General features: G+C 51.2%; 4 protein-coding genes across 6 annotated transcripts; 2 read left to right on the top strand and 2 right to left on the bottom strand.

The window, feature by feature from the left end:
* Positions 1 to 696: 696 nt before the first annotated feature.
* On the top strand, positions 697 to 10,470 carry OVGP1 (oviductal glycoprotein 1). The gene is given in 10 exon segments (XM_036015886.1): positions 697 to 836; positions 1,821 to 1,877; positions 3,518 to 3,683; positions 4,186 to 4,310; positions 5,752 to 5,860; positions 5,952 to 6,137; positions 7,708 to 7,824; positions 8,214 to 8,351; positions 9,328 to 9,639; positions 9,991 to 10,470. Coding segments are annotated over 10 exon segments (1,683 nt in total). The 5' UTR covers positions 697 to 756; the 3' UTR covers positions 10,384 to 10,470.
* A 4,303-nt stretch (positions 10,471 to 14,773) lies between these two features.
* On the top strand, positions 14,774 to 23,082 carry PGB (pepsinogen B). Of its 2 annotated transcripts, none has more exons than XM_028503264.2 (9): positions 14,774 to 14,819; positions 15,348 to 15,535; positions 16,659 to 16,776; positions 17,290 to 17,408; positions 18,087 to 18,286; positions 19,598 to 19,720; positions 21,604 to 21,751; positions 22,568 to 22,666; positions 22,887 to 23,082. In XM_028503264.2, the coding sequence occupies exons 1-9, from the start codon at positions 14,774 to 14,776 to the stop codon at positions 23,037 to 23,039; spliced, it is 1,194 nt and encodes a 397-aa protein (XP_028359065.1). In that variant the 3' UTR covers positions 23,040 to 23,082. The 2 variants fall into 2 exon arrangements, with proteins under 2 accessions (XP_028359065.1, XP_028359066.1); XM_028503265.2 differs by having other exon boundaries at positions 14,774 to 14,829; positions 15,379 to 15,535.
* A 9,189-nt stretch (positions 23,083 to 32,271) lies between these two features.
* PIFO (primary cilia formation) lies at positions 32,272 to 44,107 on the bottom strand. 2 transcript variants are annotated; one of them, XM_028503134.2, is made up of 6 exons: positions 43,624 to 44,107; positions 35,947 to 36,089; positions 35,209 to 35,307; positions 34,322 to 34,452; positions 33,536 to 33,653; positions 32,272 to 32,518 (listed from the first exon to the last, which is right to left on the bottom strand). In XM_028503134.2, the coding sequence occupies exons 1-6, from the start codon at positions 43,775 to 43,777 to the stop codon at positions 32,450 to 32,452; spliced, it is 714 nt and encodes a 237-aa protein (XP_028358935.1). In that variant the 5' UTR covers positions 43,778 to 44,107; the 3' UTR covers positions 32,272 to 32,449. The 2 variants fall into 2 exon arrangements, with proteins under 2 accessions (XP_028358935.1, XP_028358937.1); XM_028503136.2 differs by lacking the exon at positions 43,624 to 44,107 and adding an exon at positions 36,334 to 36,390.
* On the bottom strand, positions 37,214 to 51,806 carry LOC114488983 (acidic mammalian chitinase). The gene is made up of 9 exons (XM_036015134.1): positions 51,791 to 51,806; positions 50,973 to 51,138; positions 48,960 to 49,084; positions 48,658 to 48,781; positions 48,178 to 48,363; positions 47,419 to 47,538; positions 47,174 to 47,317; positions 46,180 to 46,184; positions 37,214 to 37,340 (listed from the first exon to the last, which is right to left on the bottom strand). The coding sequence occupies exons 2-9, from the start codon at positions 51,126 to 51,128 to the stop codon at positions 37,229 to 37,231; spliced, it is 972 nt and encodes a 323-aa protein (XP_035871027.1). The 5' UTR covers positions 51,129 to 51,138; positions 51,791 to 51,806; the 3' UTR covers positions 37,214 to 37,228.
* Between the last annotated feature and the right edge of the window lie 2,179 nt (positions 51,807 to 53,985).

Here is a 53,985-nt window from a genome sequence, read left to right as displayed (position 1 = left end):
GGGTTTATTGGAGTGCAAAGGAGCTTGGATGGGTCTGGTTGCACTGACTCAGCCTAGAGATGAAGAAACGAGTGGACAGGGCTCGAGTCTCCATTGGCGTGTCTACGTCTGCTATGGTGCTGGGTTGGTGGGTCCCTAGAGGGCTGGGGGGCGTGTCACCCACTCTGGGCGCCCGCTGAATCTGTGAGTGATGGCCTCCTTCCTTTCCTGCAGGGCTGGCCCTTGCGCTGCAGCACCACGGTGGTAAGGACGCTGTGCCCCCCACCCCCCGCTCCAGAGCCAGGCCGACTCTCCGGCTGGGCAGAGCCCTGCATCCTCGCCCTGCCTTGGCCCTGGGTCAGGGGTCGCCGGTCCCGTACAGCTCAGCAGAGGCTTCTCAGTCACCTGCTGTTGGTGGCACTCTCTGTGTGCTGGGATTCAGGCCTGAGGACCCATTCTGACCAGGAGCTCTAGGCACTCTTTTCCTGCTGGGACCTCAGCAGCAGGGGACCTCAGCATAGCATGGGGGGCGGGGGTGTGGGGTGACAGTACAGTGGCCTGGCTCCCGGGCTGTGTCCACACTGCTGTCTGGAAGCTGAGCTCCACCCCCTCCCTTGGCCTCTGCCAGCTGACGCGTGCTCTCCCTTGCCAGGTGCTGCCTACAAACTGGTGTGTTATTTCACCAACTGGGCACACAGCCGGCCTGGCCTGGCCTCGATCTGGCCCCGTGACCTGGACCCCTTTCTCTGCACCCACCTGGTATTCGCCTTTGCCTCAATGAACGACAATCAGCTGGTGGCCAAGGACCTCCAGGATGAGAAAATGCTCTACCCGGAGTTCAACAAGCTCAAGGAGAGGTGTGTCCATATTGAACGTGGGGGTCCCGTTGTCAGGCTTCCCAGATGGAAGAGAATCAAGGCTTTTCTCCTGTTCCTCCTCAGTGTTCCTCTGACTCTTCGGGTCCCAGCCTCCCCTCAGGCAGGACTCGGGAGCAGCCAGGAGTTGGGAACTCCCTGCTGACAGACGCCCCGAACTCCTTGCCCTCTCTCTTTGTGGTTGCTGATGCTTCTCCCTGGAATGTCCTTCTCCCTCTTCTCGGCCTGCCTGCCCCTAACTCACCCTTCAAGGCCAGTGCTGAGGATTTCACGCATTAATTGTGCTAAGGTGCTTCAGAGAGGGCCTGCCCGTCACAGATGCCTCACAGATGCTGGCGTTTTTATTGCCACTTGTCACCTGCAACCCCCAGCTGTGAACCCCCAAGGGAAGGGGCGGGGTCTGCTCTGTCTTTATCTCCCAGCGGCCAGGTCAGTGCCCGGCGCAGGGCTGGCGCTCAGTGAGTGCTGTGTGAGCATTCCTTCCTGCACATCTCCTGGGTTCTCTCTCTCTGTCCCTGCGTGGATGGTCACAGGTGAGCAGACAGGAAAACCCGTGTCACTAGATGACAAGGCCCCTGAGAGCAGGGAACAGCTTCAGTGTCATGCTCGCTGTTGAATTTCAAGCACCAAAAGCACTCCATGGCACATAGTAATTGCTCAGTGAATATTAGTTGATTAAGAAACGAGTGAAGAGAAACATTTCAGCCTACGTTTTCCTTTTCACGGGGACAGTATGGGGATGGGGGGAACTCGGGCGGACTTTGGGCAGCCTGGGGCTTCCTGGGGGGTGACGCCTGTGGGTTGATCTCTCCCCTCTTCTCCTTCGCGCCCCTTTCCTGTGCTCTGCTCTGCTCCCCCCCCACCACCCACTTCCCATTGGTCCCCGAATGAATGACGGGAACAGCGGAGACTGCAGCCGCCCACTGGTGCGTGGACCCAGCTGACCGACTCTCTCCCCCATCACAGGAACCGGGGGTTGAAAACTCTGCTGTCCGTCGGAGGCTGGAACTTCGGCACATCCAGGTGAGACGGTGCGGCCCCATCTTCTCTCTGGGGTGGGGGGGTGGTGGCAGGTGGGAGGGTGCAGCAGGCGGGCTGGAAGTGAGGAAAGGGTGGGGAAGCCAGCCTGGCTGCGGAGAGAAAGCTAATGTAGACCCTCGCCCCCAAGCCCCCCTCCCCCCTCCTGTCCTGACCCGGCCCTGGACTCAAGGGCCCCCCTGGCCTCTCCTCTGTGGCGAAGGAGAGGGACAGGGAAGTTCCAGCCGGGTATGAGAAAGGGGGTGGGGGGAAATGAGGGTCAAAATGGGGTCCTCACCATTGTCTCCACAACCCTTCCTAGGAGGTAGGGGTCCTGTTTAGGAGAGAAGAAGAAACCCCAAACCTCACAGGTCCTGGGTTTCCTCACTTTATAAATGGGTATTTATAACTATCTGCCTCGCCCTGGAGGAAGGAGCTTCAGGGGAGGGCAACCTGGTGGCCTGGGATTGTTGCAGGCTGTTTCTGTGCAGGACAGTGGAGGGAGGATGGGCCCGCCCACCCCAGTGGAGGGAGTGGGTAAGAGCTGGCCCCGCCCACCCCAGGCCCCACCCCAGGCCCCGCTCCTCCAGGGCCCCTGATGGCTGGCTGTGTTCAGAGGGCTGTGTGCAGAGACACCTGTGTGCAGAGGGCTGTGTGCAGAGGGCTGTGTGCAGACACCTGTGTGCAGAGGGCTGTGTGCAGAGGGCTGTGTGCAGAGGGCTGTGTTCAGAGGGCTGTGTGCAGAGGGCTGTGTGCAGACACCTGTGTGCAGAGGGCTGTGTGCAGAGGGCTGTGTGCAGAGGGCTGTGTGCAGAGGAGGGCCTGGGGGCTTTACACACACCATCCCGTGGATACTCGGAAGAGGCTCACAGAGGGCTTCTTTGCATTGCACATTTGCAGAAGAGAAAGCAGGAGTGAGAGGCATTAGGGAACTTGCCATATTGCACACAGGTGTCCCTCCGTGACCCCCCGCCTGGGAGGTGGCAGACAGGTCAGGGACCCCTGCCTGCCTCACTCTGAACCTGGTGAGGTGTCTAATCCCTGCGCACAGAGAACTAGCTGAGCATCGCTTCCAGTTCAACTCCAATTAATTACACATTTTCCAATAATGTAGAAAAAAATCAAACAGCTGACGAATAAAAGAGCAAAGAGGCCAGAACCCCTATCAGAGCTTGGGCCTCTTACACCTCATCTTGCAGCCCCGGCCCAGATTAGCTCAGAGAGCCCTGAGGAAGTGCTGGCCCCCGGCTGGGGTTCCCTCCCTTAGTTCGGTCAGGGACAGAGTGTCAGTGCCCGGACAAGAGAAGGGACCACGCGAGCAGAGTGCCGGGCCGGCGGGCCCCGTGTTCCTGCAGCTGTTGAGACGGAGCCCGCCTCCCACGCCAGGCTGCGGCGTATCGGTGCCCCCGCCCAGGGCCAGGTCAAGGTTTCTGCACCTCCTCCCCGCTGCCCCAATGCCCCATTCCTGGGTACTCGGCCCCTGGTGCTGGCAGCGGATCTAACAAAGGCTGAGAGTTTCAAAGACCCGCCTTCCTCTCCTCCAGCCACATCCTGGTGCTCTACACGGGATGAGGACCCAGGGGCCCTGCGGGAGGGCTTGTGGTTCACAGAGAGCGCTCCTGGCCTCAGCCCGGGTCTCCCTGCAGGTTCACCCATATGCTGTCCACACCCGCCACCCGGGGGAGGTTCATCAGTTCAGCTATATCCCTCCTGAGGACACACGGCTTCGATGGTCTGGACCTCTGCTTCTTGTACCCGGGACTGAGAGGCAGCCCCACGCACGACCGGTGGAATTTTCTCTTCTTAATTCAAGTAAGCCCTGCCTGGCAGCTCCCGGGTCTGGAAGTGATTCTACTTCTATTGTATATGGGCTCGTGGCATGGGAAGAGCAAGCAGGAGGCCAAGGGCAAGGGCAGGAGAGAGCGGTAGCAGAATGTTCTTTTCCTGCCATCAGCCTAGAGGTGTTGGGCTGAAGAGCTGCTGAGCAGGTGTCCTGGGGTAGCTTGTTCTCTGTTGTGTGCAGGTCCTGCTCCAGGCCTCCAGCTAAGTGGCGCCCTCTCGGGGCAGCTTCCTGGACACCCAAAGGCAGGCGGTCTGCACCCTCTGCTCCTGAGCCTGCCTGCCACCCCCCCCCCCCTTAAATCACTGACCACATTGGCTCATGCCTGCCTTCCTGAAGGGCCCGTGGGCAGGGCCTGAGTCTGGCTCACCTTCACGTTTCCAGAGCCTGGCTCAAGGGGCTCTGCAAACGAAGGGTTCCTGGAGGGTGCCCCTTTCCCTGATTGTGCCATCTGGTTGCCTCTTGTCCCCCCAGGAACTGCTGTCGGCTTTCCAGGAGGAGGCCCAGCTCACCTCGCGCTCGAGGCTGCTGCTGTCTGCGGCTGTCTCTGGGGACCCGCACGTCATCCAAACAGCGTATGATGTGCCCCAACTAGGAAGGTAAGTGGGGGCCACCTCGGAGGGCAGAAGGCAGGAGGCCTCTCACGCTCAGAACCCCAGAGTTGCCCAGACCCTGCCCTAGAGTCTCCTGCATACTTCCCTTGGGGGAGGGGGTGGGCTGAGGAGCATGGTGGGGACAAAGACGGGGTCCCTTAGACCCCAGGCTTTCTTTAGGGGTCAGGGGGGAGGCAGCGCCAGTCCCCACAACACTGTCTCGGGTAGGATCTCCTGCGTAGCCCACCGCCAGGCCTCCCAGGGGGCGGCCCATGGGCCCAGCCTCTGCCATCCCAGACTACATCTGTGGACATCTGCCATTTGGCAGGTGACTGACATTGAGAGGCAGCTGAATCACCAACCATTGGCACATAATCAGGCACAGAAATTCCCAGTTGGGCCCAGTGTTCAGGGTTCGGGAACCCTGCAAAAGTTCCAAAGCCAGACAATGAAGAGCTCATAACTCCTCCTGGCCGGGCTGGCTCTGGACTAATTTGCTTGAATTTCAAGGATTAAGTATTTAGAAGCCCTGGCTGGCGTAGCTCAGTGGATTGAGCATGGGCTGTGAACCAAAGTGTCACAGGTTCGATTCCCAGTCAGGCCACATACCTGGGTTGCAGGCCACGGCCCCCAGCAACCACACATTGATGTTTCTCTCTCTCTCTCTCTCTCTCTCCCTTCCCTATCTAAAAATAAATAAATAAAATCTTAAAAAAAAAAGAATTAAGTATTTACAGACGGATGCCGAGCAAAGACAGGACAGGGTGCGCTCCTGTGTGTGGTCACGCCAGGGAGAGGGGTTTCGGTGCGAGCGGGAGGGGGAGAGGCCCCGTGGGGTGGGGCGGGGGGGGGGTCCTGCCTTCCCCCACCTGGGGGACCTTAGGCCAGTCAGCTCACCCGGCCAGGTCTCAGTTTCTGCAGCTTGAACATAGAGACAGCTGCGGTACTTGGGGTATTGGCCGGATTGAAATTAAATGAGATAATCCATGGAAACTCGCGTTCCAGTGACCTGGTAAGTGCTCAGGTACACCTCGTCACTGTGACAGCTTCCTGGATGACGGGGGTTTCAATGGTCCCTTGAGTGGCAGACGGACAGAAGCTCTTTGACTGCGGAGGGACAGTGCCGCTTTGCTCCTGACAACCTGTGCACACCTCTGGAGGGCCTTGGTGTTCTAGTGTGGCGCCTCCCTGTTTCCATGGATACGCTCAGGGCGGCACAGGTCCTGAGACGCAGGTGTGCCTAACCAGCGGTCTGTTCTAGCGGCAGCATCTAAAGTGGATGGCATAGCTGGGCCGGCCCCTCGGGCAGAAACGGCAGGGGAGCTTGGGTGGCCAGCACACAGCTAGTTAGCTAGTTAGCTAGTTAGCTAGTCATCTAGTTAGCACTGTGATGAGCCGACTAGCCAGCCCACACTTTCCACCTATGTCCTCCTCCCGCCCTTTACAGACTCCTGGACTTCATCAGCGTCTTGACGTACGACTTACACGGAAGCTGGGAAAAGTTCACAGGGCACAACAGCCCCCTGTTCTCTCGGCTCGGAGACCCCAAATCTTCGGTGAGAGAGGGAAGCTCCCAGAGGCAGCCCGTGCACCCGCCCCCAAGCCCGCGCCGCAGTGACAGGAGGGGTCTGCTCTTCCTCTGTGCAGGCACATGCCATGAACTCCTGGCGAGAGCGGGGGGCCCCCTCGGAGAAGCTCCTCATGGGGTTCCCCACCTACGGACGGACATTCCACCTCCGCCGGGCCTCTGAGAACCGGCTGCAGGCCGAAGCTGTGGGGCCTGCGGCTCCGGGGAAGTACACCAAGCAGCCCGGCTTCCTGGCTTATTTCGAGGTGACGGGGACAGGGACCTCTGTCGGTTGGTTAAGGCCCCCCAACCTGTAGCCTGGGCCAGAGCGAGGTCAGGGGCAAAGGCAAGGGTGAGGGCTGGAGACGGGGCCGAGAAGTAGTTTGCTGGGCAGGGGAAATCCACTCTCTGGGGCAGTTCCTTTTTCTTCAGGGGAAGTCATGTGAGTCCTTTGCAAAGGCTGAGGCGCTAGATGGGACCTGAATAAAGGGGGACTGATATTCTACCCCTTGAAAGACTTCAATGTCATATTAGTCAATCCTGACTTACTATACAGCCTAAATGGAAATAGTTAATATTTGCTCTATGTATACATATATATAATTGTAAACATTTGCAAAAGTAATAGTACCATCTCCTCTCCCCTCCCCCAGTGCCGCCCCTCCCCTCACCTCATTCATTCACCTCTCCTGGCCCACCTTGTCCCACCTCTACTCCCTGGCCCTCTCCCTCCCCACCATGAGATTGTTTTGAGGCAATTCCCAAACATCCTCTACCACGGATTCTTTCTCCTCTACCCCAATTCTACGTCCTTCACCCCAGTCTCAGCACAGCTTGTGATTTTTGTGAAGGAAAGATACAAAGCACCAAGGCGATGTAACGCCCGGGAGTAGACAGTGAGAGGCCCAGGGGGGCGGCGGTCGGGTCTGGAAGGTCCCCTGGAGCAGGCAGCTGCTGAACAGAGCTCCGAAGCGCAGTAGGGCCCTGATGGGTGGGCGGGAGCGGGAAGATGGGAAGGCCCTCCCAGGCGGAGGGCAGCAAGCGCAAAGGTAGGCGGGGTGCAGGGGTGCCAGGGGGAGGGGCCAGCGTCTCTCCATTCTTTGCTCCGCGCTGACCTGCAGGGACGTTTTCCTGCTAATGCAGTGACGCATCGCGATGAATGAAAACATCGCGATGAATAAGAACGTAGCGAAATAATGTCCTTGGAGGGCATTATGGGTCAAAGAGATTTTGAAAGAACTTTTAAAGAACCATCAAACCCCACAAAGACTTAGATACTAACTTCTGCACCCAGCTCAAATACCTCCGCTTGCAGGGAGACGCCGCCCCCCCCCCCCCCCCAATGCATGATCGATTGCCATGACCTACTTCTCTTTGCCTTTGGGAACTTGAAATTCCTTAGATTCAAAAGCTAGTTTGACAAGTCCCTAGATGGGGCAGTTCATACCAACTGCTAATGAACAGAGAGATTTGCTCATGAAAACTCTCTGGAAAAGATACAGGTTCGGCCCAGGGTCAAGTGTGCCACGGCGAGGACGTTGCTCTTGGCATTCTTTACGGAACCCAGGCTGGGTTTCCCATGGGAGTCACTCAGCCCCTGCTTCTCGCTGTCCTTCCCATTGTGGGCGCTGGAGGAAGGGATGCGGAGCAGGACGGTTTATTCAGAACGGAGGGAGGCTTTCCTGCAAGTGGCTCCCCCACTTCTGCTCGGGGGCCCCCTTCCCCTCCCTCCCCGGTGCGGGGTTCCGGATGCTTCATTCCCAGACGCGGGGCAGGGCGCCTGTGGCCGCTTCCCTCCATGGCCCTCCGCGGAACTAACCCAGATCCTCCGGGCAGGTGTGCTCCTTCCTCCAGGGGGCGAGGAAGCTGTGGATCGATCACCAGTACGTCCCGTATGCCTACAAAGGGGAGGAGTGGCTTGGCTATGACGACCCCGCCAGCTTCAGATACAAGGTGAGCCCTCAGTTCTTCTCGATCCAGCCTATAGCTTCCCCCCCGCTACCACGAGGCCCTTGTCTGCACTGGGGCGGGGGTGGGGGTGGGGGTGGGTGGTGTGTGTGTGTGCTGAGTAGAGGACGAAAAACCACGTGTGAGTTTCAGGCGTACCTGAACTACACAAGGTCTCCTAAACCCACCTGGTCCAGCCCTCTTATTTGGGAGAGGAGAAATCTCGGTGGGTCAAGATCCCACAGCTGGTGAGTGGTAGAGGCTAGGTTCCGACACAGGCCGTCCTCCTGCCCCTCCTGCCGCATTGCCTTCTGGGAGTCCGTCTTCTGTTCTGGGCCAGGGGGCCAGCCCGATGGTGGCCAGGACAGCAGGCTGACGGACCACTCCCCCCTCAGGCATCGTACATAAAGAGAGAGCACTTCGGGGGGGCCATGGTGTGGACCTTGGACCTGGACGACGTCAGGGGCGTGTTCTGTGGCGCTGGCCCTTTCCCCCTCGTCTGCGTGTTGCATCGCCTCCTGCGGCAGGCCCAGGCCGGTGAGTGGCTGTCACCTGGAAGCTGGGGTCGTGAGCTGTGTGAGCGGCTGCAACGGGCGTGTGTCAGATCTGAGGCTTCAGGGGACGCTGAGGGAAGGGGAGGAGCTTCGACGATTCCCAGGCCGATCTGTGCTCCCAGTTTGGGAGTGTGCCCTTTGCCCTCTCCGGGCCTGGCTTCCTGCGTCCGTCCTGCGGGAGCGGTCCTTAGACTCGGGACATGCTACGGCCACCAGAGACGTGGAAGGGAAACTGGGCACGCTCGTGGTGAGCGCTCAGTGAGCGTTAGTTTATTTCTCTGGGTTTTTCTCTCCTGCCTTCAGGGACCAAGGGCCAGAAAGGGAAATTAGATTTCTTTTGATATCTGCTGGGCGCTGGAGACTCCCCTGGCAGTTAGGCAGGGGGCCTGGCGCCTTGGAGCTGACAGCGTGCAGGGCTCACCGTGGGGGGGGGGGGGGGGAGACGGGGCTTGGAACGGGAAGACAGCTGCCAGGGGGAGACGGGACTGCACCCCGGTCTGTACGAAACGCTGTCCGGAGCAGCCTCCTCGGCCTGTGGCTCTTCCTAGTGTCTCCTACAATGGGGGGCGCGGTCGGTTTCTCCTTGAGGATTCAACAAGTAAGGAGTTAGGCCCTGGGGGCACGGTCCTGCTGAAGGGGCCGTCACAGAGGCCAAAGTGGGGGCCTGAGGATAGAGGCCTGGCAGACGCCTTCCTAGGTCCTTCACCGGGAATGCGGCAAACCCACTGAGTGCCCATGGGTGCCTGGGGTCGTGTGTATGTGATGAGGTCGGGAGCAAGGCCTCTGCATGGTGGGACTTTACCTATATCCTCATGTGGGTGCCTGTGAGATCCTCCAGTTCTGGGTTTGGGGAGCAGGGACTCCAGGCCTGGAGTGGTGCTGGCCCTGCCAGGAATTATGGGATGGGAAGGAAGACATGGGAAATCTCATCCTTTTCTGATGATTTTCTATAGAGTCCAGCTCAACTCTTTTACTAAAGATTTGGATCCCATCTGCTATGAATTCCTCAGGAACCAGCCCTGGAAGGCTGACCACTGATTCTCGGGGGCTGCTCCCAGGAGGGGTGAATGTGACCGAGGCGCTGACCACTGATTTGCGGGGGCTGCTCCCAGGGGGAGAGGGCGTGGCCACTGGGACCCAGAGAAAGGCTGACACTGTGACGACACTCCCCAGAGGCAGGGCGGTGAGCCCCACCTGGGGAACCGCAGGCTTTGTGAAGCACAGTGTGGCTCTGCAAGGGGAGACAGAGACCCCCGTGGGAAAGATTGTGACCCCCGTGGGAAAGATTGTGACCCCTGTGGGAAAGACTGTGACCCCCGTGGGAAAGACCATGACCCCCGTGGGAAAGGCCATGACCCCCATGGGAAAGATTGTGACCCCTGTGGGAAAGACCGTGACCCCTGTGGAAAAGACCGTGACCCCTGTGGGAAAGATCGTGACCCCTGTGGAAAAGACCGTGACCCCTGTGGGAAAGACAGTGACCCCTGTGGAAAAGACCATGACCCCTGTGGAAAAGACAGTGACCCCTGTAGAAAAGACCATGACCCCTGTGGAAAAGACCGTGACCCCTGTGGAAGAGATCGTGACCCCTGTGGAAAAGATCGTGACCCCTGTAAAGATCATGACTCCTGTGGCCCCTGAGTAGATGATTCTGGCCTCTGTGACTCTTCGGGCTGAGACCTCTGGAGGGAAGGTCGAGGTCCGTGGAAGGAAGGCTGTAGCACCTGCTAAGATGACTGTCCCTCGCAGAGATGATGGTCCTCCTGGTGGGATGACTTTGACATCTGAGGGGACACTGACCCCGATAGGTTACCTTGGTCTTTAGATGGGAGCTGAGAACAGGATTCTGCCCTGCGGCCTGTCATCGAGCCCCCAGGACACGTCTCTTGCTTTTGACAACCTCTTGTTTCCCGTGGACAGAAAGCATTCTGTCAACTCGATGTCCCTTCCAAGTCCTCTCTCTCTAAGGAAAGGAAACCTAGAAAACTCTTCTGTGGGTCAAGGAACCTAAGCTCTGTTGGTGGCACATGCTGGGACAGCCCTTGTCTTTTCTTGACAGAAGCCACCTGTCCCCAGCCATTCGTAACCACTCACGGGGCAAAGCCACAGCAAGCTAATCTCTTTCTGTCAAATAAACTAGGAACAAAGAATCCGTCTGAGTTCTCTGGAGTTATTTTCCTTCCTCCCTTCCTTCCTTCCTTGAATCGACTGGCATGACTTTGGCTGATAAAACTACGGAGGTCGCGGGGGTACAATTCTACATATAACACATCAACTGCACGTCGCGTTGTGTGTTCGCCACCCCAAGCCCGAAGTTATTTTCCTGAGGTGGCCTGTGCAACCCGGTTTCAGCTTCTCCTTTTCAAGGCCACTTTCCCTACTGCAGGTTTGGGAAGAGCAAGGTGTGTCGGGTCCACGGGACGGTTCTGCTCCGTGCTTCTCTCTCTGCCAACCTCTCACGTGACTGTGGGTCAGAACCAGAATCTCTCCTGGGGTTTTCCGTCATGCTCAAGGGAGGCCGGGAGAAGGAGGCAGAAGTTGCACCTTCCAATTACATTCCCTGCTTGGTGGCATCTTAGTTGTCTCGGAAAAGATCCACCCCGCCACCCCAATCTTCCCATAGGCAGTGATGGAGAGGGAAGCAGACGCAGCACACCTGTGTGTGACCTGCACGCTTCTCCCAGGGCTCCTCCAGACACGTCGGTTCTCGCTGACTCCACCCAGCAGTCTGCCCCCGGGGGGACTTGTTGCCCCGACGGACCCTCGTAAGTCCGTCGTAAGTCAGTATAGACACAGGCCCAGTTTCTGGCCCCGCCTCCTAGGAGACCATGATGCTCAGAGTGGGAGTCATGCCTATCAGAGATGCTGCCTTTTCCTTTTTTTAAATCCTCTCCTGAGAACATGCTTACACAAGAGAAGGGACAGAGAACCATCGATGTCAGAGAGAGAAACATCGATCGGTTGCCTCCTGCCCGCACCCCGACCGGGAACCAAACCTGCAGCCTAGGCACGTGTCTAGACTAGGAATTCAACCTGAGACCCTTCAGGTTATGGGACGATGCCCCAACCAACTGAGCCACACTGGCCAGGGCTGATGTTACCTTGTCATTTGGAAGTGTAGCCTCCAAGTCTTTAAGAGTCTCAAATTAGAATGCCCGTGAGACCAGGCACCCATCCAAAATGACTGGAACAGGTAAGGATGTACCCACACACGTGTGAGTTCGTGGCCACAGGACAATGGCCACAGCACGAGTCACAAATCAGTTAAACTACATAACAAACCAACCCCAAAACGTAGTGACTTACAGAACAGCTAGACAGGGAATGGCCGGAGTGAGCCTGGTGGTGTTGGAATCAGAGGTTTCGGTACGAAATCATGGTTCTAACAGTGTATGACAGGTCACCTGAAAACTTGGCATGGGGATATACAGTAGGCATCGCATAAATGTACTCCTGGCTGGGACCACGGAGAGGGCCTGGAGGTCATGGCATCTCAGGAGCAGGAGGCCCACAGGAGGCCCAGATCTTGATCCCTAAATTTTGTTTCCCAATAAAAGGACTGGGGACCCTCGAAGAGGCGGCTGATTCTTGGGCTGGAGCAGGGGAGGTACAAGACGGGAATATCTTATGTTTCCAGAAACTAAACAAGTCCTCAAAAACGATAAGACCACATCAGAGGGACCCAAGAGCCACCTTGAAGGAGTTCCCAATGGCTAAGAGTGGGACAGTGTGAGCAACAAGATGGCAGTAATAATGGGCTTTAACCCACAGACTGAAGTGCACGCTGAGTTCACATGCTATCCGGGAATAATCAAGTAATCCAATGGGGAAAAAGGGGCTGCTGCTCCCAACAGCAGACTATCAGTGAACAAGCGTAGAAGCCAGAGTCCGGGGTGCTGAGGCAGCGCCCAGGGGCCAGAGGCGCAGCGGTGGGTGGGGGAAGCCTGAGGACACAGCTGCAAGGTGACTGGTTGGCTGATTGGCTTGGGCCGGAGGGGGCGGGCTCAGGAGAGCCCGGTGGTCCCCACTGGGAAAGTGAGTAGAGACGTTATGAGCTTCTCTCACTTTTATTTATTTCCTTATTCATTTTAATGTTTTGCAGTTGTTCCAATTATTTCCCCCTTTGCCCCCCTCCACCCAGCCTGCCCCCCTTCCATAGTCCGTGTCCAGTCCGCGGGTCCTTCATACACGTTCCTTGACTGACCCTTCCACCTTCCGCTTTTCTCCCTTTTCATTTTCAAAACGGCTTTGGCAAGTGAGGAGTACTGCCACCAGGGGGCAGCAGCACACAGGGCTACACGTTTTACACGGCTGGGAAGAAAACTCGAAGCACAGAAAAAAGCGACTAGAGTATGTTTCTACAACAAAGGGGGACTCAAGTATAAATTTCTTGATCGCTATTATTGTTAAAGTCGATAGTTTCGTGCACACAGAAGCAATCAGAACTTGCTCACACCAGGCTGCAAAGAGGAGGCTGGGGTTAAGTCAAAGCTGAGTTCAGAGAAACCAGACGTAAATTCCCCGCTCCGTCCTTCGTTAGCTGTGTGGTCAGCGGGCAGTTAAATCAGCAGTGGGCGCGTGAAGTGTGCGCCTGGGACAAAGACGGCGCTCAATGCGTGGGAGCTACTGCTATAAGCATATCCACAGTAGCTCTTAAGCTTCCCTTGAAGAATTTATTTAGCATGTATATAAGAAACATTGGATCACACACGTGAAACTGGAAGCTTCTTTCGATCTGTGCATAGTTCAGCAGCTTGGAGGGCAGATCCGTGACAAAGTTCCAGTAACTTCTCTCCTGCCAGCTACAATTTTACAGAGAGAACCATGTTGGTAACTGGCCTTTTCCGCTGATGCTTCTAGAACGCCACGTGGTATAAATGGCAGAGGAAAGGTATTAAGTGTGTCATTTGCTGGATTTTAAACAACTTCAGTGGCTCTTTACTGCTCACAGAATAAAGTCGATATTGCCTAGCCAGGCGTGTAGGGCCCGCCTTACCATCTGGGCATGCTGCACTGAGGGATTCTAACCATGGCGAGTTGTGATCAGTTATGCGGCATGTCATACGTAAGTTGGTAGGGTAATAGTTAAAATACCAAACGCTACTCCTTTACTGAGTGTTGTAGATGCAAGAGTATTCCTATTTTAGCGTTATAGTCCTTTCCATTTCCAATGGTTTCTTTTTTTAAAGATTATTTATTTATTTATTTTTAGAGAGGAAAGGGGGGAGAGAGAGAGAGAGAGAGAGAGAGAGGGAGAGAAACATCAATGTGTGGTTGCTGGGGGCCATGGCCTACAACCTAGGCATGTTTGTGCCCTGACTGGGAATCAAACCTGCGATGCCTGGTTTGCAGTCCATGCTCAATCCACTGAGCTACGCCAGCCAGGGCTCAAATGGTTTCTTGAGTAGGAAACAATTTTCAAAGTTGCAACTAGTATGAGGAGAATTGGGCAGATGCATGCTGGGAATTGCTCTCTGGCCCAGGGCTCACCACGTTCTCTGCATTCATCACACGGGGTCACGCCTGCACGCCTCCTTCCTGCCTCCAGTGGCTCTTCCAGTTCCCGTGCTTCCTCATCCAGCAGCCTGCAAGGCCCTGGCTCAAATGCCGCCTCTTCTGTGCAGCCTTTCCCACCCCACCAGGAGCTCGCATCCCCTCTCCCTGCTCACTTTAGGAGGACTTCATTCAACACACATTTGAATGCCTAGAGTAGTCACATTGCCTCACAGTTTCATCATGCATCAATCATTTTAGCAGGCATGCAGCTGTTTGCATTCAAGGCCCATTTCTCAATTATCTTTGCACTTCCAGAGCTCAGTTAGGAAGTGAGCATGGAGTAGGCGTTCCATAAATGTTGGCTAATCTGAGAACCAAGGCATTGAAATGAGACAGCAGACTGCCGTGGACCCTGAGAATCACATATGGAGAGCTGCAGGTGAGGCTGATCCGAGGAAGAGGCAGGAAAGACGTGGAGAGGAGACTGCAGATCTCAAAGAAGCACGTGCCCTTCGGAGGTGGGAGCGAACGGTTCCGCTGTTCCGGCAGAGCTTGCCACGCACATTCCCCAGTAGACGCGGGCACCGGGGTCTTTTGTCCCCAGCACACTTTACATTTGTTATCACGGCCTGATCTTTAGACTCCATCAGCAAAGCCATTAACTGCTTTTTAAATAGACCACAGAGTGGACTTTAAAGACCTGCATGCCTGCCAAAGGGAAAAGCAAACAGCCCTCGGACGTGCAGGGGAGCAGGCTGGCACAGAGCTGGAAAAGCCCACGTGCCTCGGGATTAAAAGCCCGGGGAGGTGAGGGTATAAGAGAGGGACCTGACCTCCCTCTGCGTGTCCCAACACGGGTCTGTCGCTGTGTCCTGAGTGTTGGCAGGCGGTTGAAAATCAGCGCCATGAAGATCCTGGTCTTGGTCTTGGTTTTTCTACAGCTCTCGGAGGGTGTGGAAAGGTGTGTATTGGGGTTCAGCTCCATTGTGAATTCCAGCACTAAGGGAGCCAGGCGAGATGGGGAAGAACAAAGGGCTTCCTCTACGGGTCTCTTGCAAAGGTCAGCTTGTCTCTTGGTACCATGAACTGAACTGCCACTGGGGGCCAGGACTTGATATGGATGGGTGGATGGGTGGAGGGATGGGTGGATGGAGTGTGTGTGTGTGAGTGTGTAAGCGTGGGTTGGGTGTTGGTGTAAGAAGGGTGGACCATCCCTGTCTCGAGCTTAGAGGACAGACTGGGAAGAAACAGACATTTATTCTCTGGAAATAATAGATCAGCACACCCCCCCCCCCCCCCCCCAAATATCATGTAGTGCATTTCTGTGCTGGGGCTCCTGGAATGACTGTGGCGGTCAGAACTCGCTAAACTCCAGGAGGATTTCCTGCAAACAGGTGCTTCCGGAGTCGGGTACAGGAGCGGTTTGAAACCCTAGGTCGGATCATTGAGAAGAGAGGGCTTGAGTGGGACAAGGCGAAGCTCGCCCCTCCTCCTCGCCCTGTGTCTGCAGAGTCATCCTGAAAAAGGGCAAGTCCATCCGCCAGACGCTGGAGGAGAGGGGCGTGCTGGAGCAGTTCCTGAAGGCGGTCCCGAAGGCGGACCCCGCTGCCAAGTATCACTTCAGCAACGACGCTGTTGCTTACGAGCCCATCACCAACTACCTGGACGTGAGTGAAGGGGGTGGCGTGTCCGTAACCCTCGGCGGACGGCCGTGTTTGAATACTTATCTGTCCCCCTCGGGAGCTCTGATCTGGCCTCGCTCCTCCCTTTCACTTTCCTGTGGAAAGTATCTGCATAAATGAGGGGCTGGTACCACCTGCCAGGTAGCAGCTCCCTGTCCTTCCCTCCTTCCCCTCCACCAGCCCATCTCTCCAAAGCCTCACTTCCGTGGTTAAGAGATTCACAGCGGGAGCGTTCGACTCAGTGGAGCGATCCCAAGGAAGTCCTAGCGATGAGCCGCAGGAGGAAGAAGGAAAACCCGTGCAGGGCCCTGGGAGAATCCCCAGAGCCTCCGGACTGTGTGTGCCCACCCCCACCCCCCGGAAAGATGCGCTGGTGTCCAGAGAAAGTATCCCCACGTTCCTGAGGCTGCAGTGCCTGCCCAGGGCGTCTCAACTGCCTGGTGTCCTGTGGACTGTCCTTAGGGACGTGTCACGTAGGGCGTCAGAGCTGGAAGCCACTTCAGGGACCTCACATGTTATGGATGGAGGAAGGGGAGGTGGGGAAGTGACACGGGAAATTCACTTAGAACTTAAATCGCCGCTCAGTGACATTCTCTCCTGGCTTTCCCTGTGACCTCTCGTCCTAGACGTCTTAGCACCCTGTGCTGGTGTGTGACCGGGAGGGAGGAGGGCAGTGGAGGGAGTATCTAACACTGGAAGAGAAGGGGGAGAAGTGTGTGAGTGTGTGTGTGTGTGTGTGTGTCAGAGAGAGAGAGAGAGAGAGAGAGAGCGAGAAGGAGGAGGAAAGGAGAACAAAGCGACTCCTTCTCCAGTGTTGCAGGCTATGGCATAGCGCGGTAAATCTATGGGGGCATCACCTTACCACAAAGGAGAAAACCCATTTAGAAGAATTGTCCTGTAAGACTGTCTCAGCCGGTCAAGGATGAATAATTAGCAACAAAAAAGTAAAATACTGCGGACAGCCAGCTCCACACAGGGTGGAGAAACTGTGGCAGGAGCCTCTTTTTCCTGCAAGGAAACGATTTGGGCAAAATGTGACTTCCGGTGGGTCAGCTTCTTTAGGACGAGGCTAAGCTGCGTAGTGAGGGTGACAAAGCTTTCTTCGCAGGCTTTCTATTTTGGGGAGATCAGCATTGGGACACCACCCCAAAACTTCCTGGTCCTCTTTGACACGGGCTCCTCCAACCTGTGGGTGCCCTCCACCTACTGCCAGAGCCAGGCCTGCTGTGAGTACATGACCGCCACCACCTGCCACGGCAGGAGCAGAGTGAGGGGCGGGGGCAGGGTTGAGCCCAGCCTCACAATGTCCAGTCCAGAGTTCTAGGTGCATATCTATTGTCCAGTCCCTTTTAAACGAGGAGCATCCAGCCACCTTGCCCTCAGGCCACATTTCAGAAGTGCTGGCCATTCTGGAGAGAGGCAGCAGAAATAGACTAAAACCTCCAGTTCTTTCTACATTGTCCTTTCCCCTCAGCTCTTTCCAGTGGGCCAGGATTCCCGACACTTTTGAGGGGACCCATCCCTCGGGGAATGATGGATTGGAAGGAATTTGGGTGCTGTTTATTACCCAAGGGGACAGACTTTTCTGGGGCCAACACAGGTGGTCAGTGCCCCAAAGGACCTGAGGCTGAGCTCACCCCAGCCTCGGTCTGCCGAACCCAGGCCAGGGAGGGTAAGCTGCCTCCAAGGACTTTGGGAAGCAGGGCGTGACGGTAACAGTTCGTTCTGTCTTTTCCCAGCCAATCACCACAGGTTCAACCCCAGCCTGTCCTCCACCTTCAGAAACAACGGGCAAACCTACACCCTGTCCTACGGGAGCGGCAGCCTGAGCGTGGTCCTCGGATACGACACTGTGACCGTGAGTGATGTTCTCATGGCTTCTGAGGGGCTGGGCTTCAGCTCCCGTTTCTAGAGCCGTTAGTGGCCAGAGAAATCCACGACCAGCAGTGAGGTCCAGCCCCCCCCCCCCCCCCCGCAGCTCAGAGCTGGGGAAGACACCGAAGGCCATCTCGCTCAGCCCTCCTCCCAGGACGGGAGTCGCTTCTGCCGGGGCCTGGGCTGCAGAATGCTCTTCTGTGTCGTCTTCTTGTGGCTTCGCTCCGCCCTCTGCAACCACACAGGAAAGTCTGCTTCCTCCTCCGCACACATTCACTCTGGATACTTGAGGGCCCGTCCTCTCACTGTGTTCCTGTGCTTTTACATCTGACGCCCACAGTTTCTCCGTCATTCTCGCACACGGATTATTCCGTCAAAACACAGTTGCTGGCCTTGGCAATGGAAACTCGAACTCCAGAAAACAACCACCTCTGCTTTCCCAGCCCCCACCCTCTTTGTCTCCAAAACACGCCCGGTCGGGTGACGCTGTTGCCCTTTCACCTCCCACACCCACACCCACACCAGCGAGGGAGCTCGGCAGGAAAGAAGCCAACTCCTCTCCCTCCTCAGGAGAGGTGCTAAATTCCAGCCCTCGGGCACCTGTGTCCCGGGAGGGGTCCGTCCGTGGGAACCGCTCAGCTCCTCCGTCTGCTCGCCCCAGGTTCAGGGCATCGTCGTCAACAACCAGGAGTTCGGCCTGAGCGAGAATGAGCCCAGCAGCCCCTTCTACTACTCGGACTTCGACGGCATCCTGGGGATGGCCTACCCCAGCATGGCGGTGGGCAGCGCCCCGACGGTCATGCAGGGCATGCTGCAGCAGGGCCAGCTCACCCAGCCCGTCTTCAGCTTCTACTTCTCGAGGTAGGGGGCCGAGTCCTGGGGAGCGCTCAGCAGGCGAGGCTCTGGGGGGCTTTGTGGGTGGGTGGGTGGGGGGGGACTCAAACCTCAGGTGGGGCTCAGGTCATAAAGTTTTCTGACTCAGTGAATAAAACTTGCTACATACAATCCATGTAGCTCTGAAAGTTTATAAGCACATTTTTGGGGGGTGATTTTAAGTGCAATGGAAGAATTTTTTTATTATGGTCGTAAACCATATGATGACTCTTTTAAAAAATCTTTTGATTGATTTTAGAGAGAGAGGGGGAAGGAGACAGAAACATTGATTTGTTGTTCCATTTGTTGAACTCATTGGTTGATTCTTATATGCGCCCTGAATCGGACCAGGGATCGAACCAGCAACCTTGGCGCAGTGAGACAACACTACAACCAACTGAGCTACCCGGCCAGGGCGATGACTCTTTTCTTAAAAATAAGCAATAGTCCCTCAGTATTTGCCTAGTAAACCTAGAGACCGCTGTGTTGGAGCGGCACAGCGCTAGACTACAGAGCTAGGCGTGTGAGCACTCGCTGGCAAAGAGAGCAACTATGAGATGACAATTATAACGATGCCTCTGGCTTTCTAACGGGTTCTCATAGCAATGCCTTCACATGACAGCTTACACGTCTGCAATTAGCCTCCTTTTTCCGGTGGGGAAATGGAAGCTCAGGGAGGTTGTGAATGCTGAGGAAGGTCCCCTCCTGGCAGGTGTGAAGCTGAGACTCAAACATAAGCATCTTGAGCTGAAATCCAGAGCTTTTCCTACTCCGTCTGGCCTTGAACTTTTGTGACATGCTCTACTCCTGGATTTTTTTTTTTTTTTGTCTAGACACATGCTCCTCAGAGGACCTGAGGTCCAAATGTCTCTCTTCTGTGACTGGCAGGCGCAGGGTAGTGAGTCCAACAGCCTGTTGGTGTTACCTAGGGCCCCACCAGACCACGGCAGAAGCCGCCCCACCAGCGCGCCTGTGAGAGATCGGACCCATTCCGGGGGCTCTCAGTGGGGGTTCTCCCTCTGCCCCAGGCAGGGTTTCCTTTCACAGTTCCTTTTCCGGTGCCTGGCTTCCAATTCCACCTTTTTTACGGACAGTCCGTGTTTCCAGCTTCCTAATACTTTGCGTGTTTCTCTGAGCGTTCCCCTTTCTGTTGTGCCGTGAGACAGGTGACCTCTGGAGAGCAGCCCTCGCTCTGCGGTGCCCTGTGCCGGAGGGGGCGGGCAGGGGGGTGGGGTGAGAGAGAAGAATGATGACCCACTCGTGCTGTGGAAACTCACGCTCATCAACGTTTCTTTTCAGCCAGCCGACCTACCAGTACGGCGGGGAGCTCATCCTCGGAGGGGTGGACCCCCGGCTCTATTCCGGTCAGATCGTCTGGGCCCCCGTCACCCGGGAGCTGTACTGGCAGATTGGCATTCAGGAGTAAGTAGGGAGGGCTGTTCCCGTGGCGTGCGGGCACTCCCAGGGTGCTTCTCCAGCAGGACGGTATCTCCCGCTCCCGCCACGGCTTTGTCCAGGAGTCGCCAGACCCTCTCAGGCTTCGATACCCTCTGGCGGTCAGCTTGTCGCTGAAGGTTTGAGCTGGCCACTGAGCCCTGTGGTGCCAGCAGACTGGTCCATGCCCAGGCATGTGAGTCCCCATCTGCGTTCTCGGAAGCTTCATTGTCACAGTCACTACAGTCCCTCTCTAACCCTTCCACCGTCAGTCACAGCGGCCGCTGGTGCTGCTGTTTCTATGTGTCTGATATCTTACATATATGACACACATCTATGTGCTCAGCGTTTTGCATATATGACTGAGTGTACTAGCCACAGCAACACCAGGAGGGCAGCAGTGTGTTCCACTCTACAGATAAAGAAACCGAGGCTCAGAGGGTAAGCAGCTTACCCAAGGCACGCATTTCACGCATTGCAAACACCTGAGCGCAGGTGTGTCCAATCTCGAAGCCCACGATCAGGGATCAGTTACGCTGACAGCTGAGGTCCTCAGAAATTCTTCAGCGCATGCGGGTTAAAGACAAAACACCCTGGGCCCGGGCTCAAGGCCACACGAAAGCACGGCTCTGCCTGTCAATGGGGCTGTGTCACCACCTCCCGACCTGAGGCACGGGCTTCCCTGAGTCCTCGCACTGTGTCCCTGCACCCTGTCGGGACTTTCTCACTTCTCTGCTTTCGAATCGATCCCCTGCTGTATGACTCCTCTCCTCTGTGCTTACTCCCATGTGGGGCACAGCCCTGCGAGGCTGGGTTAATTCCTGTCTCCTCCAAAAAGTCGGCCGAGCCCAGTAATCAACCTCTCTCTCTCTCTCTCTCTCTCTCTGTCCCTCTCTCTCTCTCTCACTCCTGTAGTATTTGCCTGTGCCCCTGTCACAATTTACATGTCCTAACCATTGGGTGAGCCTCTGGGAAGTGACCCAGTGATAGAGTGAGAGAGAGAGAGTGAGAAAGAGAGAGAGAGAGAGAGAGAAGAGCTGAGGCAGGTCTGGGGACTAGTTAAATGTGCTTGGAATAGAGGTGCCTGTCTCATTCTTTCTAAAGCATCACTTGCTCAGAAAAACCCTCGTCTGACCCCCGCCCCCGCCCCACACCAGCTAGGTCAGCTCCCTTCTTCTCGGGCACACAGCGTTCCTGCTCGGCCCCTCCCGGCGCTGCTCCACTGTGTGCTTTTGTTACGTGTCTGGCGCTTCTACTAGACGCGTGTCTGTCTTGCCCCCATGGGATCTCCACGTCCCTCGGCTCACGGACTGCACCACACACGTGTGGAGTGAAGAGGAAAGGCGGAGCGGCAAGAGAGCTGGGCAAGGGACCGGGGACTGGCTCACAGGGGCCTCTATACACCCCGCGGTGTGGGGTTCGTCCACTGCCTCCGAGTGTTAGTCGCGGCCCAGTGTCTCGCGCCGTCTCACCTCTGTTAGAACAAGCTCCTCAAAAGCAGCGAGCACCGCGTGCCCCTCTTTCCATCGCCTCGGCCCCTGTAAGAGGGCCTGGCGCGTGGCGGGTGCTCCAGGTGGAGTTATTAGTCGACTCCAAGCCCTGGCTGAGTGTGGCGCGAGTGCGGGGCCCACAGGTACCTACGCGGGGGTTAAAGAAGACAAGCTCCAGTTCCTGCCAGGCCGGGACTGAGGCCGGTGCCCCGGCCATCACTTCGCACAGGAGCGTTACCTGGGCGGAGGTGGTGGTGGGTGGCTCGGCTTCCTGGGAAAGCCCGAACGTCAGAGCTGCGGGGTTGGGGGCATGAGGGGCGGACGTGGGTCACGTTGGCAGCAGAGGGTCATGACTCTCTCTGCAACTGGTGTCCCCCTCAGGTTTGTCATCGGTAACCAGGCCACTGGCTGGTGCTCCCAGGGCTGCCAGGCCATCGTGGACACGGGCACCTTCCTGCTGGCGGTCCCCCAGCAGTACATGGGCTCCTTCCTGCAGGCGACGGGAGCCCAGCAGGCTCAGAACGGCGACGTGAGTAAAGGGAAGCCATGGGACTCTTGGTTCACCCAGGCGGCCTCAACACGGCAGCCCAGGCTCGGGCAGGGGGCTCATGAGAGGGAGGAGGCAGGGCTGGGTAGGCCCTCGAGCCCCTGGCAGGACAGATCAGGTGGGGACACCTGTCAGGCATGGACCCTCCACGCCAGGAAGGGCAAGGGCGCAAGCAGTGCCGGCTCCATCCAGCCTGTGAGCCAGGAGGGGCTGCTAATGCATTGCAGGTCCTAGGAGCACACGCCAGCTGGGTCAGGCCGCTGGGATGGGACGGCACTGTCATCGGGGCACTGTGCATTTCCCCTTCCACGTGGGCTTCTGTCTTCGCTGGGAATACACCTTAGAGTGTGACTCTGAGGAGCCCCCTGTCCCCACACCTCCCCGCTTTGGTTCACGTATCAGTAGCTGCTGCTTCCTGCATGTGAGAGTCTGGGCCCAGACGGAATCCTGGCCCCCCAGGGTGTGTGTGTGTGTGTGTGTGTGTGTGTGTGGTGTGTGTGCCTCTGTTGGTGTGTATCTATGCCTTTTCTCTGTAATCATACTTTTTGAGAGTAGAAACTGTGTTCTGGGGTGAGCCCAACTCCACATGGCCATATCGATACCATCAAAAGCTGAGGGCTGAGTGTGTGTAAGGAGAGAACAGCACGAGGGTGTGGTCAGTGCTGGACCTTGCCGGCCGTGCCCTGCAAAAGCCTCCGCGGGAAGGTCGGGAAGAGAGTCTCACAGGGAAGGGGGCTCGGGCCCTGCGTCCGGGCTCCAGTCCCCTGGCGGCTACAGCTTCGCCTTTCCGTCTCCCAGTTTGTGGTCGACTGCAGCTCCGTGCAGAGCCTGCCCACCATCACCTTCGTCATCAGCGGGGCCCAGTTCCCTCTGCCTCCCTCCGCTTACGTCCTCAACGTACGTAGCTGCTCCCATGCTCCCTGGATATGTGACTGGGTGGGCCAACAGCTGTCCTCACATCTGGGCAGCTATGGGGCATCCCCAGGGGCAGGGCTGAGGGCGAACAAGAATCCAGAGACCCCAGCGGGTGCCGGGGAATACAGGCCGAGGGAGGTTCTGGTGGGCGAAGGTCTCTACAGTGCAACTGGTTATGCCCTTATGTCCTTTGTCTCCTCAGAACAATGGCTACTGCAGGCTGGGGATCGAGGCCACTTACCTGCCCTCCCCCAATGGGCAGCCCCTGTGGATTCTGGGCGACGTTTTCCTCAAGGAGTATTATTCCGTCTACGATATGGCCAACAATAGGGTGGGCTTTGCCTTCTCCGCCTAGACGGCAGGGGCAGCGGCCTGCGCCCTCCCCGCAGGACTCCGGGACTGCCCTAGCGTTTCTGGGGGCGCACGGCTGCCCTGTGAACCACCCCGGCCCCTTCTGCTCACTAGAGTCTTACTTTCTGCAGCTAATAAACCAGGAAACTCCCAACGCCTTTGAAGTTCCTTCCCAAATGTCTTTTTTATGTGTGTTCTGCTTTTAGTCGTTTATTCATAATTGAAACTTAGCAGCAGCTATTTTGGGGGCTCTGTTAATTAATCAATGTTTATTTGCAATGCTTTGATTTATTTCAACAAGTATTTATCGAGCATGCATCGTGTGCTGGTACCACGGCCCGTGCCGAGGCTGTAGCTCACAGATATGCAAGGATGCAGGGGCTATGAAAGGGGATCTGAACGAATACAGTGTCTCCCACCATCTCAACTAGAGCAAAGAATATCCTGGGAGAATGTTGCCAGCGTGGGGAATTCATGAGGGATGTTAGGTGTTACTGAGATACCTCAAGGATATTAGGTATTTGTTGAGGAGCATAGACCCAGGCACCTTTCAGGGCACTGTAGGAGAACAAAGATGAATGGGGTCGTCCCAGGAAGCTCCCTTTCTGGTGGAGAGACAGACACGTGCCCACCCCACTGAAAACTGCCATGGGGAGGAGTCACGAGAGAGTGTGTACCACGTGGTCAGAAAAGAATGAGAAAGCAATGGTCAGTTCTGCTTGGCCGAAGGGTTTACAAGGTAACATTCGAAAAGGGCAGAGAATAAAAGTGGAAGTTTGCCAGAGGAGACAGGAAAGGCCTTGCACGAGAAGGGAGCTGCAGGGGCAAGAGCATGGCCGTGTGAGGGCAGAAGGGTGTGTTTGGGTGACTCGGAGCAATCGAGGAGCTGTGACACCAGATCCTAGGGACAGGAAAAGAGAAGGAGGGAGGGGAGAGTCATAACAAGTGTTCTGTGAGTGGGGGTGTCATTTTGCTTTCCTATTGCTGTGTTATGATGACCTTCCTGTAGGGGTTGGGGAGTTGCTGAGAGGGCATGGGATGTGACTGGTAACTGGGTGCTGAGGGACCCTACAATAACTAAGGCGTGGTTCGTCTGCCACCAAAAGGCCAGTCCAGCTTTATTGTGGGTTCTGTGGAATGATTATTATACCACCAGACCACAAGGAGTAGATGCTGGAGCTGAAGGTGGTTTCCAAGGACCAGGGCGCATGGACTGGTAATGGTTCTCCTGATCATTCTTGGAGCTTGGGCTAAACCAGATGCATATTAGAGAAAAAAGGAAGGGGGAAACGGTGATGGCATCTGAGTGCCAACAAGGGTCATGCCTTCTCCCAGCTCACCACCATGGTGGCTACAGCTGGCATCTATACCTTGAATATATACCTATATATTCATATTCCGCATTCACCACTTTTATTCAACATAGTTCTGGGTGTTCTAGTCTAGCCCCAGCAATAAGACAAAAAGAAATGAAAGGCATTCAAGTTGGAAAGGATAAAGTAAAACAGTCATCGTTTGCAGATGACACCATGTATACATCAAGAAACCTAGACAATGTATGGAATAAGTGTGATGAATTTGGGGAACAGTTGAAATAAGAGCAGAGACTGTGGTTGGGACAGAGTGGGAAACAAATGAAGTTGAATTGGTGGTGGCAGTTGAGGTCTTAATAGTAGCATTATCATTTTATTATCATTAAGAGCTAGCATGTATTAACTCTAATCATGTGCCAGCCATTAAAGTAAGTTCTTTCATGCATGAGTTCAGTGAGACCCAGCAGCAATCCTATGAGACAGGAAATATTAGCCCCACTCTTCAGGGGAGGAAGTTGCAGCTCAGTGAGTTCACACAAGAGTCGGTGTGGTATGGTGGTTGGGAGTGTCAACTCGGTAGCCAGACTGCCTGGGTCTGAATGTCACCTTTGCTAATTACCAGCTGTGTGACCTCGGGTAATTGCTCATCCTCTGTATTCCTGTTCCTTTATCAGTAAAAAGGAATAATAACAATACTCAGCTCATAGGGCTATCATAAGGATCCAGTGAGTTTAATTTACATGCATATGTGCTTTAGAACACTACTCAGTATGTATGTAGTCATGTGTTATATGTGTTTGGTCATATTGAATAAATATGGATATCAATTGTGTGGGAAAAAAGAAACCTCAAGATTCCTAAAAAACAATTAGAACTGATGAGTGAACTCAATAAAGGAAGCAGGGTACAAAATGAAAATTGAGAATTTGGCTGCACATTTATACACCAAGAACAAACTATCAGAAAGGGAGATTAGGAAAACCCATTTACAATTGAATAAAAAAAATCTATGAATAAATTTATTCATATATTCAATGCAATCGCTGTCAAAATACCAAAGGCAATTTTCACAGAACAAGAATAAATAATTCTAAAATTTATAGGAACCACAAAAGACCTCGAATAACCAAAGGAAACTTGAGAAAAAAGCAACAAAATTGGAGGCATCATGTTACCTGATATCAAACTATACTACAAGGCTACAGTAACCAAAACAGCCCGGTACTGTCATCAAAAGAGTCACAGAGCAATGACATAGAATAAAGAGGCCAGAAATAAGCCCAGGCCTTTATGGTCAATTAATCTATGACAAAGGAGGCAAAAATGTACAATGGGGCAAAGACAGTGTCTCCAATGGTGTTGGGAAACTGGACAGATACATGCAAAAAGTGAAACTAGACCACTTTCTTATATCCTATATAAGAATAAATTCAAAATGGATTAAAGACTTAAATGTAAGACCCAAATCATAAAACTTCTAAAAGAAACCATAAGCAGTAAACTCTTTAACATTGCTCTTAGCAATATGTTTTTTGTAAATGTCTCCTTAAGCAAGGGAAACAAAAGAAAAATAAATCAGACTATATTAAATTAAAAAGTTTTTACACAGCAAAGGAAACCTTCAATAAAACAGAAAGATAACCTGCAGAATGGAAGAAGATATTTACCAATGATACATCTGGTAAGGGGTTACTATCCAACATATATTTAAAACTCTTACAACTTAACACCAGCCCCTACCCCAAGCCAAAATAATACAATTTAAAAATAGAGGACCTGAATAGACATTTTTCCAAAGAGGACATATAGATGGCCAATACACACATGAAAAGATGCTTAATGTCACTAATCATCAGAGAAATGCACATTAAAACCACAATGAGATATCACCTCACACCTGTCAGAATGGCTGCCAGCAGTAAATCAGCAAACAATAAGTGTTGACAAAAAACAGTGGGCAAGGCCTGTGCTATCTGCACCCAGCAGACCTGCACACGGCAGCAAGAACTTGCAAGTAACAACAGACAACGTGGAGGAGTCACCCCACACCCCCCATATTAAACCCCCCCAGGACAGCGAATGCCTTCTGGGTCCCTTCCGTGCATGTAAAACACTAAAGCTGGCACAGTTAGTCCGTGGCCTTGTGATGGCGCAGGACGAGTCTGCCCAGTCAGCGACCCCAGTTTGATCCGAGACATGATGGAGGGAAGCAGGGGGTGGGGCTCCTCAGGCAGTCGCTGTGCTGGTTCTGATGACCTGGAGAACTCTGCGTCCTGGCAGCGAGTGCCCAGCGGGCAGTGAGTGTCCGGGGTGGGGACAGTGAGTGCCCCGCGGCATCACCAGATGCTCACGTGCGCAGGGGTTTTCTCAGCACTCTGCTCTGTGTCCATGGTGCTTACTTTCTGATCTCGGAGCCTGTTCTCCAAAACTCCTGTTCCCTCTAAAAGCGGCCCCTGGTGTACATCGTTTTGCGCATACAGGTTTTTGCAGACCAAACCCTCCCGGGAAAGGGTGAAAACCAGGTTTATCATCTGGTATCACCTGACTTCAGCTGGGATTAAAGACAGGCAATCTACTTGAATTGTTCTCAACTTGGATGTGCATTGGAATCACCTGGAGAGTTTTACACACTCATGTTTGTGTCCAGTCCTGGGAATTCTTACCTGCTGATATGGGGTGCAGCCTGGTGCACAGGGTCTCACAGCTCCTGAGGGCCTAATGGACAGCCGCGGATGAGGACTGGTCCTCAAGCAGTCCCGGGGGCTGTGGTCCTTGGCCTCGGTTGGCACGACACACGCCCGAGGTACTTTTAACAAGAGGGTGTCTGGGCGCATGCTCGCCCTGCGTGCCACAATGGCTGGGGAGGAGCCAGGAAATCAGTATTTATTTTTTTAAAGAACTCCAAGTTTTTTGACCGTAAGTTAAGATGAAGGGCATTTCTCTCATTTCAGAGTTTCTCAGGCTCTGCAGAACATTAGAATTACAGGATAAAATTGAAAAGAACTGGACCCCAGGCAGGGATTGCCTCTTACCGTAGGGGTAGCTGTGGGAAGGCATCAGTACTTGCCATCTACCAAGGGGACTTAAATATAGAGTGAAGTGTGCGGGCCCCTGCCTTCGAGGATAAAGAAATGTGAACGTGGCAATCAGTGAAGAGAGGATGCATTCAGGGGCCAAAAGAAGTACCCGATAAACCAGTGTTCCATACCAACAACAGCGTTGCCAAAAATCAAAGGTGAAATAAAGATACCTTTAGAAAAAAAAATAATTGAAATGGTTGTTAGAAGACTCAATTAGAAAAAAACAATATCGTGAATTCGCCAACCTGGGAAAAGTTATCCCGCTGATAAATGGAAATGCAACAAGAAACGAAGAGCAAAGGAAAGGGGTTAAAACATAGAAAATTGTAAATGAACTCCCGTAAAGCAATAGTAGAGTGTCACAAAAAGATTAAAATGTGTGACATGAATAATTTTAAAAAGGCAGAAAACAGAAAAAATGCAAAGTGTTTTAAGGTATCGGCACTGCAAGGAGGGGGATAGGTAATTATTTCTGTTAGACAGTACTGAGTGAGAGATTCAGGACTTAACCATTTCTGCAACTGTGAGGACACCTGTGTGCGATTGTAACAGGAGTACAGAGAGAACAATGAAGTCATGCAAATATTTACTTGAATCAAGCCAAGCAAAGAGTTGCAAAGATGAAAAATCAATCCCATTTACAATAGCATCAAAAATGAAATACTGAATAGTAAACTTAACAAGGAAGTGAAAGATCTGGAAACTTCAAGATGCTGATGAAAGAAATCGAGGAACAAACACACGGAAAGATACCCTGTGTTCCTGGTTTGGAAGAATTGATATTGTTAAAAAGTCTGTATTTCCCAAAGTCAACTCCATAGTCAATGCAATTGATATTGAAAAGATTCACAATCCATTAAAAAGGCTGACGGTGGCATATGAGAATATATACACACATATAAACGTACTAGATAGACTTAATATTATATCAGAGACTGAAAACTCAGGAAACGAAAATTATCCAAAATTGAAGCAAAAAGGAAAACAAGTGGAAATTACAGGGGTAAAAAGGACACTGGGGACATGGGTCACACCATGAAACACTCCAGGGCGGAACCTGAAATCCCACAGAGTAGAATTACATCTAACGAGAGACGGGCAGAGCCTACCCACCTGCAAACTACAACGTGCACTTAAAGGGGAATTAAAGAAAATATAGATAAATGGAGAATTTTATCACCTTCACACACTGCTAGGAACACTTCTTGAAGGGCATCGATTCAGAACATATTTAATAGTACATTCTTTGGGTGTCAGATATACTTTATTATTAAATGTATTCACATACTGTAGATCACATCTTAATTCTGGAAATAGTAAATGTAGAAAAATGAACATCTTAGAATCAAAAAGCTGTAGCATCTGAACCACTGGCTCTGAGAGATCCCACTAATAAAGAAAATGGACCTTTGATCTTATGAACACACAGAAAAAGCTACTTCATGGGTCTACGGAAGGCAAACACGTTTCAATTAAGAACTCTTATCTATGGATTAACGTGAATATTTTGAGTTTGTCTTAACTGAAAAAGTTCAGCAGGGGTTACTCTGACATGCAGAGTGAACACTGCCATCGGAGGAGACGTGGAGGGGGTCCCTGGGAGAGGGGTTCCCGGGAACTCTGCCTCACTCATCACTGTGGTCCCCACAGACGCCAACCATGAATTCTTTTATGTTGTCCTTGACTTCCTTCATTGACACGAGTTTGCTGGCCTTGCCCGAATACGGAATGTCCAAGGGCCCAGGGAAGCCCACCAGAGGACAAACAGCAATTTACCTCCTTGAGTAAGGGGGGAACGGAGCACTAGCTGGGGGTCTTCTGGGGAGAAGCTGGTGCCTTAGTGGGTTTTCGACGAGAGTTGCGTTTCCTGGGAAGAGCAGCTCCCAGAGTGTACACTGGTTACGGTGTTTGGGGCTGCAAGCCACAGAAAGAGACTCTCTGGCTGACTTAAGCCAAAACATAATTTATCGGAAGGATACAGGTATCCGAAGGAACCCAAGGAAGAGAGTCTTGAGTGGAGGAGGTGGAGTCATGCATTATTTATCCAGTAAGTATTTACTGAGCAGCTACTGGGACCCAGGCCTGTGCTTCATGCTGCAGAGAGACCAGCAAACGAGACAAACGTGGTCCGTGCCTAAAGCCCCGTGGGGCACACAGAGAAGAAATCAAGAAAGGAAGGGAAGGGAAGGGAAGGGAAGGGAAGGGAAGGGAAGGGAAGGGAAGGGAAGGGAAGGGAAGGGAAGGGAAGGGAAGGTGGGGAAAGGAGAGGAAAGGGAGCGAAAGAAGGGGAAGGGAAGAAAACATGAAAACATCCATCAGATAACCGCCAATCACAATAGGAGCAATGATGGCAGCAAACAGGATGGTCAGGGGAGTCTTTTCGGAGTAAGTGACACGTGAGCCGTGATAAAGAATGAGAGGAAACCGTGCCTACAAAGGATCGGGAGAGTAATTTTCCAAGGAAATGGTAACAGCATTGGCAAAGGCCTGGAGGCAGGAAGGAGCTTGGCACAGCCTTGGGAAAACGGGCGGCTAGAGCTTAACAATGGAGAGCTTAACAGCTCTTCAACCCTCTGGACCCTCCGCCGGGGAGTTCCGGGGCTTTCCCTGTAGAACTGTCGTTAAACGTGACTTGGGTTCAGGGACCCTTAGTGTCTGTACTGCTTTGTTCCAAGTTCTACCTTACCAGGACCTATCCTTCTATGTCAGGGGCTTTTTTCAGAAACGAGGGAATTGCTGGGAGCTAGACACCAGCCCAAGAGGCACTCACTATAGGGAATATGTAATGAGGACAGCTAAAATCCGTCCCATTTTCCCTCTCCAGGAAACAATGGAGGCTTTGGAAAATAGGATGAAGAGGATGAAGGAGAAGAGGATGAAGGAAACAGGATGAGCCAGACTGCTGATCGCAGCGGCTCTGTCTGCCAGCAGAAGCACTCTCGACGGGACAGGGCAGGGGCTGGGAAGGGAGTGCACAGGGTCTCTCGGCCCCCCAAATCCCAGAGCAGAGACTCCTCAGCTTTGGAGGGGAGACTATCCCAGGTGGTTACATAACCCTCATGTTGGGAGAGTTGACACCTTCACGGGCTTGCTGAAGAGGTTTGGGGACTCAGGGGCTCTGGTGGCCTCTTTATTATTTAAAAAATCCTCACAGGAGGATGTGTTTCTTCATTTTGGAGAGAGAGGAGGGGGAGAGAGAGAAACATCGACAGGTTGCCTCCCATATGCACCCTGACCGGGGATCGAACCCACAACCTTTTGGTGTGTGGGAGGACGCTCCAATCCACTGAGCCAGGCGGCCAGGGCAAGCTGGTGGCCTCTTTAAACTGTCACTGTGGTGGGCTTTGGGGAGAAGAGGAACACAATTTAAGACCATGGAAAATCTGTATAACAACAATGCTCATTAGTTTCTTTTGGAAAAAGTTATAAAACTAAGGACGCTATTGTTGGTACAGCGATAGGAGAGCTGGTCGCCCGTGGTTCCCAGGGCCCTGGAGACGGGCCTTAGACACGCGCTCCTGGAACCCACGTGTCCTAACCTCCAGCTCTGGGTCTGCCCTGTTACTTTTTCCCCCAGGGGATGTAAACGAGATTTCCTCTGCAGCCCTCTGAGGGGCACAGACCATAACCTCTCCCTGGGGGCCCCCAGGAGGCCACGCCGGTGGGGCCCGCATGGATGTGGACTTGGCATTACAGGTTTTCCACGGCTGCTGTTTCCTACTCGTAAATGACCTGTAAGAAAATGCCCCCCAGGGTCCTGATGGCTCAGGATCTCTGTTTTAGGTTCCTTGGTTTCATCTGGTCACCCAGATGACCCATGACTTCCATGGTGACTGGGACACAACCGTCCCCTGCACGTAGAATCCAAGGAACGAGGTGGCATGCATTGTTTTGATTGTGTATGAGAGAATGGTCTCAAATCATAAGAAGCGGGGAAATTCGGGAGAGCCTGGATTCTTGGGAAAGAGCTTTCTCTTTGGGGGACAATTAGTGAGACTCTGCTAATCAAATGGGACAAACAGTGGCAAGAAATCAGGTCTGTGTTGCTTTCCTCAGACACGCCATGAAGTGCTGGGGAGGCAGGGGGTCCCTGCCGAGAAGCTCCTCACGGGGCTCCCCTTTTACAGGAAGACCATCGGCTGTCTTGCCCCTTCTGGCCCCTCAGGCTGTGCCCCCGCCTCTGGAGCAGGGTCGTCTGGCCCAACCATGCAGGAGGCTGGCTTTTGGGCTTTTACTCCCTCGAGGCTAACTGGGGCTGAAGATGCACTGGGGAACATTCTTTCACTCTCCAAGTCACCTTGCTACCCTTGTACTCTCGAGATCCCGTGCCCTGGCTTCTCACAGCGCTGGGCATCGGCAGCCTGGGGACGGGCAGGCTGATGGCTACGGAACACTTTTCACTTAAAACAATCAATCTGAATTTCCTTCGGGGGTTCTGAAGCGTATGGCACCACCTCGCCTGCAGCCCCAAAGCCAAACACAGTTCTAGGACATCTGGGTCACTGACAGAAGGATGCCAGTAGTCCAGCCTAGAGGTGCTAGTACTTGGATTTCCCGTCCAACTTGAGTTGATTGCGTCTAGTCAGATCTGGTGCTGACAATTCAGAGGCTGATAGATGAGTAATCAGCTGTTTGCCACCCCGCTGACCACGCTGGCTCTTGTTTTCCTCGTGGCATGTCACCCGGTCACCATTCTTCCTGGTTTGCTGGTGACGGACCGGCTTAGGGCTATGGTATAATTATTAATAAGGCCCCCGCTGACTCTCGGATGTGTCCATTCAGACTAATAAAGTTCCCCAGACCCACGTGCGTTACGCACCCCACAAAGCAGCACACGGACAGAGAACGTTCTGAACCGGTCTTTATGCTCTCACGTGGAGTTAAGAGCCCCCTGCCTCTCCCGGGCCCCCTGCGGCGGACGAGGGGACCGACCGCAGCTACGCAGAGCCGGAGCAGCAGCTCCGTCCTCCATCCGGGAGACTCTGCGGTCAGGAGCAGCTCGCGAAGGAAGTCCCAGCTCCTCAATTGTAAAACAGGCGCAAGTAGGCCAAGCGGTTCCGATGTCTTCTGAAGTCCTTGTCCGTGGGCAGCTGCAATGAAAGAATGTTGTCTCGGACCAACTTCTGATGAGAGGCCCCCATCTCCGGTCCCCCCGCCCCGCGCCGTGCAAAACAGGCGGGACTGCTGCAGCCTGCACGACTGGCTAAGCCCCGCCCCGCAGCCGTCTGGCCTCAGCGATGCCCTCAACTTTTGTACGTATGCCCACTCTTTGTCGTCTTCCTCTGGTGTCTATCATGCCAACAATCAGTTTTTATTTGGTAAATCTCTAAGAGTTATTAGCTGGCAAACTTTTTGAAAACAAAGGTGATATGTTTAATTCTTGAATGTTACCTATAGGCCCCAGCACAATGACACAAATACAGCAGGCATTTCGTAAATATTTGTGAAATTAATCTGAAATTCCACTAGGAAATAAAAGGCACCTTTAGGATTGTGATGGCTAACATGGGTTGAGCATTTATTATGTTAGAGGTTCTGTGTTAAATGCTTTTGTGCCTTATTGCAAGCTTTACGAGATTGGTTTTCTTACTATACTCATCTTTAAGGTAAGAAAACTGAGGCTTAGAAAAATCAGGGGGCTTGTCTAAGATCACACAGCAGGTAAGTACTGGAGCTGGGATTTGTACCCAGGCAGTCCGTCCCCAGAACCCATGCTCTTACCAGAATGCTCCACAGCCCCCCGAAGACAGAAAGGGCAGTGGCTTAGGATCCAGCAAGAGGTGGATTCATTCTGTGCAGCCTGCACAAGTCACGTGATTCACCTGAGTCTCAATTCCTCCTCTGTCATATAATTCTCCCGTACCCACCACAGATTATTTGAGGATTGAATTTTAAAATGTTAACTTCTGTGCAGTCATGCATACCATTAAAAATCTAATAAAACTATGCAACTGCCCCCACCCTCAAGTCCCCATATGCATATACACGTAAAATTGTGCATATAATTTCAGGGGAACAAAGACTTTCTAAAGCTCACGCACAGACTCCTGGTTGGGGACCCCTGTGTGAGAACTAGACAGTGCCCCACAGGAGCCCGGAGCTATTACCTCTGCTTTGAGGGTTCTTTTCTGCAGGCATGGAACCTGGGCCCAGTCTGGAGATCCAAATTTCATTGGCCAGGTGACTTTGGGGGGTGGCCTTATCTCCGGGTTGTACGTGCCAGGGCTAGAGATAAAGATATGTAACATCACGTCTAGGCGTTAGTGACCACACGCGAACCCCGTCAGCACCACAGCTCTCCCCGGGTCCAGGTTTCCCGAGCCTGGCTCAGTCTTCTCCTTCTGATTTCCGGTCAAGTGTCATTTCCCCGGAAAGACCTCTCTCGACAAGCCTTGATAAAGTAGCCTCTGTATCATATCGTCATCCTGTACTTTTCTCCTCATAGCATGTCACCTGGTCACCGTTCTTCCTGGTTCCCTGGTGATGGACCCGGCTCATGGCTACAGTCTTGGTATAATTATTAATAAGGCCCCTGTTGACCCTCAGATGTGTCAGTTCAGACTAATATATGGCCATTCCCCCTATTACTCTTCATATTTTCTTGTTTATTTGTTTCTCAACTGTGTGGATTCTAGAATGTAAGCTCCAGGAAATCAAGAGCCTTGTGTCATGGGTTTAATGCGAAATCTCTGGAACCTACAGAAATGCCTGCCACAATCATTCATACTTATTAAGTAAGTTTACACTTCCGTGATGCCAGAGATCTGCCAGGCAAGAGGTTGAGTCTTAAAGATAAGCGGCTATTTAGCTGGCATGGTTTGGGGGTGGCCCCTTCTCTGTCCCTTCTTCCCTACCGCTCTTCGTTGAAGTGCCCCAGAAGAGAGGACACGTACCCAGGACGATACTTGTCCCTTGAATATGTCCCAAATCGAGGCACCATGACATTAAATGGAGCAAAATTTTGTTTGACGTTTTGCTCCTGAAGACTCACTGTCTGGTACGTGCCTGGGTGAGGTGTCACATCCTGTCACCAAGAAAAAGATTGATGTATTAGCGGGTAGTACACAGGTGTGCACAGAAAGCCTTCTAAGTACCAAAAAACCAGAAGCACCCTCCTCCTGTTCATGTATCAGCTATGGTTCAACCACCTCCAGCTACAGAAAGAGGCCCGTGATAGAAAAGCAAGAAGCAAGACAGGGGTGGCTCAGCTGCGTGAAGGCACACCGTGCATGAGCCGTGGAAGTCAGCCTAGGCTGCGCAGAGAACCGAAGGAACTTTTTGCAGCTACCACCCCCACCATCTCACGCAGAGATTTTTTTTTTTAGAGTCAGTATCCCTCCCTTTGAGCTTCACCGTCAGGAAAATGTCCTAGAGATTAGGATGCTATACCGAGGAATTTTGGACTTGAAATCTAATCACACAAAAGGGTAGGAAAGCTGGAATTTGTTTTTTTAACTGGCAAGATAATCCGATGCATATAAACAAAGCTTCCAGTGTTTGAATGTCAGGTGTCTCGGTTGGCACTGAAGCTCTGACCTGGTGCCACTTCTCCGGAGAATTGTTCCCCACTCCCCCGGACACTCGCACACGCATTGGCAAGGCTAACGCCCAGGCTTTTCAGAAAGTCTTAATAGCTTTTGCCTAAATGTCTTTTTTTTCTCTTGAATTTCAGAACACACTGTGTAGGTAACCTCCCACTCACCGCCCTGTGCTCCCCGGTGCAAATACACGCAACACCACGGATCACACGGAAACTTAAGCACGTGCAGTCATTTCTAACCTTGTTGATCGGCTTAAACCTCGCGGCTGTTCTGGCTCCCAAAGAATATCCTTTTCTGCTGGTCGGGATCTTAGAGAGGTTGTATACCCAGTCATACCTCTTCGGGTAGAATATATTTAAAAAAAAACACAGAAAGAAAGAAAAACACAGAGAACGTTATGGTCATCAACACAGAGTGCACCTAGAATGTTTTTATCTGAATCTTCTCTGCAAAAGTTGCTCTGCCTTGAGTGCCCTGAGTCAAGGAGACCATTTGAACGATTACATGAGGAACAGGTGGCTTTGCAAAGGAATGTGCTGGATAGGGAGAGTGAGTGACATTTCTATGCCCGCCAGTGAGTCCAGTGCTCTGAGGCACAGAGCCCGATGTGCTCTGATGCAAGTGTGTCTGGTCATATTATTTCATAAGCTCACCTACCAGCACACCCACAGTCCGTGTTTGGACTAATGGGAGGGTAACTAGCATTGGTGCGCAAGCCTCTGGAGGTGGGAATGGAGTGGGGACTCTCTCTGTAACTCTATGAAACAAAGGCTCCAGTTTGGTGGGAGTTGGAAGCGGGGAGCGATGATCCTTTAATTTCTGACATTGACCCTGACAGCTGGTTGCAGAGAATAAGGGCACTTTCTCACGTTGGGACCTGAAAGATCCCAAGCTCTGTAGTTTTTCTTCCACGAAACCTGGCTATCGTTAAATACCTGGGGGAACGGAGACCCACCTAAGGGAAGGGGAATACTCACGTTTTCTGTAGTGTAACATCCAGGCCCTCTGTGGGGTGCTCCCCTAAGAGGGAGAAACTTGTTCCCCAGAAAGTTGGGGGGATAAGCGTGAGGAAAGAGCTTCCTCTGTTGACGTGTCCCAAAGGAGTAGTTAACCAGCGCTTCTGGAGGTCAAGAAAGAGGAGACACTCCACGTGAGGGAAGGCCCCTGGATGCCGGCGACAGCTGGGGGGGGGGGGGCGGGGGGGGGCAGGCGGAGCAGAGGACACGGCCTGCCCTGCCGGAGCGCTCAACAGAACCAGACCAAACTCCACGCAGGGAAGCAAACTGCTGCATTTCCTGCACCTCGATTTCCCTGCCTCCCCAGTCTTCCTCCTGCCTTCTGCCCTTGACCTCAACCGTCCTCACCTGCTTTGTTGCAGCACATTGCTCGGCTATCCGGGTTAGCGTTTTGCAAACTGCGTTCCCAAGGGAACAGAGGCGCGCGCTCTGATTGGCTCAGAGCGCGCCAGTGCAGCAAGCAGAGACGCCGGAGAAGCCACCTTCACGGTGGGGGTCTGTGCCGCCCAAACCCGGCGCCCAGGGGAGTGTGGGTGCTGCGGCTGGGTTGGGGCTAGAGGGTTTTGCCGGACCCGTGGCTGTAGGGGCTGCAGGATGAAGGGTGCGCCGAGGGGCTTTGGAAACTGGGCCACCGGGAATGCACTGAGGAGAGAGGGAACAAGGGGGCTCAGGATACCTGGAAATGAGGGCTACCAGGATCAAGGACAGGAAAGCACAGCCGCTGCATTTATGGCTTGTGGAGGTGGGCTCCAAGGATAACGACCAGAGCAGCGGAAACGGAGACCGAGTGGAGCTTAGGACCTCTTAGACCCAGTTGTCCTTTTCCTCAAGCCTTTCCCACCAGGTTGTCCCTTTACCCCCTAAACAGGGCACCAGATTTCAACAGGGCTGGCAGCCTGAAGTGGAGCGGTAAGAATGCAACAGAATCACAGAAGGGCTGAATACTCTTAAAATCTTGGGCAGCCATGCAAATGTCTAAGTCCCCGTTTTCTCATCTCTGAACTGGGAATAATAATTCCTCTGTACTTTGAGCCTTTGGTGATAACAGGATTAAAGCACCCCAGTGCCTGGTGCTTGCAAGGTGATGATGCAAACAGTTACTGTTCCTGAAGATGGCAATACCCAGCCGGCTCAGGAGCGCACCCATCCTAGCCCAGGAAGAAGGGTCAGGGCGTGGGTTGGCTTCTTCACCTTTGTCCTGGATACTAGCACTCACTTGTTTTCACTCGGTTCTAGGATGCCTTTAGGGACTGTCAGGAGTGGGAGGCAACAGAGCACAGGGCGTGATGGGCCCGTACAACTCTTTGGCCCTGAAGGATGACCGCTGGGGTCCACAAGCACCCTGGGCTGGCGCTGTGTGCAGGGGAAGACATTATACATCTAATGCAGGGTTTCAAAAAAAAAAGGTGATACCGAGTCCTGGAGGATATTTTGGACACTTGTGGAAGCACTTTACTTATGACGAGCAACAAAGATGCGGTCTCAAAGGTATGGTATAGTTTACTCCGAGCATTCTGTCCACTCCCGTGGCAGCAATACCATGGTAGCTGACGTGTACAGGAATCTTGGCACTGATGGACAACTTTCAGTTTTATTAATATTTTAGATACCCGCAATGTTTTTTTAAGATTTTATTTATTTATTTTTTAGAGAGGGAAGGGAAGGAGATAGAGAAAGAGAGAGAAACATCAATGTGCGGTTGCTGGGGGTTATGGCCTGCAACCCAGACATGTACCCTGGCTGGGAATCGAACCTGCAACACTTTGGTTCATAGAGATACCCGCAATGTTTTTGAAATTAGTGTTCAGTCCTGGCTGAGTTGCTCAGTGGGTTGGAGCATCGCCCCACACACCAAAAGGCTGCAAGTTCAGCCCTCAGCTGGGGCACACACCTAGGTTGGGGGCTTGATCCTTGGTTGAGGGCTCATGGAAGGCATCCAATTGATATTTCTCCCTCACATCAATGTTTCTCTCTCTCTCCCTTCCCCTCTCTCTGAAATCAATAAAACATACCCTTCAGTGATGATTTTTTTAAAAAGAAACTAGTGTTCATGTTATTTGTGACATGAAACATATCTTACAAAGTACTTGGAAAATATGAAAACCCGTTCCCTCGTTGAGTAGTTTGGTTTAGTTCCAACTAATCCTGTGGCTGAGAAGAGATAAAAAGAAGCTAGACTAAATAAAGTATTGGAAGGCATCAGATACACCAAGGATCCAAAAAACGGGCAGGGTCGAGACGCCAGACAGAGGGCAAGCCCAGTGTGATGACCACAACAGTCGGCACTGCTCTTCCCTTTGACCATCTGCTAATTACAAAGCTGGCGGAGAAGCAGGAGGTTTGGGCAGGACTCTGAGCCATCTCTGGAAGCTGGGGAGCAAAAATGAGGCTGCCCATGGAGAAGAGAGGGCTGGAACAGCCCTGGGCTTTTAGTTGGGAAGGAGAGAACCCTAGGGATGAAGGTAAGTAAGAAACAGACCAGCTCTCGACAGTCCCGGATGCAAAGCTCTGATTGCCTGTCCCTAATCGCATGAGGGTGAGCTGCTTCTGCCTTTGCTGCCTACAGGGGAAAAAGGACATCATCTCTGAATATAACATCACCCAGAGTCTCAGCTAATTTCTTTTTTTTCATACAAAATGTTTGACATGCAATATAAAACAGCCAACATCATCAACAACAAACAAGTAGAAATAAAGCCAAAGGAAATCCAGACACCTGGAGTTATCAAACATGGACTTTAAAACCACAGTACTTGTCTTGAGATTTTAGAGGAAGCCTCAGGACTACAGGGTGAGGATAGGAAGCCAAAGAAAACCAGAAAAATAGGTGATCATGAAGTAAATTGTTGGTTTTTGAAGTTAGAGGCCAAAGGAAAAAGATAGATCAGCCCCTAAAGGCAAAGTTAATAAAGATCCCTGTGTGTGTATTCAAGGAAAGAGAATTTTCCCCATCCATCTTCTCGGTCATGGTACTCATAAAACCCACACTAGGCACAGCTGCATCCTGACTGATGCAAATCTGTCAGTGTTTCGTTAAAGCTAACCCGAACATGGTACAGTCAAAGATGGACTGTCCATATGGCATGAGTTTCTCCTGTATAACCCATTGTCTAATGGTAACCTTGAGAAGTTAAGGCAGAGTGTCAGGTAGCTCTAAGGACTGTCAAGGATCCAGTGTTTGAATGATGATCATGTACCAAAAAAGCTATGCAAGTGGCTGCACAGTACAGAAGAATACTTAGACAAAATTGGGCACTGTGGACACTTTTGGTGAAGTCCTTAAGTTCCCACAATGCACATTTTCTAATCATAGTTATAACATCATGCCTGATGTTTATGAACATTGTCTGTTAAGCTTTATGAGACAGTTATCTGCTTTTCTTATTTGACTACTATGAGGCTGTTATAATTATTATTCCAGGAAACCACCTGCTTTGTTGTAGTGTCTAAGGGAACAGGGTTAAGTAGATTCAATTTTTGCTATAATGTTTTAAATACATTTTTGTCTCATTTAAAATTTTATTAGACTAGCCCTGGCTGGTGTGGCTTAGTAGATTGAGTACTGGCCTATGAATCAAAAGGGTCACTGGTTCAATTCCCAGCCAGGGCACATGCCTGGGTTGTGGGCCAGGACCCCAGTAGGGGGCATGTGAGAGGCAGCCACACATTGATTGTTCTGTTCTTCTCTTTCTCCTTCTCCTCTCTCTAAAAATACATAAATAGAATCTTTTTTAAAGTTTTATTAAATGATAACAAGGTAGCTCCATAAAGGGGATAAGCTGATTCCAGAAATTAAATGACTAGATGGAGAATTTTAGAAGCAATAAAAAAGAATGAAATAAAAATTGTAGAAATAAAAAGTGTCATCCCTGAAAGTTAACTCAATGCTTGTGTCTAACAGCAATTACAAAAGCAGGGGGAAAAGGATAAATGAAATGAAAAATGAATCAGAAAAATGTACTAAGATTGAAGCTTTGAGAGGCAAAAGGACATAAAATACTGGGGGGAAAGTGTAATAGACAGAAGAGAAACAACAGCAAGGTCTAATACACAGGTATTTGAACTTCCTTGAGGAATGGAGAGAGAGGGAGAGGGTGGGAGGAAAATGTGGCAGATGCAAGAGTTGAAGAGGTGATGGCTGAGAATATCTAGAATTGATAAAAAAAAAACACAACTCTAACCACAGGTTAACAAATGCTACAAGCTCAAGTAAGACAAATAAAAGAAAATTCCCTTGGTTATACTATAATAAAACTAATGAAAATCCAAAGGAGAAATTTTTGAGATCAATCAGATTAAAAAGACGTGTTTATTTACTTATTTATTTTATATTCATCCAAGGACATGCTTATTGATTTTAGAGAGAGTGGAAGGGAGGGAGAGAGAGAAGGAGAGAAACACCAGTGTGAGAGAGAAACATCGATCAGTAGCGTCTTATATGCGACCTGACTGGTACTGGCCCCACAATCTAGGCATGTGCCCTGACCAGGAATCAACCCACAACCTTTTGGTTTATGAAATGATGCTCCAAACAACCAAGCCACACCGGCCAGAGCAAAGGGTATGTTACTTTTAAAGAAACAACAATATACTGATGGCTGAGTTTCCAACAGAAACAATGGGAGCCAGGAGACAATGGAATGATTTCTTCACATGCTAAAGAAATATGGTAAAAGGATGGAATCCACATTTCATATGAAGACTAGCAAAAAGTAAGTGAATGAATGTATCCCAGATGATCAAGGATAAAGGGCAGAGAGAAGTTGAGGAATTAGTCTAGGTTGAAGGATTTTGATGAAGCATGGCAATCTCATACAACATGTATTTCTGGGTAGGATCCTGGATGGGTTAGGATAGGTAGGTGGCTGGAACAGCTGGAAAGTCTGAATGGGGTCTGTGGATTTAATGGTAGTGTTATATCAATGCTGATTTTCTGGTTGGCAGGGTAATGTGGTCATAATATTGGAGAGACTCTCTGGGAGAGTTACACTAGAGTTTTTAGGGAAGATGGGGGCATTCTGTCAGAAAAAAAGTTTATGTAGATGGGAAGAGAGCAGTAGCATTTAATAACTGAGAAATTTGGGTGAAAGGGATAATAGTTTGTACTGTTTTGCAATTTTCCTTTAGGTTTGAAACTGTTTCATTGTTTTGTTTTGTTTTTTAAGACATAGCATTAAGAGAGTAAGAAAGTAAGCCATGGTTTGGGAGAAGATATAAGCACAACACCCATCTTTAGACCTGCAATTTCCAACACAGTAGCCACTGTGCGCAAACTGTGTGCATACTGAGCACTGAAATGTGATTGGTCCCAAATGAGATGTGCTTCAAGTGTAAGATATGTACACCAGGCTTTAAAGACTTAGAATGAAAACAAGAATGCAAAAGATCTCATTAAGAAATTTTATACTGTTAATCTAGAAATGATAATTTTCTGGATATATTGAGGTAAATAAAACAATAATAAAATTTACTTCCCTTGTTTGTTTCTAAATGTGCATGTTAGAAAATTTAAAATACATTGCTCCCATTATAGTGTGGCGCTAGAATATGTAAAGTACCAGTACAGATCACTAAGAAAAAAGAACCTATTATAAATGGGTAGAAGACTTAAAAGGGCACCTCCGAAAAACGACTATCCAAATAGCATATAAACATAACCAGTAAACATGTAAAAAGCGCTCAACTTCAGTAGGCATAAAGGAATGCAAATTCAAACCACAACGAGACACCCATCAAGTGGCTAAAATGATAAACTACAGCAGCACTCACTGCTGCTAAGGATGTCCGGCGACTGGGAATCTTGAATACGCCTTCAGTGCAAGTACAGACTGACACATCCACTTTGGAAAACTGTTCGGCAGTGTTTACTGAAGCTTAACAGCCACAGCCCTGTGGTTGATAACTTCTACTCCATGGTATTTTCACTCAGCCGGAAGGCATCCATTTGTGTCCCAAAAGGCATTTACGAGAACACGGAAAGCAACATTATCCGTAACAGTCCCAACCCGAAACAACCAATTGCCCCCAGTAGCAGAGTGGAAAAATAAGTTGTGAGATTCATACCGAGGAATACTACACAGCAACGTCAATGCCTAAAATCCTGCATGTATGGTAATCTAGATTAATCTCGGTGTTGAATGAAACAATTCAGAGATGAACACTTCTACATTAAATTTACATAAAGTTCAAAACTAGGCAAAACTCTCCATGTGCTGGAAGTCAGAGAGGTGATAGCTTTGTAAAGGAGGGTGAGGGGGTAGCTGAAAAGGGACCTGGGAAGAGCTTTGGAAGTGACAATGGTGTCCCATTTCCTGAACTGGGTGCTGACTGCTTATACCTCTGTGTTTAACTTGCACGTTTCATTGACCTGTCTGGCTACAACGTGGGCCTTTTTTTCTTATATATGAATAATAAAATAATTTATTTTTAAAAATCTGGCCACCCTAAAGGAAGCACATTAACAATACACAAAATGTTATGTGTATTCCATAAGGTTATACTATTACAGAATAGCATAATCACACCCTTTTCCCCTTTTTAATTCAATGGTTTGTAATCAAATGGTTTGTAAATGCTATCCTACTTTAAATGAAGCTATTTGCCTTTTTCTGTTATTAGAAACCAGTATATCTGGAGTGTTAGTAATCCTCCTAACACAAATTCCAGTGTCTGTTTGTAATTCTGCTCTTTTATTTTGCTACACTGCTCGTATGAAATGGCATTAACCTTCTCTCTTAATCTCAGACTCTTCGTTATCCACCGCACAGTGCAGGAGCCTAACCATCGGAACACCTTGTCTTCTGAAGTAGCCATATCTGAACACGAACATACATTCTTTTATTAGGAATTTTTCTCTTTTACATTAAAATGATGGCATGGTGTCATTTATGAAATGATGTGTGGTAGATTATGTTACCCGTGAATTTGCTTTTAGGATAAAATAATTACAAAATGACGTTTCAAATGTTATGAAAGCACCTGTGACTCAAAGCAGGATCTGGACCTGCAGAGGCTCGAGAACCCGAGGCCCAGGCTCCACTGCAGGATGGGCGAACCCTGACCAGAGCAGAGGGAAGCGGACTTTCTGAATCCCACCTGCTGGTCTTTCCTAAATAGCGGCCTCTCTCATCGGGGGGTAGAAGATGACACAGGCTTCGGAGCCACTCAGAGGAGGTTCCCAATAGGTCCTAGCCTGTCATTTACTAGTTATGTGACCTTGCGGAAGTAGCTCCATCCACCTAAGCCCTGGTTCATCCATAAAATGGCTCTAATCATTCTCACTTCTTAACGCTGCCACGAGGATTTAGGAGACATCGTGGGACAAATCTTGCGTGACAAGGGACTGACTTACAATTGGCACTTAACAAATGTCAGTGCACGTCCAATCTAGTACCTCCATGCCCAGGGCTACAGCTAACTCCAAGGGTACCTTCGTGCCATTTAAAAAATGGCGCCCGCGTGTGTGGGTGGGTGCCACCCCATGGCGAGCCTCCTGACTTGGTGAGACGAACACCTCCCCACCCCCACCCGGATCAGGGTCCCTAAGTCATCTTGCGCATGTGTCATCTCTTCCCACTTAGACTCCAGTACTGAAGGAATGGGTTCTCCTAACACCCTAGAGTTCAAGGACACAGTTACCATGGGTGAAGTTCCAGAACGGCTGGGACACCCGCTGCTTTTTGGTGCCCTGTGCTTCTAGGTCGATCGACTGGTTCGCGCTTTGAAAAGTTCCGAGAAGATCTGAATCAGAGCTCTCCTTGCGAGGAACTTTCAGAATTCCAGTTTTCTTCATATCCAACCCTCATGAGTCACCACTGTCCTAAGTGGACTTGAACCGAGAAATGCAGGGTGTCACTGAAACTGGCCGCCAAGCAGTAGCCCCTCCCGTCGAGTCCCCGTTCAGGCCATTGTGACATGGCTTTCTGCCATCCGCCTTAGTAGTGACCTAATCAGAAAGCTCCTTCCAAAAGGACACCCCCAACTCCTATGTTCTATTTGTCTCCAAGCTCTATCATTCTTTGGCTAGAAATGTCACTACACTTATAACAACCCCCAGCTGGACTGACTTGTGCCTTCTTCACCTGACCATGGAGGACCCTAGGCTCCCATACCTACGTCTTGGATCTCCAAGGCGCGCCACGGGAGCGCTCAGAGCTTAGGATGTCACAATGAGCATTGCTTCCTGTGTTCTATGACTCTGTGCCAGCCCCGTCTGGCCAAGACCCCTCTATCCCTGCCACCCCCTTCTAATGGCTTCATTTAACAATTAAATCCACACTTGACCACTGTCTTTACAGTACCTAGAACATTAGCTGGAACATAATGCACATGGTAATACAGAATCGGTATGTGTTGCGAGCTCATCAGCGGTCATTACCCAGAAGGCTGTGTGCGTGTGCGTCATCACGACCAGAATGTGGCCACCCCCCACCAGGGCGCAGAGGTCTGTCAAGGGAGGCAGTGAAATGCTGTTACTGGGACTGTGAGCTCTGGAAGCAGCCTGCCTGGCTTTGGATCTTGCCTCTGCCGCTTATGAGCTAAGCAATGGTGGGCAGGTCACCCAGTTCCTCCGTGCCTCGGTTTCTTGGAATTAATATTATTTTCCTCACAAGGTTGCTGGGAGAATTCAGTAAGTAAGTACATGTAAAACACTTAAAACAGTGTTGGACACACAGTGAGCTGTGAAGGCTGGCAGAAGAGTGAAGGCTGAGTGCTTGGCAAGGCCGCCCTTGACTGCCAGCATCTGCGAGGCAGATCGAGCCAGCAGTGACCACAGCTGGGACCTGCAGGGGTTAAGAAGGAGATACTTAACCACAAGCTCCAGCTGAATGCGGCTGTAACTTTTGCAGAAGAAATATTTATCATTAAGATAGTCTGGGAATGGAGCAATTATGCCTGCAGTTTTTCCCTGAGTCTGCAAAACGTCCTTGACCTTTATCTAACCTACCCCTATGAAATAAACTCGGAGCCCGTGTCCAGGGCTCGTTGTCTCTCCATCAGAGGACAATGCCCCACCTGGCCCCTGCTTTTCCTTAAACTGTGCCTGTGTCTTTCTTAATCTCCTGTCACCCCCCCCTCAAGGACCTCTTCCCTGTGCTCGTCATGGCAGTAAGCAGGAGCCATTACATTCTTTTTATGTCAGTGAAAGTTCTTTTAGCTGCAAATAAAAGAAAGCAACTTGAGCCATCGTAAGCAGCGAAGAACGTGTTAGATCATTACAGGGGAGTTTCACAGGGCCCACCGGGATTGGTGCACCTGGGCCTCAGTGCACCTGGGCCTCAGTGAAGGAGCCGGGATCAGCTGGAGAGCCATCAGTAAGGGCTGTTCTCCAGGGTGCTGGGGCTTTTCTCTGCACTTCCCCTTCAGTGTCCTTGTTCTGTCCAGCTCACCTTTCCATGCTCAGTCTCCCACTGCAGCTCCTGCTCTGACCTATTACAAGCCAGCCATTCTCAGGGGCTGGCAACCGGGCTTTGTTCCCGGTTGCAGATCCTAAGAGGTGGTCATTTGATTGGCCCTGTGGAGTCCGATATCCGCTCCAGTCAACTGGCCAAGCCAGAGGAGGACCTGATACATCCCAGCACAGTCGCCGGTGACCACCACTATGGGTTCCAGGAGGGGGGCACCTGAGGAAGGGACACTGCTGGCCCATGGGCTAGGTGGACACCCCAGAAGGAGTCACTCCTTAGCACAGGTCTTTTCAAAGCTGCTAACCCGGGAGGTGCTGGGCCAGCTCTGGGACCTCAGGGGATGAGGACAGAGTGCCCCTGTCTGCTGTGCTCTGAGCGGGCCAAGCAGGCCCATACCCCCGAGCCTCACAGAATCACATGGGCTCCTTCCTGAGGACTGTCACCAGGCTACAGAACCATCTTCACATCCTCATCCCATCCCATCCCAGCACCAAGCCTTCAGACCGTTCCCCCGACCGTCTCCAACCTCCGTGCCCATCAATGCAGGCAGATGGAGAGCTGCGTGTCATCTCTACCATGTCACTCGCTGCCGCCACTCCACCCCACCCCACACCCAGCCAGCATTTTCTCATCTGGCGAGGTTTCCACCCAAACCACCGAATACCAAGACCACTCATGTTTCGACTGATAGACTTTATTGCAGAACTCCAGGTAGAAGCAAGGTGTGCTGAATAATGGAGACTGTTCAGAGCCCGAGGGAATGGAGACAGGTCGGGTTTAGGGCCAGTTGCAGCAGTTGCAGCTGGTGTCAAAGACAAGCCCGGCCTGGCAGTTCTGCAGGTACGTGATGCCATTTAGGCAGTGCCAGAAGGCATTCCTGTTGCCCTCCACAGGGTAGAGGCCGTTGGCTTTGTCTGCGCAGAAGCCAGTGCCCCCAGGGCTGCCGCCCCCACTCCCGGACCCACTTCCGCTTCCGCTGCTGCTGCTGGGAGGAGTGGCTGTTGTGATGGGCTGAGGTGGGGGCGCAGTGCAACCTGGAACAATACAAGAGCAGATTAGTGACCCGGAGAGACTCCCAACTTTGCCTACAGGTGCAGAGACCAGCGGACCCGGGAGTAGGGTGCAGTTGGTGCTGGATCCCTGCAGCTGAAAAGACCACAGCATGGCTCCATACTCCGGAACAGGGGAAGCTGTAATGTCGAGCCAGGCTGTTTTGTTTTGTTTTTAATTTATAAAGTTCTCTCTTCCCTTACAGTGCAAAAATCATTAAAACAAATTTACGGAGCACCTGAATACGCAAAATACTTTTCTAGGATCTGAATATAGGTCTTGAGCAAACACGCTCTAAAAGAAAATCTGGGGAAAGTTCAGGGAGTTGGTCCTTTTCCCAAATTACAGACTGGAAGCATGTGAACATCACTGAGGGTTTCTTGTTAAATCTCCCCAGGTGGCTGCAAGGGACTTAACAAGGGGATCACAGAGAAGCACATGCTTATACTGTGAGGTCAGCCTAATTATTTCTTGAGGCTTTGCCATGCCTTTAAGATGTTTAGCAAACCTGGGAAACCCACCCAGGTAGGCTTGGTTCCCATAAGAGCATGAACTTTCTGTCACGGAAACTCAAGGGCAGGGACAGATCACAGCACCAGCCTCTCAGGAGCAGGGAGGTGAAACGGGGGGGAAGAGGCTCCCTGGGCCATGGGGGGTGGGCGGATGTGAGAACTGTCTTGAGTTGGAGAAGGAGCATTTACAGAGCCCTGAGCACCCTCCTGCTGTCACTCACTTCCACTCTGCAGGCCCAGGGCCTCCTTCAGCGTGGTGGTCAGGGGGAATCTGCCCTCGTTGCAGAAAGTGCCCGTGAAGTCATCCAGGTCGATGGCCCAGATCATGGCGCCTGCGAAGTTGTTCTTCTTCAGCCAGTCGGCCTGTGGTCATTAGAGACGAAGCCAATGATGTGAAGGCATCGAGGCCAACCAGGCGCCCTGGGGCTGCATATGGGAACAGACTCATGGGCAGCACAGCCTACCTTGATTTTGAAGCTCTTGGTGTTGTCATAGCCAAGCCACTCATTGCCTTTGTAGGCATAGGGTACGTCTTGAGAAGCCTCCCACACCTCGGTAGCTCCGTTCTTCAGGAAGGTACAGATCTAAGAGGAGAGGAGGAGGAGGTCGTGCAGCAGGAGTAAAGGGCATGGGGGCGGGGGCGGGGTAGAGAGGAGATACAGGAAAGCTACTTGGAAAGGAAGGCCTTGGCAGGGGTGGCCCACCTGCGGCCCACAGCCCAGGATGGCTGTGAACTCGGCCCAACACAAAATCGTAAATTTACCTAAAACATTATGAGATTTTTTTGGTGATTATATGTTGCAATGTATTTAATGTGTGGCCCAAGACAACATTCTTCTTCCAGTGTGGCCCAGAAATGCCAAAAAGTTGGACACTGCCGGCTAGAGCTCTATCAGCAAATTTCTCAGTTCATGTAGGATTTTGATTCTTTCTCCCAGTTGGGTCATTTATTTTCAGTGTGGGGAGGAGCTCTTAAAAAATGTCTTGGCAGGCAGTTAGATGTCTGTACACATTGATGCAGTATAATTGATGATACCCTTTCTTCCTACTCCCTCTGTACTTGGAATCCAGCCTAACGTGCAACAGGAGAGCTCATCTGGCCTCCTGAAATGAGCCAACGACTTGTGAAGTGAGCCAAGAAGTGCTGGATTGTTTATACTGTTAAATCCGCGGCCTAGAGAAAGCCACTCTTCTCCTCCTCTGGAAGATTTCCAGGAGCATACCTCATAGTAGGCCCAGAGCCCAGACTGCCTGGTGTAGGGCCCGGCGGGGCCAGGGCCGGTGGTGGGAGCCCCGATCCCGTGGTTGGAGGGGTTGCTCAGGAGGAAAGTGTGTCCGTAGGTCGGGAACCCAACGATGAGCTTCTCAGCAGGGGCACCGTTGTCCTTCCAGTAGTTCATGATGTAATCCTGCAATGGCAGCAGACTAGCCAGAGTGTCCCCTCCAGGCAGATGGCCCAGGGCCTAGTCGTGTTAAACCCCCATTTTTACAGGTAAATTGTTTGATGTTAATGACAGAGGATTCAGTAGCATTTTTAAAAAACATTTTGGTAGAATTATAGTTAAGGAGGTTTGATCAGCCACCTAAGAGGACAGCTATAACAAGTGAGACATCTGCAGAATCTATGTTTGCTACATCCCCAGATCTCCACGTGATTTGTGACGCCATCTCTGCTCTGTATATGTGCCCGTGGAGGGACTCACCACATTGAGGTAGGCGTTGCTGCCTGTGTCAGTTGGGTATTTGTAGAGGGGGCTGTTTTCTCCCGTGTAGCTCTCCCAGGATCCGTGGAGGTCATAGGTCATGACATGGATGAAGTCCAGGTACCTGTCGTCCAGGTGAAGGAGTCACCATCACGTATGAAGGTCACCTCCCACACCCCTGCAGGCAAAGATACCACTTCCCAAGCCTCTGCCTCAACAAGGCCCCTGAACAGTGAGGCAGACTAAGGATGAGTGTGCCACACAAGTGATGCACAGGAGTTGCGGGACAAGCGATCACTCACTGGGACAGCTGGGGGATCTCATAGCCAGCCTCAATGTTGGAGATGCCGCCAGCTACTGCAGCAGTGACCATCAGCCTGGGCTTGCTGACCTGCTTGGCCTCCTGCTCAAAAGCTTCACGCATTTCCTGTAGAATCATCAAATGTAGTAGGGCATTTAGGAGTCTGAGTAAAACACCTTAAAAGATAATAAGTACATTTTTGCGTAATGCTTTTGTTTTCCACAGTGCTTTTACCAAAAAGTCTCTCAACACTCTTATCAGGTAGACAGAATTAAAGATAATAATGAGCCCTGCCTAGCATAGCTCAGTGGATTGAGCGTGGGCTGTGAACCAAAGCATCGCAGGTTCGATTCCCAGTCAGGGCACATGCCTGGGTTGCAGGCCATGGCCCCCAGCAACCACACATTGATGTTTCTCTCTCTCTCTCTTTCTTTCTCCCACCCTTCCCTCTCTAAAAATAAATAAATAAAATCTTTTAAAAAAAGAACAAATAGAAGTTTGTTTAAAAAAAAAGAAATAATCTCTGTCTTGGGAGAGGGTGAATTAAAACCATCCTTAGTCCTTGGCTTTCCTCAAGTCCTTCACTTTTCCTTGGTGACCTCTTATTCATCTCCCTCTGCTGATGACTTCAATACAATAGATCAAGTCAAGTTCTCGGTCATGAACTCCCGATTGGTGTTCATCCAATGTCCACTGGGCATTCGTTTAAGATGTTCTACAAACTTATCATACTCACCATATTCAAAAACAAGGTAATCAGTTCTTATCACCCCAGATCCACTCTTCCTCCTGTATTTACCACCTTAGATAATAGTACCGTAGCCTCACCAGTCCTCAAAGTCAGAGGACTGTAAGTTCCCTCTCTCTTCCAGTTCTGGCTGGTCTCCAGGTCCTACTGATTCTTCCCTCCCAATATGGCTTGACCACTCCCACTTCTGCTCTCACTGTGCGAGCCTCGGCTGGGGTGCTGGCACCTCTTGTGTGGTTCACTGCCGCAGTCTCCTCACTCTGTCTATCCCTGCCTCGCTCCCTACCCCCCTCTAATTCATGGTTAAATCTTTCTAAAGATTCTTAGAAAGAGTGATCTTTCTAAAAACACAAGTGTTATCGTATCTCTCTACTACTTACAAATCCTCTAAAGCCACCCCATGGCCTCGAGGGGAAAGCCCAAGTTCCTTAACAAGCTACACGAGCAGATCAGTCTGACTGTCGCCCCCGCTGCTCATACACATCTCTCCCAGTCCATCACTCCCCCACTTGCTCCCACACATCTATGTCTCTGTTGGTGCGGTTCCCATCCTCACCTATTCGGTGAATGCCCGTGTCTTTCAAGATTGAGCTCCAACACCGCTGTCTCAAGGAAGCTCTCCCTGCCCCTGCCCCAGAATAGAATCAGGCGCCCTCTCTCTGTGTTGCACGTGCACTCCGAGGACCCCTGTCATGGCATTTACCAAAGTATACTGTGACTGTTGGTGATTTTCCAGTCGTCCACTTCAGACTGGGTGTTCCTTCAAGTCAAAGATGGCAACGTATCTTCAGCCTGACACCTAAGCCAGTGACTGGGGTAGAGTAGGTGCTTAGTAACGACTGGCCGCCTGGTGTGTGGTTAGAAGCAATGGGCTGGCTCTCCAGTCAGGCTGCCTGGGTGGTTGCGATACTCCCTAGTTGTGTGATCTTAGGCAAGTTACTTAAACCACTGTACCTTAATTCCCTTGGCTATAAAATGAGTATTATAAATCTCAGACTACCTACACCAGAGTATATGAAATGATGAAATGAGTTTAGGTTTCTAAAACAGCATATAGACTAGTACCCAGCACATAGCACAGATATTGTTACAGTCATTATTGTCATCATTCAGTGGTGGTTGAATGCACGCACACTGTGTAAGAATCCACGTGCTGCCAAGATTCTGTAATTCTGAATTCCAGTGTAGTCTGACTCAGGAACTGCCAGCTTTTCCTTGGGTGGAAAAGGCTCTGAATCCTCTCGGGCTAAAGACTTGGGTCCTCACCTGCACCAGGACGGTGAAGAGGTGCTTGTCCTGTGGCGGGCTCCCCCGAGAGCCGGGGTACTCCCAGTCGAAGTCCAGCCCGTCGAACTCATGTTGGCGCAGGAATCGGATGACCGAGGTGATGAAAGTCTGGCGGTTCTCGGGAGTGGACACCATGGTGGTGAACCTGAGGGAGGCCCCAAGAAGGCAGGGTGAGGGCACGCCCCCATGTTCCCACAACTTGTTGTCCATTCAGACTTCTATATTTTTGCCTCAGAACTCTTCACCAGGACCCACAGCCCAATTAAAGTGTGTTCTCGGTTTTCTGTCCTTACTTTGTAGTCACTACTCGGCCTTTGTTTGGTTACCGACCCAGCTCTGATCTCTCCCGAGTTGCACTGGTTGCTTTGAGTTTCTGGCCACCTCTGCTCACCGGGATCTTTCTCCAAATAGTCCCCCAAGTGCATGTGCCCTCAGAGGAGCCGTGTTCACGTGCATGGCTTTCTCTTTCCTCCCCCACACCAAGGTAAGTAGGAAAAACTGCTCCATCACCCTCCTCGGGGGTTGTGCTCTTGAGGTACTTTAAGAAGAGATTGTTTGGGAATCTCATGAAGTCAACCTTGGTGCACAGGGTCCTGGAATATCCATTCAAATTGAAATGTCTAAAATAAATTGTGTCCTATATCTGGTGTCGTCATTCATTTAAGCATCACATTTGTTTAGTGTGCATCCTCAGTATATCCTGTCTTAGACCATGAGATGGGAAGGGCCTTGGGACACACTGAGCTACCTTTATTGCAATAGCAAGTAAGCGCCGGCCTCGCCCACAGGGCACTTACGGGGCCGTCCCAAAGTTCCAGCCTCCGATGGCCAGGAGGGTTTTCAGCTGGCTGTTCCTGTAAGGCGAAGGGTCGAAAAGAGAAACTTCAGAATCTGTGAGCCTCTCTACTGAAGGCAGCATTGCACTGGTGTCGGGCCTGGTCTCACATTTTACCATCATCCTGAGATGTTATATTGTAGAACATTTTCCCTCCACTCTTGGAAACTTTCTTTATAAAAATTCTTTGTGTTGTGATTCTCATAAATTTACTCAGGGTTCTTTTGGGAAATCTAAATTATGGAATTGTTTTTTTTCCTAAGGAACGAATTGACAATATTTTTGAAATAGATATAGTCATATATAGATGTCTATTTCTAGCTACCTACCTATCAGCATAATTAGCATAAACCCAGTTCCATCAGATAAAGTGGTAAATGCTGCTTGAGCCTAGTTCCTTCCTCAGCCTTTATGTGGCTGAGAGGTACACGCATTCTCTGGAACAGAAGTTCTCAAACGGCAGTTTATGTAAGAATGAAGTGCGAGGGCAACGTTAGAACCAACGTTAGAACCAACGTTAGAACACCAGGTTTATAGCCCCTTTCCCGGGGATTCTGATGCAGCTGGACTGGGGCAGGGACTGGCATTGCTCAAGTGCCCCACGGGATTTCCACGCAGGCAGCAAATGGGCCACACTTCAAGACACAGCACTGCCAAGGGGTTTATTTCCCTTTGGGTACCATAACTTGAATTCAGAGAGCTGCATCCATGAACCGTGCTGCCCCTCACGGTCACTAGCAATGTCCTGTAGCCTGACTTCTCCTACACGTAACTAAACTGAACAAACAAGAAGTGGAAAGATACCAGGGTTTTCATCTGTTGGTTTGATTTTTTTTAAACACAAAATAGAACTATATTCAAATACAGCAAACTCTCCTGATTTCTTGGGCTTCACAATGTCTAATTGTTATGTATTTTGTCATGCATAATGCACACCTTTTGGCCACATTTTTGAGGAAAAAATAAGAATGCACATTGTACAGGTATAATGGTTACATGCCATGGGTGTAACAATCCTGTGTATAATGTGCACAAAAACATAGGTGCACATTATACACGGCGATATACGGTAGTAGTCTCTGCCTCCTGCTCTCTGATGCAAGCAGCTACAATGGCTTGCCATTTCCTGGGTCATAAAAAAGATACTGATGAAGAAAGGAAAAACTGGAAGGGATATTTTTGAGTACCTGCTAGAGTAGGCAATATTTTGCATTTTCTCTATTCTTGCTACTTCAAGTGGGGCTCCTGGGCCAGAAACACACGGGAGCTGGTTAGAAATGCGGAATCTTGGCCCCTGAATCCAGACTTGCTGAACTGGAACTGCATTTTAGGAAGACCCCAGGTGACTTGTTTGCGCATAACGTTTGGGAAGCACTGAACCTAGAGATCCCAAATTAGGTGTCTCCTCCTTCTCTTACTTGCTTTTCAGGCCGTTGAAAGCCTGGTAAAGGGTCACATCATTCCACTCGATGGTGGCGATCTCATTGTCTTTCATCCCCGCGAAGGCGTAGATTAGGTGGGTGCAGAGGCAGGGGTCAATGTCCTCAGGCTTGAAGCGCCCCAGGCCTGGCCGGTACTGGGCCCAGTTGGTGAAGTAGCATATCAGCTGGTAGGCAGAACCTGCGGATGGGAAGGAGCAAGAACAATGGCTGGATGTATAGGTGTCACTGAAATGGGTTTTGGCCCTGCCTCTGTTTCCCTCCCTTTGTCTCAGATGCCTGGTGTCTGTGTATGAACACTTCTGCAAATGAGCTAGAAGATTCTGATTTGGGAACTAGCCACAGATTAAGCATTGGTTAGTCTTAACTTTGAAAGATTTATTTTGGAGTCTTGTATGAGCCTGGGAACCACTGAAGAAGAGATGCCCAGTAGTCCTCTTTAGCCCAGTGAATGCCAGTGTGTACCTCCCAGCTGGTCATGCTGAAGAAGATGCAGCTGACGCAGATTCTCCCAATGTCAGACACATCTGTCTACTAAGTAGGTAGTAGCTCTCTTTCCCTAGTATGGCTTATCTCTTTATTTACTTCCTTAACACATTGTATGTGGGAAACATTTATATGTTTTACGTTGACTGGTAGTAGAACACGTGATAAAAACTACCCAAAAACAATGTGTTAACAGGTATTATTGGAATACTTAAAAATTACACATAGGAGT

The sequence above is a fragment of the Phyllostomus discolor genome, chromosome 14, assembly GCF_004126475.2.
Source record: "Phyllostomus discolor isolate MPI-MPIP mPhyDis1 chromosome 14, mPhyDis1.pri.v3, whole genome shotgun sequence".
In the NCBI taxonomy this organism is placed as follows: Eukaryota; Metazoa; Chordata; class Mammalia; order Chiroptera; family Phyllostomidae; genus Phyllostomus; species Phyllostomus discolor.
The sequence above is the reverse complement of the archived record's forward strand: the minus strand, read 5'-3'. Positions and strand labels throughout refer to the sequence as shown.

Bases quoted from the DNA above. Each gene is read 5' to 3' on its own strand.
- PGB (XM_028503264.2), top strand. From the start codon at position 14,774: ATGAAGATCCTGGTCTTGGTCTTGGTTTTTCTACAGCTCTCGGAGG. The intron at 17,409-18,086 runs GTGAGTGATGTT...TGCTCGCCCCAG, and splicing joins TCGGATACGACACTGTGACC to GTTCAGGGCATCGTCGTCAA. The intron at 22,667-22,886 runs GTACGTAGCTGC...TTGTCTCCTCAG, and splicing joins CCTCCGCTTACGTCCTCAAC to AACAATGGCTACTGCAGGCT.
- LOC114488983 (XM_036015134.1), bottom strand. From the start codon at position 51,128: ATGGTGTCCACTCCCGAGAACCGCCAGACTTTCATCACCTCGGTCATC. The intron at 49,085-50,972 runs GTGAGGACCCAA...ATGATTCTACAG, and splicing joins TCTTCACCGTCCTGGTGCAG to GAAATGCGTGAAGCTTTTGA. The intron at 48,782-48,959 runs GTGAGTGATCGC...CCTGGACGACAG, and splicing joins GAGATCCCCCAGCTGTCCCA to GTACCTGGACTTCATCCATG.
- PIFO (XM_028503134.2), bottom strand. From the start codon at position 43,777: ATGAAGAAAACTGGAATTCTGAAAGTTCCTCGCAAGGAGAGCTCTGAT. The intron at 36,090-43,623 runs GTAACTGTGTCC...CTTGACCTCCAG, and splicing joins GTTCTGGAACTTCACCCATG to AAGCGCTGGTTAACTACTCC. The intron at 32,519-33,535 runs GTAATAGCTCCG...CTTTCATTGCAG, and splicing joins AAAGAACCCTCAAAGCAGAG to CTGCCCACGGACAAGGACTT.